The 72089-nt window shown below is 38.1% G+C and overlaps 1 protein-coding gene across 1 annotated transcript; it reads left to right on the forward strand.

Moving 5' to 3' along the window:
• The first annotated feature begins 705 nt into the window (after positions 1–705).
• On the forward strand, positions 706–30584 carry LOC149180797 (uncharacterized). Its single transcript, XM_089416299.1, has 18 exons — positions 706–1437; positions 24361–24483; positions 24602–24730; positions 24831–24893; positions 26813–26920; positions 27527–27604; positions 27696–27788; positions 28100–28186; positions 28266–28367; positions 28463–28582; positions 28690–28752; positions 28876–29006; positions 29130–29211; positions 29450–29508; positions 29659–29698; positions 29838–29932; positions 30105–30174; positions 30281–30584. The coding sequence occupies exons 1-18, from the start codon at positions 1198–1200 to the stop codon at positions 30353–30355; spliced, it is 1758 nt and encodes a 585-aa protein (XP_089272425.1). The 5' UTR covers positions 706–1197; the 3' UTR covers positions 30356–30584.
• Positions 30585–72089: the final 41505 nt, after the last annotated feature.

A 72089-nucleotide genomic window follows, 5' to 3' on the forward strand; every position in this document is an offset into this window, starting at 1 on the left:
GCCTTATCTAAAAGCGGCCTTCATGAAGTCGAAGGTTTAATCACAGTGGAAAAATTCTAGGACAACCAGCTTCAGTGGAGAAGGTGTTTTCCAGTTCCTCCCAACCATCAACTTTTGCCTCTCTAAATCGCTTAATCCTTTAATTAAATGCACAGATCTTAGTGACCTTGCCTTTGTCTTTCTTTCTGTCAAACAATTTTTGTTTCATCGCGACTGCGTACAATAGCATAAGATTTTTGTCTTCGACATTTATATATTTAAAGTTTGTAGCTTCGACATTTTTATATTTAAAGTTTGTATCAAATCCTCCTCTGCGTGATGGATCAATAGATTTTTAATTACAAATACATTTTTTGTTTTACCTAAACAAAATATCAATTTATGCTCTCATTATCTATAATTTTTCTTGCTAAAAATGTAAGAAATGATCCCTATACTTTTACTTTTTTCTTTAATAGAAAAAACAATCTCCTCTTTTCCTTAAAAATAGAAAAATAAAAGACAATGATAGATACAACTTCAACCAATAACCTTGCAAACACATTGAAAAATAAAATTATTAATTCATAAAAAGTGAAGATCAAAATTTTTTGATCGACATAATTATATGAATTTTAAAAAACTTTAAATGCCACAGATTTTGGAAATATTGCATCCTCAATATTAGATATTAAATACGAAGCTCCGTTACAAATATCTTCCACATCCATGAATAGGAAGAAGGTCTATACGAAGAAAACGCTCACGCATGTGAATGGTTAGCGATCCATGTCAGTGGGCCGACAATTTCAAGATGATATCCTAAATGGAAAATGAAGAATGCAAAGCTTAAGCTAAATGGGGGTGTGGTTAGATCAAGCCTGCCGTTGTATAAATGATGAGATGGACGGGTACAAGCTCATTCTTTAAACGAACAATCCATTTGCTGCTCTGACAGGTTCCCATTTTATACACACAATCCCATCATTCACTGGGAAAAAACGTTTTTCTGCTTCAATTATCTCTGGAGGTCTGCGGCCAAGAGTTTTTGGATTTTGCAGAAAAGATTGTTTTGAATGGATAATTGGAACATTATTTGTTGTTTTTAGGGTTTGGACGGTTTTGTTGGCTAGGTCAGAATAGGGTTGGCGCGCCCTTGTGTGCAGGGTCATACATATAATTTATCCTCTTTTTTTGTGTCTCACGAGGGTAAACAAAATGGCTGATGCTCTGGCCAATGGAACTGCCGAGGGGGATGGATCTTTGAACGGCCCTCATCATGGCATTTCAAATGGCGCGATCGAGGTGAGCCACGGTTCTGAAAATGGATCTGCGAGTAGTAGGAAGGCCAAAGAGATTGAAAGGCGCCGAAGAAGACGTAAGCAGAAAAAGAAAAACAAGGCCGCTAATGACATCCAATCTGAGAAAGACAGTGAGGATGAAGAGCAAAATGAGAAGGTATCCTAATGTCGTTTAAGCTTTTTTCTTTATGGATTTTTGATAGATAGGTTTGGAGGTCTTTCTTTTCTGGTTTAGATTAAGTTCCAGAAGTCCAATTGTAATTTTTTTTGCATGTTCAAATTAAAGTTTTGTTGATTCTCTATTGCTTATGATAGGTTTCTTTTCTAATCCATAAGCTAGCCTCAAACAATTACTGTTTGAATCGCAGAATATGAAATACATATATTTTCTTTTGAGCTTTCTGTATCGTGGTTACTATATCAATATTGTTGAAGGAATTCATTATTGAAATGGTGTAGTCATTTTATTTTATTTTGGTCACTAAACTCACCCTTTAATTTTGCTACCATTCTATTCCAGAGCTTTACCTTCTTTTTGCCACTATGTCTATCTAATTATGACTTATCTCACCACAAATATACACGATTATTCAACTTCATCAATGCAAGTCAAAACCGCAGGGATTCCTAGTTTACTCAAACTCAAAAAAATTCTCCATTTCTCCATCAATTAATTCTTCAGGATTTAAACTGATATGGTAGACAACGGTTTTTAGTTCATGCTCATCTCCCTAACCTTTTATGGATCTAATCATTCTTTCAATTGCAACTTCCTCCGAAGGTTCTTCTTTCCCAATCACTTCCTCTCCTTCAATCATCAATCTTATCATTCATTACCAGGGCGATTCATTTTCATCTCGGTAAGGTCTTCAATATTATCTGCCATGGTTTGCTCAGTCTTCTATAACCCCTTTGAGAGGACTTCCTCTCCCTTCTCTCTGCCATTATGAAACTACAAATCCACTTCACTTCTGAAATGCTTCCACATAATCCTCACACTCCTCTTCTTCTGTTGGCAATTTTACCCTGCATTTCACTGCCCCTCATTGGAACTGTCTTCTCTGATAGTGATCTTCAACATCCTTGACACCATGTTTCTGATACCACTTAATACAGGCATAATACTTGCAAATCAGAAATAACACAACATAAGCCACAATATTCACAACAACAGATGCAAACAATAATAGTTCAATTGCAATTTAATATTTTTTTTTTTCCATATTCAAATCTGTGTCACGCGGGTCGGGTTCTAATTCAAGTTCAACAACAATAAAAGTTGATTCGAATTCGAATTTTCTAATATTATATTTGTATAATATTATATAACTGTTAGTATTATTTATTAATGTTTAACTATTTTTTATTAAAATTACAATGGATGGTTTTATTATTAACTTAAAATGGTGGTATTTTGTTGCACAAACACATCTAGGGTTTCATTCAACTACCATTAAAACAAGCTCAAGAGTCATATATACTAGACGAGTCATGATGATAACATTTGACAATGACTTGGAGGTTTTTGTTCTATCGCGTTTCCTTCGACCACCATTAAAACAAACCCGGAGTCATATATGCTAGATGAGTCACGATGGTAATATTTGACAATGAATTGGAGGTTTTTGTTTGTTTATGTTTCATTCAACCGCGATTAAAAAATCCATGGCCATATACTCCAAATTGGTTATTGAAGGGCACATTAGTTGGTTGGAGATCTAAGGGCAAATTTTATTGCTTTTCATTTCATGCTATGTAAAATATCTTATAAACTATTTATTACAAGACAAAAAATGAACGAGGTTGAATTGAAAACTTGATTCAAAATTGAACCTTAGTTGAACCTAAGCCTAATTTAATCTTTGTTTTGAGGTTTTCCAAACTTCGAACCTCAAGATTAAAGTTCACCGAACCTTGGGACGTTGATTCAAATTAAGGTTTTCATCGACGCTTCAATTTTTTTTTTTGGAAACTAGAGTTTTTACTCCTTAGAATCGATAATCATCTCTCTTTAGAAAACAAATGGGCATCTTTAGGGTTGCTTGCTACTCCGACATTGATTGTAGCCTTTTTCATGCATTGTTTTTTGAGGGTACATTGGGACTTAATTCAATGTTTTGTGAGAATAGAAATTCAATATTTATTACAAAAAAGGAGTGTTGAAATTTGGTATCATCGAGAAGTACTTTTACATGTCCTTGGTGCTAGGTATGTGAGAGAAAAACATTCATAGAAGTGATTGTATGAGTGTATGACCTAAGTGATGGGGCTTTCTACCTATAGACCTCTTGTAGCTCTTAGAGACAACCCCTAGGTTGAGGAGAGGTCAGTGCCTAGGACATCTTAGTCTCTCTTGAAGATAACTCATTGCTGCTCAAGAGATAAATGAAAAATGATTTTAAATCTAGTTCAATTACCTTTCACAGAGGTAGATTCAAACATACACATAAACAATATAGATCATCCCAAGAATAAATGTCCAAGTCTGGTGGCCTACACACAGTAAATGTAGCTCAATTTGTCGTTGTAGTAAAGATGGGAAGGAGGAAAGTAAGGAATGAATTCTGCACAGAGGACTGTACAGACCCAAATCCTAAACAGTGAATCCCAGTAGAACCATGAAAGAATAAGGAAATGAAGTGTAGAAATTGTGGAGTGCATTTTAAGGTTTCCAACTCAATATTTCATAGGTACTTTCTACTACAGTATAACATAGTAAATCTGCAATCTCATAGGTATTATATGCTTGGAATCACCAGATATTCTTCATTAATCTTCAAAAATGGAGTCCATATCATAGGCTCAAATTGTTGAAATTTGTATAACAATTACCACCTCAGGAACAAGCAATTGAACTAGAACTTGGAACCTCTCTCTTTGCAAACGTAACTCAGAATCTCTGAAAAGATAGAATTCGTATCCCTGAGAACAAAATTTCGAAAACTTTCTAATGAGTTTCCTCTTCCCTTTATAGGGAGAGAGAGCTCGAACAATAATTACACAATACCCCCAAATGCCCCAGTTGTCTGAACTACTAGTTGTTTAAGTGTGCGAATGTCCAAACTGTCCTAACAATTGCATAACAAATTTGATTCTTTTCTTGAAATTGGAAAATTAACAAAACATGAAAAACGTGAGGTGTCCTGAGCGACATAGCAAAATATCTCCAATGCCAATTTCTCTGTTTACCTTTGATCAAGCTATGCCTCTGCCACGGTATTCCTCCATGGCTACCGGTCAATTCGTTTGTCGCTTTCTCCCTTTAATAGCATGAAACTTTCCCTTTTTGGAGCTAGACATGGTCGAGTACAATGGCATTAGAGGTGCTCTGTAGCTTAGCTGCTGACCCATCCACCCATTTATTACTTATGTGGTACACTATCGGGGCCCAATACATCTTGTAATATAGCATAGTGCAACCTTGGAGCCACGACTCATCGTAATTTTCTTTAAAATGACATTACAAAAATCTTAAGTTTCGATGCCTTTAGCCCTTCTGTGCTTTTAGCTCCCTACTGTGCATATACCATAGAACCATCATGTTAAATTTAGTTGTGTTCTATGCTTAGAGCAATTTACTTCAATGTTTCATATTAGCCTAATGTCAATATTCAGATTAGCAATCACATCAGCATGATAGTAAAGTGCAGATAGAACATAAACATAAATAGTAGAAGACAAGCCAAGACAAGAGGACACAAGATGTGGCACTAGCCAGGGACAAACCCCAATATGGGGAAACCCTTGATCAATTCTTCTTATATTCTTCAATAGTTCAGTAGAGAGAGAGATAGTACAAATATACAAAACTGAGATTTTATGACAACAGTAGTAAGTACATCATTATGACAGTCTTCAATCATTAAGAGTGTTGAAGCATATGCTGATCCAACATTCCTCCAATTGCTAGCTGCTCCAACAATTCTGGTTAGGGCACACTATGAAGCCCTAAACTCCTTTGACTGTGATGAATGGATGATCTAATAAGGGCACTTGAAGTTGTCCTAAACTTCCTTCATAATCTTCAAACAATCCTAAGAGAGCAGCCCCAAAGCAACCCTTGCTATGGTGCTATGGCTTGTGGCCTAGCATATAGCAACACTAAAGTAAATGTCCTCAAAATAGTTACATAAACATCAACAACACATCAGTATACATTAGCACCCATTTTGCATATGAAACTAGCCCTATGTAGTTCTGATCTAAGTTTGAGGACAAACTTCTTCAACACACAACCTCACCTTATGACTGTAACTTCCAGCCTTGTTAACAACCCTTTAATTCAAGCCTTAAGGTTGGCTTATCTTCCATGCTGTCACCTACAACACATAAAGATTTCCACGCTGTCCATCTAGCCTTCTTCACACTGTCAACAGGCTTCAATTAGCTGCGTTGGGGTCTCTCCTTGGTTGTGAATTAGATGATTCCCTTGATTGCGTATAGGCCTTTCTTAACCATAGATAGGGCCTCCTTTAGACAACATGTTAAGGGCTTGTTTATACTGTGTATTGGTGCTTCCCTTCACAGCTAATAAGTCTCCTTTTAGCTGCAACCAGACCTCCTCACAAGATTGCGGCTAGGCTTCCTCTAGACAGCGTATAGGAGCCTCCTTCAACTGTGGATTTTAGGGTTGCATCTAGACAGTGTATAGGAGCCTCCTTCAATTGTGGATATAGGGTTGCATTAGACCTTCTTTTACTGTGGAATAAGGCATGTAGTTAGGGCACTAGGGCACCTTTAAGACTGCTGCTATACCTTCTTTGTGATTATGGCTAGGGCATGACTAGATTTCCTTCAACTGTGGCTAAGTGTCTCTCCTTCAACTACGTCTAGGGCACCTTGTCTTGCTGTGTCTAGAACCCTTCCTTCACTGCGTCTTAGGGCTTCTCCCTCTTGACCTCTCTAGCCACTAAACCCAAATGAATGGAGAGAGATCATAAGAGAAGTGTGTGTATCAAATGACTTGAGACCTCTTCTATTTATAATGTAACGTTGAGGATAAGTTGGGGTAATTTGCTTGTTGGCCGACCTTGACAAATTGTCAATAATATGAATAAATTCATATATCCATAAATACATGTCGGAATTGGATGATCTTTAGAGCAATCATACACCTCTCGAAGAGAGGACTCCAAAAAAAATATCTGCTGCCATAAATAAGGTGACCCACATGGAGTTTGGCCCTAGTTGCCAATTTTAACACTCCCTCTCAACTAGGGAGAACTCCATCTGCTAATCCATCTGCCAGTCTGTACTATCTCTGCTATCAATGCAGTGCCCTGCACTATCTCTGCTATCAATGCAGTGCCCTGCACTGCTCTCCTCTGCTGAACTATGAAGAAGAAGAAGTGATCGAGAATGTATAATACCATTCTCTATTGACTCGATGTCAGTCCCAAATAGAGAGTGTCTCATACCACTCTTACTGATCCGAAATCAGTTCCAAATAAAGAGAGTGTCTCATACCACTCTTACTGATCCGAAATCAGTTCCAGATAAAGAGTGTCTCATACCACTTTTATTGACCCAAGGTCAGTTCCAATTGATCCCAGATCAATATCATCCTAGCATAGGGAGTATGGTAGTACACGATGCATCCATTGGTAGTACTATGGTCCCTATCCTCATTTCCCTACTCATTGACCAGATGAGAGGTACTTCCCATGAGCCCCAAATTGCATGGGTAGGATGTCTCAGCATGAGAAGGATGAACCACTCATCTTGCCTACATGTCGCCATGGGGTATCCCAGGGGAAGGTTGAACCACTCACCCTGTACACAACAATTCACTAGGGGAAGGTTGGACCACTCACCTTATGATTGTGTCACAGCAGGAGAAGGATGAACCACTCATCCTGCCTACAGGGCATACCACTAGGGAAAGGCTGAAATACTCACCCTATGGTTTCTCATCGCTCCAAGAAGTACCCCAAGCCCCCGAGAGCTCTTAGAGCTCAAAGTCCATCTCATACAGGACCCGTAGGAGAGGGTCTCTCCACGACTCCTAGTCGTTTTCAGAAAGTCAAGAATTTGACCTTTCCTAGGGGCTCATTAGAATATCGGCGACCTGCACATCAATCCTAATGTGATGGAGCCTTATTGCTCCTCGTTGTACCATATCTCAGATAAAGTGGTCCCTAATGTCTATGTGTTGTGAGTGATCATGAAATATGGGATTCTTTGACAATCGAATCCCACTCTAGTTGTCACAGAGGATCATGGTGGTATCTAGCACATGTCCAAACAACTCATTGAAGAGTTTCTCCAACCAGACAAGTTCACAAGAGGCCATACTCGCAGCTATGTATCCGGCCTCAGCGATGCTCAAAGCAACTGACTTCTGCTTCCTGCTCATCTAGGATATCGAAGCAAAATCCAAAGAGAAGCTGCACCCAGAAGTGCTCTTGCGATCCACCGTACTGCCTGCCCAAACAACATCAGAGTAACAATGCAGCCTCACATTTTCGGTAGTGTATCTTAGTCCACGAGTGATTGTGCCCTGAAGATATCTTAGAAGATTCTTGGCACCAATCCAATGTGAGTGATGAGGCTCAACATGTTAACTGCAAAACATATATCCGGACATGAGTTCACCAAGAACATCAATGCTATTATGAGTTGATGAAACTTAGAGGCATTTCCCAATTCATGTTCGGCAACACTACCGCATAACTTCTTAAAGTTAAGCTCCATCGGGGTAGTCACAAGCTTGCAGTCAACCATTTCAAATTTGGAATCCAACTCCCTCTTACGTTTGTAAATGAGAGGGTCTGCACCTGTTAGAAAGAGGTCATCCATATAAAGCACCAGTGTGAGAGGTCTATCATCCACAGCCTTAAGGCAAAGGTTTGGATCAGCTTCACTCCTAGTGAATCTCAACCATCAGATAGCTGTCAATCCTCTTCGCACCAAGCCCGGGGTGCTTGCTTGCCATAGAGAGCTTTCTTCAACCTGCAAATATGAGATTCCTGATCATGAACCTCAAACCCTTTGGGTTGTTCCATATCTGAGGTCTCGCTATTACTTGTAAGATTTCCCTCTGTACATCCCGAACATATACCTTCATGCTCTTCTTTGAACTCGGGCATCCCTGTCACCATCTGTCTCACATTGGGTAGGGCCTTACAATGAAGATGGGCAGACCTCTGGTGCCATAGTTCAGATTGAAGAGATGTGTCACACGACATGGTCCCTAATGGACTTCCAACAACTTGATACAAAGTGCCAACCCTGAACCCAAGAGTAAAAGCATCTATAAAATTCCTTTACCAAACACGTACCTTTCCATCGATGAATGCCACCTTGTAACCTTTGTCTTCCATTGCTGAAATGGACACCAGGTTCTTCTTGAGATCAGGTACATATAGAACTTCGTGTAAATGAATCGAGTTATCCTGATCCAATTGAAGAGTAACATTCCCTACACCCTTTACGGGATAGGTGGCATCGTCTCCAAGAATAATATTCAAGTTTGTTTCCTCCTTTATCAGATTAGAGAGAGCCTCCTTGAATTCGATGAAGTGCGTTGAAGCACCACTATAAATAAGCCAATTTCCCAAAGTGTCTGGAGGATAGGTACTGGAGAGGGCCGATATAAGATAATACTCCTTTTGCTTATTGTTAACAACATTTGATTCTTCATACCTGGAGTTACTTGCTTTCTTGAAGGGTTGACCATTTCCTTGATGACCTGCATTCCTTTTTCCTTTGCCATTGTACTTGTCATTCCTTCGATCATTGTTGTTGAAGTTGCCCCTGGAATGATTGTGATCATCATCATGTGATGTGTCCCTTCTTTTGGACACTCCCTTGCATAGTGGCCAAACTTATTGCAAGCAAAACATCTGCCTTTCCTTCCATCCTTAGACCTCGGGCTTTCCATTGAAGTGACCTTCAGACGCTGCATTATTTCTCCTTTTGGCATGAGTGGAGAAAGCAATAGGGTTGCCTCTATTAGAAGGTATTTCTTGCTCCACCATTCTTGTTTCTTACCGAATGCATCTTGACATCAGTTCTTCAAATCCTAGAATTCGATCATTATTGAGAATAGTGGTTCTAAATATATACCACTCGGGTGGAAGTCCTCCAAGGGTAATGATAGTAAGTTCCCTGTCAGATATGATTTCTCTAATCGATAGAAGATCATTCTTGATCTCAATGATTCTTAAGTAGGATTGAATATCCTCATCTTTGCCCTTCGTAATATCCTTCAACTTATTTTTGAGAAACAAAATTTGATTTGCATCACTAACCTTTGAACATGCTGACCAACTTGTCATAGATTTCCTTGGAGGTGTTTAGATCGGATATGTAGGCCACCAGACGCTTGTCAATGGAATCTCTGATAATCTTCTTCGCTTTGACTTCACCCTTGGTGTACTTGTTCTTTGTAGCAGCCGGTGCATTTGATGGAGGCTCAGGGATTTTACCCTTCACATAATCCAACACTTCATGAAGCTTGTCTTCAGTCGGGAAGTGGGATGAGGAACCCATTGAGCCTTTTGTCCTTTTCAACTGTCTTTGGTGATTGCTCTTTCACTCTTGCTTGGGCTTTGTCTTCACCTCAGCTCTGATACCATGTTAAATTTAGGTATGTTCTATGCTTAGAGCAATTTACTTCAATTTTTCATATTAGCCCAATGTCAATATTCATATTAGCAACCACATCAGCATGATAGTAAAGTGCAGATAGAGCATAAACATAAACAATAGAAGACAAGCCAAGACAAGGACACAAGATGTGGCACCAGCCAGGGACAAACACCAATACAGGGAAACCCTTGATCAATTATACTTATATTCTTCAATAGTTCAGCAGAGAGGGATAGTACAAATATACAAAACTAAGATTTTATGACAACAGTAGTAAGTACATCATTATGACAGTCTTCAATCATTAAGAGTGCTGAAGCATATCCTGATGCAACATTCCTCCAATTGCTAGCTGCTCCAACAATTATGGTTAGGGCGCACTATGTAGCCCTAAACTCCTTTGACTGTGATGAATTGATGATCTGATAAGGGCACCTGAAGTTGTCCTAAACTTCCTTCATAATCTTCAAACAGTCCTAAGAGAGCAGCCCCCAAAATAACCCTTGCTATGGTGCTATGGCCTGTGGCCTAGCACATACCAACACTGAAGTAAATGTCCTCAAAACAATTACATAAACATCAACAACGCATCAGTATACATTAGCACCCAATCTGCAGATGAAACCAACCCTACGTAGTTCTGATCTAAGTCTGAGGACAAACTTCTTCAACACACAGCCTCACCTTATGACTGTAACTTCCAGCCTTGCTAACAACCCTTTAATTCAAGCCTTAATGCTGGCTTATTTTCCACGCTGTCCATCTATTCTTCTTCACGCTGTCAACAAGCTTCAATTAGCTGTGTTAGGGTCTCTCCTTGGCTGCGAATTAGATGATTCCCTTGACTGCGTATCATGCCTTTCTTAATTGTAGATAGGGCCTCCTTTAGACATCAGGTTAAGGGCTTCTTTATACTGCGTATTGGTGCTTCACTTGATAGTTAATAGGTCTCCTTTTAGCTTGCGGCTAGACCTCCTCACAAGACTGTTGCTAGGGCTTCATGACTGCGGCTAGGCTTCCTTTAGACAACGTATAAGAGCCTCCTTCAACTGTGGATATAGGGCTACATCTAGACAACGTATAGGAGCCTCCTTCAACTGCGGATATAGGGCTGCATTAGACCTTCTTTTGCTGCGGAATAAGGCCTGCAGTTAGGGCACTAGGGCACCTTCAAGATTGCGGCTATACCTTCTTTGCGACTGCAGCTAGGGCATGGCTAGATTTCCTTCAACTGCGGCTAGGTGTCTCTCCCTTCAACTGCGTCTAGGGCACCTTGTCTTGCTGCGTCTAGAACCCTTCCTTCACGGCGTCTTAGGGCTTCTCCCTATTGACCTCTCTAGCTACTAAACCCAAACGAGTGGAGAGAGATCATAAGAGAAGTGTGTGTATCAAATGACTTGAGACCTCCTCTATTTATAATGCAACGTTGAGGATAAGTTGGGGTAATTTGCTTGCTGGCCGACCTTGACAAATTGTCAATAATATGAATAAATTCCTATGAAACCGGATTCGTCCCCCAGGCCCTACATGTCCCAAATTTGGCGAATCAAACACGATTAGGGCGGATTCGTGTCTGAAAATCGGGACACATCGTGTTCGATTGGGACACTTCGAATCCGGAACGTGTCCTGATCAAGACACTTTGAATTTGGAACGTGTCCCGATTAGGACACTTCGAATCCGAAAATAAAGAACCCACACGACATTATAAAGGTGTATTTCCCCATTCTTTTTGCACATTCACTTGTTTAGTTTGTTGTGAGTTTGCTATGAGCGTTTGGGAGCAAGGAGCAACGAGTGTGCGAGCATTTTCAAGGAGATTCAAGCAACAAGTAAGTGCTAGAAGCTGTCAGATTTGATGATGGTGATGCTATAGAGGGGTCATCCTCCACACCAGTAGATGCAAAGATGACTTTGGATACAAAGGAGGAGGATACAATAGAGGAGAGCAATGGTGACCATGATGATGAGGACAATGATGCTGATTTTGATGATGACTATGAGGATTGATGACTCATGACTCATGAGCTACGTATTGCCTTGAGGCTTGTATACTTTTAGACTTGTAGTTGTAGTTGTTTTGTATTTGCTATTTCTATTTGCCATTGACATTGCACTACCTATGTAAACAGTAACACATTTTGATTTTGATGACTTAATTAGAAAACTTTAATATCTTTATCTTTTACTATCTTGTCTTTCTCCTATTGGATAATTGATGAATTGAATATGTATTATAAATTTATAATTTATCATTTATGTCACAATTGTATTTGTAATTTTGTATGCATAATGTTACTTTGTAAAACTTACATCTAGATGAAAATCTATGTTTGAATCAATGAATTTGTATCATGAATGAGAATTTGTGTAAGAAATATCTAATTTTATATTATATATATATAAATATAACGTATCTGAATGTGTCCTGTTCCGGGGGGTCAATGTGTTCGTATTTGACACTCGAATCCCCATATCCATCGAATCCCAAATCCTCGTGTCAGGTGACTTAGATAAATTCAATTATTCAAATCTCGATGAATACATGTCGGAATCGGATGATCTTTAGATCAATCCTACACCTCTCGAAGAGAGGAATCCAAGAAAAATATCAACTGCCATAAATAAGGTAACCCACATGGAGTTTGGCCCTAGTTGCCAATTTTAACACACCGCTTGTGACCATCAGTATAGCATTTGGGGGGTTGCAATATCAGAGCCTTCGTCCATCATAACTCCATTTGAAATAAATGTTATGAAATCATATCATTCCAATGCTCTTGGCCCCTTTTCTATTAGCCTTCTTATCACAACTCTGACATAGAACCGAGCACCATGACTATCAGCTTGGTGCTTGGGTGCTAAGGCCTTCGAGCTCTTGTCGGGGTCCTATTTCCCTCTGTAATTGCTCTTCCAACCCTGGTTCTTTTAAGTCTCCCACAACCATGAGCCATCAACGCACCAGAGCTCCTTTCCTCAAAAGTTCTTCAAAATCAATTTACAACGGAGTTATGATCCTTCGCCTCCGATGTACTTCCGTATCACTTAGATGCTAGATCTTCTCTCCTCTCCTGGTTCTTTGTATTTCTCACGACCATGTGCTAGTCCTCATCGGAACCCCTCTCATCGAAACTTTTCGAAAAACTTTTATAAAGGAGTTCCGATATTTCCAACCTCCGATATGCTGACCTTTGAGGTGACATCATGATGATGTCATCATTGCGACATGGCGTCGCCTTAGTGGTGACACGTGTCACACGGATTTGCCCCACTAGGCAACCTAAAAACGCTGAAACTAATTGCCACGTGTCTTGGTACAACCACTTCACGCTGACTTCATCTGCCATGTCGGCTTCTCGGGACCAATCACCATTTGCCATGTGTCTTCTTGGAGGAGAGAGAAAAGGGCCCCTCGGTCCTTTGGTTTTCTGTGGTTTCCTTTGTATTTTCCCTTCTCTGCAACTTTAGCGCTTTCAAAGGAATTGCATTTGTTAAGGAGTTACGAAACTTCGATGTTCCAATATCGCTTTGTTCCGAGCTTCATCCTTCCGATATCAAGGACTGATATGAGCATGCTTTGAGGTTCGAGCTCCCGACATTCGCCTGCTTTGATATTTCTCTTCTGATATTGGGTCCTGATAATCGGATCCCAAATTTTGGTTCTCCATTTTGAAATGACAAACTTCTGGGCTTGCAGCCTTAATGCCCTGTATTTAACTTTGTCAAAATTCAATGGGCATTTCAGAAAAAGTAAATAATGAACTAGATACTTATACCATTGTGATATAAGGTACTTCATTTGGATTTTCTGTATTGAGGTCCCAATACTGTTTTGTTCCTCTGATCTTACACCTTTTCCTTCCTTGTCTTTTAGCAAATTTATACCCAGGGCTTGGCAGTGAGCCTCAGAGAATATTTTAATCAATCCCTGCCCCTTGATCAACTTATTGGGTTTGATGTCCATGTCGTATTCTTGAATTTTGGCAATCCACTTGCCTCTCTTACCTTCACTATCGCCTTGCACGAGAATGTCTTTCGCCAAATTCAGACATATGCTATTTATATTGGACTACAGGACATAAATGCGGAAGGCCTTTAGGGCTTTAACCAAGGCATAAACTTGTTTCTCTATGACATTATGCTTCTAACTTTGCATCTTGCAACACCTCGCAAAAAACTGTGATCGACTGTCCCTGTCCTTCATTATTTTTCTGCAAGAGAACAACTGCCACCGTATTAGGAGAGGCACAAGAGAAAATGAGGAATGGCCTCTGATAGTTTGGGCTAGCTAAGACTGGGGCTTCTGCAAAAGCCTTTTTAATTTTGGAGAATGATTCTGTGGCTTCTATAGTCCACTTTACTTCCTTGTCTTTTTTCAACATCTCTGTGATCTCTTTCGCAATTTCAACATAATTTGGTATAAACCTTCTTAAAAAGTTGATTATGCCCAAGAAAACCCGTATTTCTTTCCTATTCCTTGGTAATGGAATATTGTTAATAGCTTCTACCCTCTTGGGATCAATATTTACACATTCCTTTGCTACAATGTGGCCCAATAGCTTCCCTTCACTTAAAGCAAACTGAGATTTCCTTCAAATGTGAGCTGCAAATGCTTGAGGTGCTCTTCATCTGACTCAGAGAAAACAATTATGTCATCCAGATAGATTACTACGAATTTATCCCGCTCTCCAACAAATGCTATATCCATCACTCTCTAGAAAGTAGCTCCAACATTTATGAGGCCGAAAGGCATTCTGACATACATAAACGTTCCCCATGGTGTAGTAAAAGTTGTTTTCTTCTGATCCTCAAGGTGTACAACAACTTGGTTGTATCTAGAGAAACCATCCATCATGGACATCCGGGCAGACCCTACCATTTTTTGCAAAATATAATCCATTTTAGGCAGAGGATAGTTATCTTTCAGTGAGGCCTTATTCAAATTTATGAAATCTATGCACAACCTTATTTCTCCATTCTTCTTCCTAACAGGAACCAAATTTGCTACCCAATCGGAGTACCTCAAAGGCACAATTATCTTAGCCTGTAATAGTTTCTTCACCTCCTTTTCAATTGATGGGAGCAATAGAGGATTAATTTGCTTGAGATTCTGCTTATATGGCTTCACCCATGTTTTTAAATGAATTTTATGCTGTATGTCGCCATGATCAAAAGTCTTCAAATCATCATATGACCTGGCAAACACATCCATGTACTCCTTGAAAAGGTCAAGATATCTTGGTTTGTATTCCCTTGGAACTCCTTTAGCTAACTTGATGATTCTTGGATCTTCTTCGATGCCAATATTATAGTCCTCCACCTCTTCCTCAAGCTCTTGCTTAGTTGGCTTAGTAGCCACATCATTTGAGTTAAAAAGCCTTTCCAGTGGAACCAATCCTCTAGGGATGATATTCCCCTTTCGCTGCAATAACTTGTGACCAACAATGGTTCCTCCCAACCGACCTGTTGTTCACATGTCATCTCCTCGTCCTCCTGATCAATTACCGAGTACGAGAATTCTCCAACGACCTCCATGAAGTGCTTGATCTGTTCTTCATCTTCAAATACCTGCCAGTACTTCACGTTGTCTGGTATCGATGACCTTTACCTGATCTCGACCTCATATCTGAGCAAGGGATTTTTGGGAGGCTTAAAATTACTAGCAGCGTAGCCAAGGAGTCCGCCATCCTATTATGTTCCTTGGGAAGAAACTGAATATTGAAAGCGAAGAAAATGTTTTCGATCAATTCCCATACTTCGTTCCCGTAAGCCTTCAATTTTTGATTCTTGGTTTGACACTGATTTTTTATTTGTTTCACCACAAGTTCTTAATCCCCGAACACATTCAAGCACCCGATGTTAAGGTTTTAGTAGCTTGCAACCCTAATAGCAAAGCTTCATATTTGGTAACATTGTTTGTGGCCTCAAACTCTAACTTGAACGAGAGAGGGATCAAGCTACTTTCTGGAGACACACCAATAACACACATACCCCATTTCCTTCTCTAAAATAAGCACCATCGAAATATAATTTCCATACCTTGTCATGCTCTAATGATTGTTTACTCAGCTGAGCTGTACATTCCACCTGGGTGTCTCCCATGATTTGATCATCTTCTTCTAACAATAGACAAGAAAAATCCTTCTCCTTACCATACACAGGAGCATTGTTTGAACAATCTGCCCTTGTAATTGTCTTCACGAATCTAGATTCCCTGTATAGTCGATGCTCTTCTCCACCAAACACAAGAATGGTAGCATAGGTTAAATCCAATTTAATGGAACCCCCAAGTTTCATTCCCCATGACCTAGACAAAAGCATACCAAATCTTGCAGGGATATCTGCCACTACAATATCCATTACCACACTTTTTGTTGGGATTTGAGCCAAATTGACCACCAGATCCTTGATCATACCCAAGCACTTTACTCTTTTGGAATCAAAGGAGTATAGGTCTTTGTATGGTTTCGTTATCTGCAGTCCCAATTGTTCCATCACAGATAATGGCATTAAGTTGTGAGATGCTCTTGAGTCAAGCATACAATTATGTAGTAGCAGGTCATGAATTACCAAGGTGACATAGAATGGAGGAGTGGAAGGGTCTTGCTCCTCCACATGGGGTCCAAACACAACCATATGCCTCTCTTCTTGAAGGTTAAGGCTATCTTGCAGGGGGGTAGTGGTGGGTGAACTCATAAACTGAGACACTTGAGCTTTATATTGGGGTTGTTTCAATAATTCAGTCAAAGGGACAACTATCTTGACTTTCTCTAACTCTTTTTGGAGACTAAAGGCAGAGGGATTCTTATCAATTTTAGCAGACTCAATAGGTGCTTTATCCTCATTACAGATTGGCTTCATCAGTGGGGGCAATTGCTCTGTTTTGGAGGCTCCAAACTCATTTGGAAAGGGATGGGAAGATTCTTTCTCGGTGGGTGGGACAAGGTTGAGTGATTTCTTCCCTTTATCTGTTGGCTTAGGGGAACTTGGATGAAGAGTTTCTTTATTTTGATCTTGCCCCTTTGACCTTTTCCTAGATGACCCGATATCACATTTCTTGTGCAATTGGGCTTGCATGAAATCAACAAACTGTTTACAATAACTGTCTATCTCATCATCATCTAGTGGGGCCTCCAAATCATCCCCTTCTCCTTCATGGGCTTCTATTTCATTTTCTCCCTCCGAGAGAGAAGAGAACTGATTTTCTTTAACTTTTATGGTTTCTTTAATATTCTCTTTAGGATTTCCGATATTTCCAACCTTCGATATGCTGACCTTTGAGGTGACATCATGGTGATGTCATCATTGCGACATGGTGTGTCTGGAGTGTTGACATGGTGTCTCCAGAGTGTTGACACGTGTCACATGGATTTGCCTCACTAGGCAACATAAAAATGCTAAAACTAATTGCCACGTGTCTTGGTACGACCGCTTCACGTTGACTTCATCTGCCATGTCGGCTTCTCGGGGCCAATCACCTTTTGCCATATGTCTTGTTGGAGGAGAGAGAAAAGGGCCCCTCAGTCCTTTGGTGTTCTGTGGTTTCCTTTGTATTTTCACTTCTTCGCAACTTCATCGCTTTCAAAGGAATTGCTTTTGTTAAGGAGTTGCGAAACTCCAATGTTCCGATTTCGCTTTGTTCCGAGGTTCATCCTTCCAATATTAGGTGTCGATATGAGCCTGCTCCGAGGTTCGACCTCTCAACATTTGCCTGCTCCGATATTTCTCTTCCGATACTGGGTCCCGATAATCGACTCTCGAATTTTAGCTCTCCCTTTTGATATCGACCTCTGAATTTCTGCTCTCCTTTGGATTTCGTACTTCGACTCTTCCTTTTTGGCCTTCCAAGACTGCACCCATCCTTTTCTGTAGCAGGGATGAAAATAGGACCGTTTGACATAATCTCAAAAGGGTATGACAGGTGACAACAAGACCCATGGTTTTGTACACTTTAAGGAAAAGTATAAAATATAAGTCAATAGAGAGGTTTGAGATTAATCATGGAGAGGAGAATAATGGATGTTTCTTCTTGATTGGGGTTTTGATTTGTTGAGGAAAATGCAGACCTCCAAAGGAGCAATAGGGTAGTTTTGAAGGATGTGAGTAAATTGGTTCATGGGGCAAATATGTCAGGACAAATCTTGAAGGAGTCTGTTAGGCTGTTCTAAAGGCAAGGAAGGAAAGGTTGCGAGAAGGAAAGGAGCGACTGAGGGCATTAAATATAGTGCATGCTATAGGAAGAGCTAGATGTGTGGGAATCTACTATCCAATGGCTGATGGACAAGTCATTGAAGGTAAAGGAATCTAGCCACTAGTTTTAGGGACAATTTGATAATCAAGGAAAGAAGTTGGAATTGTGCCCTAAGGAGGGACAATTGACTGATAAGGCAACTATGTAGGGGTCGAGCCCTAGAATTGAGGGCATGGCGTGTCATTTTGGTAGTTGGCAGGAGGATGGTAGCTTAAAGGAAGCAATTTGCAGGTAAACAATAAGGGTCGAGGTATGGTTAGAGCTTGTGCCATCATCCACAGGCAAGGAAAAGGAGAGTTGGACCATCAAACCTTGTGGAATGTCCAAACATGTGGTTGGTAACAGGTTGTAGCAAGGAGTAGTAGGATGAGGCATGTGCAAGGGTAGAGAAGGCTTGTTTTGGTCCAGCAACAGTAGAAGGAAGTAGGCTGGGGCTGTGAAAGGTGTACATGACTTGACTGAGGGAAGATGTTTGTGGGCTATGAGTTGTTAAGGGTTACAACTGCCAACAGGAAGGTAATAAATGCAGACCGAGGGGCCTGTGTGAGGGTCGTGGGCTACAAGAGGTAGTCACAACAAGACAAACTTGTAAAGAGGAAGATTGCAGGTGGACCGAGTGTTTAAGGAGGGATGGGAAGCCCTAAGGTGCTACAACAAGGTGGTTGTGTGGACTATCCATTAAAGGAGAAGTTGGATTGAGTGATTTTGGGCAGTGAAGGCTTGAAGGATTTAGCCTTAGTCTAGGGATTTTGGACAAGGTTTTGTCTCTTGTATTGGGCTTTTTCCGGGATTTGTAAAATACCACTTTCCCTGCTAAGTTAGGATTCTTATTGGAGAAAATATAAGAAATTGTTTTTTGCAATTAAAATTGTGTTCTGTGTATGATCTAATTGTTGGTGTGTTTTCTGTTGTGCAACTTGTTTTTAAAGTTAGGAGTTTTAGTGTGTTTATGTTTTCAGTTGTGTAACTATCAAAATATAGAGCAGACTTGGGGTGTGGATTACTAATATTGTATCAGAGCATTTTGAAGAGCAGTTGGGTTAGATTTGTGCAAAGGTGGCAGCTCTAAGGGGGAGCTGAGTTTTGCTATTGAAGGATTGACAACCGGTCTCTTGGATTTCTGGGTAAGAATTCAACAGTCAAGATGGTTTCTAGCTTGAGGATTGAAGACTGGCTTGATGGGATATCCAACTACAGTTTGTGGAAGGAAATAATCAAGCTAGTGCTATTGGTGAATGATCTATGGGAGTATGTTGACAACAAGATCCCTATGCCAACCAATGAGGTAAAGGGGTTTGAAGTTGTATTTTGAGATGAAAAGGTAATTCTCAGACCCAGTGGATCTAATTCAAACCTAGGGGTTGTTCTTGGAGTTAGAGTGGTTTTTATAGGCTAAAGGGCAAGCCTATTGACCAAGGAAAGAAGAGGGTTCCAGAGACTTAGAGGGAGTTAGGTTTTAGATGGAGTTTGTAGATTCAAAGCGAGAGTCGACAACCCTTGAAGAACGTGCCTTCAAGTTCAAGAGGAAGAGAGGAGTCTTCCAAAACTTCTAAGAAGGTTTCAATTGTTACAATAGGTTTTGCTTAGTGATGGAAGAAGAAACTTATGATGCGTGTTGGAGAGTAGCTTTGGAAGAGGATTGTGTTCCAGTGTGGGAAACAGAGACTTCCAGGGAATGGAAGTACCTCCCTCGCTAAGAGGGAGTGTTGAAATTTCGTAGCATCGGAAGGTACTCTCATGTGCCCTTGGTGCTGGGTATGTGAGAGGAAAACACTCATAGAAGTGATTGTATGAGTGTATGAGCTATGTGATGGGGCTTTGTACCTATAGAACCATGGTATTTTAATGACCCATTGTATGGACCCATGGTATTGCACACTTCAAGGAAATGTATAAATTAAAAGCCAATGGAGAGGCTTGAGATCAATCATGGAGAGCAGAATAATGGATGTTTCTTCTTGATTGGGGAGGCCTGAAAAGGGGCAGCAAGGTACAACAAGGTACTCTTGAAGGATGTGAGTAAATTGGTTCACGTGGAAAATCTGTTAGGACAAATCTTGAAGGAGGCTGTTAGGCTATTCTAAAGGCAAGGAAGGAAAGACCACAAGGAGGAAAGGAGCAACTGAGGGCATTAAAGGCAGTTCTGACCCTAGGAAGGGTCAGACCTGTGTGAATCTACCATCCAAAGGCTAAAGGACAAGCCATTGAAGGTAGAGGAAGCTCGCTGCTTGTTTGAGGGAAAAAACCATAGTCAAGGGAAGAAGGAACTGCGCCCTAAGGAGGGTGGGTTGGCTGATAAGGCGATTGTGTAGGGCCCAGGCCCTAGAAATATGGTAGACTGTGTCATTTTGGTAGCTGGTAAAAGGTAGGGGCTGAAGTCTAGTTAGGGTCCGTGCCATCATTCGTAGGCAAGGAAACGGGGTTGGACCCTGTGGAAGGTCCAAACTTGTGGCTGGGAACAAGCTGCAGCAAGGAGCAGGAGGCTGAGGCCTGTGCAATGGAAAGGAAGGCTTGTTTTGTTAAGCCACCGTAGAAGGAAGCAGGTTGGGGCTGTGAAAGGTCTACATGACTTGGTTGAGGGAAGATATTTATGGGCTATGGGTTGTTAAGGGTTACGCCCACAAAGAAGGTAATAAGTGTAGATAAAGGGGCCTGTGTGAGGGTTGTCACAACAAGACAAACCTGTAAAGAGGGAAGATTGCAGGTGGATTGAGTGTTTAAGGAAAGGGTTGGGAAGCCCTAATGTGCTATAACAAGGTGGTTGTGTGGACAGTCCTTTAAAGGAGAAGCTGGACTGAGTGATTTTGGCCAATGAGGTCTTGAAGGTTTTAGCCTTAAGTTGCATCAAAATGGATACAAATATGGGGTTTGAAACAGATACACCTATATATATATATATATATATATATATATATATATATATGACAAAATAAAAATTTCATATTACCATTCATCTCTTAGAATCTAGATTCTATTTTAAAAAATTCATAATCATCATCATGAATTCAACATAAACAAATCATCATCATCAATTTCGCATAAATATTGTCATCATCATCATTGATTATTATAACAATCAACATATCATCAAGTTTCTGTGTCAAGGGTTGGGAAGCCCTAATGTGCTATAGCAAGGTGGTTGTGTGGACAGTCCTTTAAAGGAGAAGCTGGACTGAGTGATTTTGGCCAATGAGGTCTTGAAGGTTTTAGCCTTAAGTTGCATCAAAATGGATACAAATATGGGGTTTGAAACAGATACACCTATATATATATATATATATATATATATATATATATATATATATATGACAAAATAAAAATTTCATATTACCATTCATCTCTTAGAATCTAGATTCTATTTTAAAAAATTCATAATCATCATCATGAATTCAACATAAACAAATCATCATCATCAATTTCGCATAAATGTTGTCATCATCATCAATGATTATTATAACAATCAACATATCATCAAGTTTCTGTTTCAAATTTCAATCAACATCATCACCAAATTTAATTATGTGCACTACATAGTACGAATTACAAAGTGAACTATGAGTGACAGTCTACTATCATATGACATATTATGACATTCAATGTTCATTGTTGAAAAGTTAAAACATCATCATAAATTACATTTACATATCATCAAATATGTCTTCATCCATGTAATTAAGATCCACATCAACATTTGAATCCTCTCCAGGAGTGGGAGCATTGCTGCCGTGTCCACCTGAAGATGCAATTATTGGTGCCTCCTCATCAACATATGAGACATGACATTTAATATCATATCCAAGTTAGACAACTTTGGTTCCACATCCCATAGTTTGGTGGGCTCAAATTTGTATTCATAACTCTTGTGTGACAGAAGGCGAAGGTTCGAATGAACATACAATTTGTTTTGCTTCAATGAATAGATGAAGCCATTTGTACTGCAGTTCCTCCTTGCTAAAGAAAAACTAGCAACCTATGACAATATCTCGATGTCCAATTTTTGGATATGTGGAAGTTCACCACTATAGTAGTTCTACCAATTAATTGGATTTGGTATGGTCTTGTCCCACATAGAATCAATATTTGTACCCAAATCCTTCGATCCTACTAAATGAACAAACTTTGAATGAATATGAATCCCAATATCAGGATCTACAAATAACTTTCTAAAAGCTTTCTTATATCTTTGTGAGACTTCTGGGTCTTTGTTTGGTGCGGTTCTTTATGGATTACTTAGTAACTTTGCAGAATAATATTTTGGATTCACTGCATAGGCCAAAAGGTCCAATGAGGTGGTCATCTTGTTCCACCTTTTGGTCAATATATCTTTTACTTCTTTGTAAACGTCTTCACCTGGGTCCTTTTCCTTGGCATTTATAACCACCCATATATTCTCTATCATGGTGTTAATGCCCTCATACACCTCTCCCAAATTAGGCATATCTGTGTCAAACATGTATCAAATCTACAATTGGCTTAGGAAATGCCAAGAGGTACTCCACCCTATCCCACCATTCATCATCAACAACCAACCTTTACACTGCTTGTGCTCTTTTTGTTTGGGATCGACTCCATTGATTCCAAAGAGAACTGCATACCATTGATTGTAATGTTTCTTTCACCTGCATAAGCCTTGTTAAAACTATGATGTGAGAAGCAAAACAAATCTCGACAACCTGCAAGTGCCAATGTTTCAATAAATTAAAAATCATAATTGATTGAATATCTATTATGATTCACAAATCATGACTTATTTGAGAATCCAATTTACATATTTCAATTTAGAGTCATAGAAATTAGAATTCATGAAATAAACTTAAAAGTTTAGGTAACTTAAGGAGCTCCAACTTTGCGAATTCCTTGTAGATGCCTTGGGGCATGTGGTGGCTTGGGACTCTGTCTTTTTCCCACGCAAAAACAGTCAAAACACACTATTTGTTACTGGTTTTTGCACTTTATGCTTGGATATGTTTCCGAAATCTGGATACGCATCACGATTTTTGTGATATGTATCCAGATTTCTGTAAACGTATCCAAAATGATTAAAACATGGCTTGAAACGTTTCCAAACTGAGATTTTCCGTTTCCAAAAAAAAGTCAAACGCCCAGGAAACATATCTTTGACGTTTCAATGCCGAATCGTATAAGTATCCATTTCCGAAACACTGAACGGCGTTTGTAGGGGTTGGGATGGATGTTGCCAGCATCCTAGATTTAGCCTTGGCCCAGGGTTTTTGGACAATGTTTCTTCTCTTGTATTGGGATTTTTCAGGGAGTTGTAAAGGGCCACTTTTCTTTGTATGGGAGCCTTAGGATTCTTATTGAAGGAAAAATAAGAAATTGATTTTTGCAATTAAAATTGCTTGTTCTGTGTATGATCTAATTGCTGGTCTATTTTTTGCTGTGCAAGTTATTAAAGTTAGGCATTTCAGTGTGTTTATGCTTTCAGTTGTGTGTAACTATCAAAATATAGACCAGACCTGGGTTGTGGATTTCTAACAAGTAATTTATAAATTAAGATTTTCATTGACACCATCCAAATGTTTTGTTGGAAACTAATGTTCTTCCTGCATGGAATTGATAATTATTTCCTTTAGAAAGAAATGTGCATCCCTAGGGTTTCCTCCTACTCATGCAAGGATTGCAGCTTTTTATTTTATTTTCTTCTGTGTCTTTATCTGAACAGTTATTTTGAGAGTAGATTAGGGGTTATTTAGTGTTCCATGGGAAATTTACAATTCATTACTTGAAACTCACGAGAAAGGAGGTGTTAAAAATTACTTATTTGTTTTTCTAGGAGAATAGAAATCAGGGAATGTGGAAAGTAGGAAATCACAATTCTAGGCTGCTTAGACCATGGACCCATAGATTTTACCTTCTTTTCTTGAATGTCCTTCCAAGCCTTTTGATTCTTGAATAAATTGTGCTGATGATAGCTGCATTATGGAGAGGGACGGATTCTTTGTTTCTGTATATTCATCCAAACTGGTTTTTCTTTCCAATCTATTGCTAACTTGTACCTTATTTATCTTTTTTTGTAAAATGATGTATTTGTTTCTCTAAATTTTATAAGTTTTCAAGATACCTTACATATTGCACCAATCAGTTCCATGATACATTATGTTCTATATGTATTGATAAGGTTAAATTTGAACATGATCCCTGTCTCTAAAGAGTTATTGTTACATTTGATTATTACATTTGTAGTGCTTTGACCTTGTTGCATTGTGTACCTGTTAGCCGCCAGAGCAAGTCGAGATCGAATATGTAATAGAAAAGGCAAACCTGGAAGATGATATGCTTGAGAACTTCAGAAGTGTGTTTGAAAAATTTACATTTGGAGATGCAATACCATCTGGAAAGGTGTGTCTTATGTAGTTTATTTGTTTGTGACATTTTCCAAGGTCTTATCTTCCCTTTTTTTAGTTTGAAAATAAGAGCTGGAGGAACAATATTGATATTGTAAATTGTTCCTTCTCAGGATGATGAAGAAAAGAAGGATGCAACTTTGAGTTTGGCAGCAAAGAAAAAGGCAGACTCTGATTCAGATGAGGAGGATGAACAAGAGCAGCAGAATAAAGAAAAGGGGATTTCAAATAAAAAGAAGAAGGTGCCATATTGTTTATTTCTCATTCACTACCCTGGTAATGTTTGCTGTTTCAATTTCATGGTTCTTAAGGGTGCTGATTTCTGTGTTCTTTGAGCTGCAGCTTCAACGAAGAATGAAGATTGCGGAACTTAAGCAGCTTTGTTCCAGGCCAGATGTTGTCGAGGTATGCTGGAACCGTTTTCTCAGCTCACTTGGATGCTTAACATTGCATATGCAATTTTATATAGGTTTCATTTTTTTCCATGAATTTCTTTTGTTATTTCTAGACATCTTTGCTTCAAAGTTTATCTATAGTTTTTCCTGACTGTGATTGCTGCCATTTGTGTCTTTATCTACATCTTTAGCTTCTTTTCAAGTGTTTTCTATGATAGGCTTGACAAAGATGTTTTAATGCCATGTTTAAATAGTTGCCAGTTGGTGACATTTTGATACTGCCCTCTGGGAACAAATAAATTGAATATAAATGCATACTATAATGGCATGCTAATATGCTAGTTGAATTTTGATACCATTCACTAAAAATCAAATTTCTGTCTTTTTTTTCATGAAAAAAATATTTATATCTAATATTTCAAAGATGGAATCAAAATATACATTGTCTAGCATTTTCGGCCCCAAAAAAATATACTTGCGAGTTTGAGCCTATCCTAGGCTTACTTACCAGTCATGACAGCCTCCCAAGGCCTTTTTAAGCTATCCTGTTAATGTTCTTAACATTAACTCTTCCACTTTGTTTATTCCTGCATCCTTCCTCATAATCATTTTAGCCCGATCTTCTTGATCGAGATACACATTTGCTTTCTTCTCTTCTGCAAGAGCTTATTTCCCTTGCCCTTTTCTGAGTCACTTGGATCTTGAGACTCCTCACCTTCCTTTATGTTGAACCAGGTCCGGGCCACTGCCATGAGCCACATGGAGTCTAAGGATAGTGTTGAAAGCCATAGGATCCAGAAGCTAAAAGCATTGTCTGAAACAAAAATGACCTCATGACTCTTGTTTGCCATCTTGTCTAACCTCCCAACTTAACTCCTTTGATTACTTCCTTGTCCTAACTTGGAAACTTGAATGAGCTTTTACATTTTTGTCAGACTTGTCCTATGTCAGTTGTTCTTTCAAATCCATATGGTTCACCCTCTTTTGGCCTCCTAGTTCTAGGACCTTGGGTTCTCAGAGTTTGGACACCCGTGCATTCTGCAAGATTTCCAACAACTCTTCCTTTGGCTTGAATATAGAATGAGGACTTGGGATCTCATCCTTCCCAGCTTGAATATAAAATGAAGACTTGGGATCTCATCCTTCCCAAAGTTTGCTTCATCTAAACCTAGAACCATTGCCTAGGTAGAAATGAACAGAAAAGATGCCCTAGAATTCAGATCTACTATTCTCCCCTCAGGTGCAGATATTCCCAAGAACTCCTCATTAAAGATAGTCTAGTTAGGTTCTCAAAAATCGAATTTCCATTATAAAAGGATTTATGAATAATGTATTGTCTGTTTTGATGTCTGAAAAAAAGGTATAGGTATTTTAAATCTTGATGTATGTTTTAAGACCATGCTAATAAACCGGCTTTTTCATCTTCTCATTTATCTTGAATTTTTGTTTTGTGATTTTTTTTAAAATATAAGAGATGCTTCACACAAGATAAATTGGGCAAGTGATGCTTTATAGAAGTTAAATTGGATGATTCTCAATGTTCTGATTTTATGCTTAGCTCTTAATGACTTTAGTTATGACAAGCTTTGCATACTGATTTCTATAACAAAGGGTCATTGATGCCCCATTTTGTGGAGGGACTTTTCTACATTTTTAACTTTGTATGTCTTTTACCAGAAGGTGCTTTTATTTGTTGCTAATGTCAGTGATCTTTCCTTTCAAATACATTTTTGGTTGTCTGAAGACTGAAGGACTAGTTATATAAACACACTCCCAAATCATATGCATGCATTCCTGCTCAATGTTGATTTTTGGTTTCATGGTTATCCTCCATTGTTGCTTTTGTTTCAATGTTGATTTCTTTGTTCCTTACTTGGTTTATTTTTGTGCACATGTAAAAATATTATTAACTCTTTCTTAAACAAGCAGGTGTGGGATGCAACGGGGGCGGATCCAAAGTTGCTTGTGTTTTTAAAATCTTATCGCAACACTGTTCCTGTTCCTCGACATTGGTGTCAAAAACGAAAATTCTTGCAGGTTTGTGCCTCTACCAAACTTGGAGATATGGCATGCATGACTGAGTGTTGCATGATGAAGAGGGCAAATAGAAGGGTGAGAAAAATGTAAGGCGCATTAGGTGTCACCCCTCTTATTTGTATACATGGTTCTTGCAGGGGGCGGTTCATCCACAATTGTAACGATGAAGGAGTGCTGGTATGTAGGTGGATACAGCATGTTACAACTAGATTGAGTGGGCATTAGTAGAACTGTTGTTATGTATTTCTCTGGATGCTAGATGTTCCAATTGGATCAATCATCATACATGTTTTAGTTTGAGATGATATGCACTTTAGAACAGTAGCTAGTTTGATGTGAATTATTGAATGTATATTTAGGATAAATTCCATCATTTTCTGTCATATCTTAAATCGTTTGCAATGCTTAATACTCTGACTGAAGCTATTGCTTTTGACAATGCAGAGCTTATCGGCTGTTTCAACCCCTTCAATTCTAATCTAGTTTGTTGTTTGGCCAGTTTAAGAAGCTAGGAAATTATTGTAATGGCATCCGTTTTGGTAAGAAACAGGACTGAATATTGTAGTGGTGATCGGGGATCCCTGAATCTTTTATTGACTCATGCAGGGGAAACGTGGAATTGAGAAACAGCTTTTCCAGCTTCCAGATTTCATTGCTGCAACTGGTATTGAAAAGATAAGACAGGTAAGATGATGCTTCTGGTGTATGAGTATACTTTAATCTTTTTTAATTTGCTATTTGCCTAGTCTTACGTTTTTCTTGAGTTAAATTTCAGGCCTACATTGAAAAGGAGGATAGTAAGAAGTTGAAGCAGAAGCAGAGAGAACGGATGCAACCAAAGATGGGAAAAATGGACATTGATTATCAGGTTGGTAGGCCTTTTGCATGAGTTTTGGAAATATACTTCTTGGATTAATTAGGAAGATGTCTAAAAATGGAGTGCAATTTCTTTGTTAGGAATATTATCCTTTTTGATATAGCCATCATTTATGCTTTGTGAGTCTGTTGTTTATTGTTGGAGAAACATTTTGACAGAGGAATCATATATTTTGCTATTTAATTTACATCTGCCTATCATATGACACATAATATTACTATGTTTCTTCTAATATGTTTTTAGCTGGATGTATGTTTCATACACTGCTGTTTATTTATTATTGTCCTGATTTTCATTTATAGGTTCTGCATGATGCATTCTTTAAGTACCAAACAAAGCCTAAGCTGACAAATCATGGTGATCTTTATCACGAAGGCAAAGAGTTTGAGGTAGTATCTGAACTTCTTCATCTGGTAGATGAATGTCACTTTATTGCTGTTGTGTCACTAATATGAGTTAATTCAACAGGTGAAGCTGCGGGAGATGAAGCCTGGGATTTTATCACAGGAATTGAAAGAGGCTCTTGGTATGCCTGAAGGTGCACCACCTCCCTGGCTCATTAATATGCAGGTTTGTATAAGCGATCTTTTATGTTTCACATGACATTTAACTGGATGTTTTTGTTTTCTAGGCATGATGACAAATCTTTATTTTACACTGTACAGAGATATGGACCTCCACCCTCTTATCCACAGCTGAAGATAGCTGGGTTGAATGCTCCAATTCCACCTGGGGCTAGTTTTGGTTATCAGCCTGGAGGATGGGGAAAACCCCCTGTGGATGAAGTAAGTTATTTTATGTGTTGCATGGGTGTCATGACAGTGATATCTTTATATGAACATGCACTGACAGTGTCTCATGTTTGTATTTACATCTATTGATTATGTTGCAGTATGGTCGCCCTCTTTATGGAGATGTTTTTGGTGTACATCAAGCAGAGCCTATTACTTATGAGGTACATCCAATGTTTTATTTAACATAATATATGTACTCTATTGTCGCATAATTTTCAATGGCAATGTTTATATGGCTTACGACAGTTTTCCAGAAAGGGCTAACCACTTTCTTCATGTTTTAGGAGGAACCTGTTGACAGGAGCAAACATTGGGGGGACCTTGAGGAAGAAGAGGAAGAGGAAGAGGAGGAGGAAGAGGAAATGGATGAAGAGGAGCTTGAGGATGGCATTGAGTCAGTTGACAGCCTTTCCAGGTTGGACACATACATTTGTTTTCTTTCTCAGCTAAATGAGTTAGTCAATAATCTAGTTTAGTCATCGTGTAATAAGGATGCTTATATCACTTGTTGAGTAAGTGGACATGTATTTTTGTGCAGTACTCCCACTGGGGTTGAAACACCTGATGTCATTGACCTTCGGAAACAACAGCGGAAGGAACCTGAGAAACCTCTGTATCAAGTGAGTAAAGGGCGTCTATATTCATCCAGATTTTTTTCATTGCATTTGTTAAGATCAGCTTCTTATATTTTAACTATTCTGTGTTTCATCAATTCAATCAGTTATAAATTGGCTAGATTTATATGTTGGTAATTCATGTTTGAACAACTTTAATAGGGCTATATTTCTTTGCCTTTCAAGCTTCTTTTTTCAATTTGGATAGATTTATGTATGATACCTTTAACTCTCTCCTTTTCAGGTTCTTGAAGAAAAGGAAGAGCGTATTGCACCAGGAACTCTGCTTGGAACTACTCATACGTATGGACTAATCAACCATATTAAAATTTGCTGCTGAATTTTTGGTTTCAAACTGAATTTTCGTGAACTTTGATGTTTGAGCTGTCTTATTCTGGGTAAGATTTTACCTCATCGTGTCAATAAACTCACCTATCTTTCTCATGGAAACAGATATGTGCTTGGTGCAACAGATAAAACAGGAGCTAAACGGGTATATATCTTCTTTTATTTTTTCCTTTATAAATTGTATTGGGAATCTATACCTCTTTGTTTATTTCTAAGGTGCGAGTCAGCTTTAAATAATAAATATTTATTCCCAAATGCTTATATATTCTGATGCTGTTTTGCAGGTTGATCTTCTTCGTGGTCAGAAATCTGACAAAGTTGACATCACACTTCGACCAGAAGAACTGGAAGCCCTTGATGATGTTACTCTAGCTGCTAAGTAAGATTTCTGGCGTGAATATTGAATTATTTATACCTGAATACATTGGTTGTCCGTTGTTGTTTATTCTATTATTTTAATTTGTGAAGAATTGGTTTTGTAGTAGTTCGTTTGGCATGTTTGGTTCCTTTTACTCAATTGCTCAAAAGTCTAATTTATTTGAAATTGATAGGTACGAGGAAGCCAGAGAGGAAGAGAAAGTGCGAAATCAACGAGAGGACTTCAGTGACATGGTGGCAGAGGTTCATATCTCTCTCTTCCTCTTTTTATTATTAGGGAACCATGATTTAATCAAAACTCCTTGGAAGCATCAATTTACTTTTGGCCCGGTGAAATTTGATTTTGCAGGCTGAAAAGAAGAGAAAACGGAAGATGCAAGAAAAGGAGGGGAAGTCCAAGAAACAGAAGGATTTCAAGTTTTAAGAAATGTCAGGGTTCTTTACTTGTCATTGGCGGGAGCTAGATTTTTGACCCTATGCTTCATCCAGAATAACCCATTGTCAATTTTATGGATGGTGGTTCTCTTGTACAAGCTTCGATGATGAGCTGAAATTGTCAGTCTTTCACTGAAGATGTGTATATGACTAAGTTACTATCAATGCTTTGTGGTTCTTATGCAGTGTTCTATATTAAGTTTGTTTGCTTCCTTGTATGATTCTTGTTCTGCTTCTGTTTGGGCTGCATTAGTTCCCATTATGCATTAGATCAATCATCAGAGTCCATGCTTGTTTGTTTATATGAATTTAATATATTGAATGTTTGTTTATGTTGTGGTGCCTTAGTTTAGAGTCTACTCCTAAATGGTTGCTAGTTTTTGGGTGAAAAGTCTGGTTTTAAGTTTTTGTACTTGATTCTGTGAAACGGGACACATTCAAATGGCATCCAGAGATGGGTAGTTTCCAAAAAAAAAAAACCCAAAAAACAGACTCAAAAGTGGGTAATCTAGCTGTGAAAGTGTCGAAATAGGGCTGTTTTTGCTGGCGTGTTGACCATGGTTGACTTGAACCAAACCTGCTCCAGAAAAAATCAGCCATTGTTTGAAGTCTCACTTTGTTGTGCATTTTAGCATTCGGTCTCTTGACTAGGTATCAGTTTTCCATCCCAATTGGTATCCAGAGAAAAATCTGAAACTGTGCTGTGCGTTCTAGCATTTGGTGTCCCGAGAGGGGCCTTTGGAACCCCTCTAACTGCATTTAGCAAGTGGTGTCTTCATTGGTTGCCCTTGAAACACCTCTAGATCGGAAACCATAAAGCATTGTTTGGAGGTTCTTTATTTCACATTTTAGCATTTTAGCGTACCTTCAAAACCCCTCTAGCTGCATTTTGTGTTTGGGAACTTCACTGTGTGCCTTTGAAACCCCCCTAGATCCATACCATAAAACGTTGTTTGAAGTTTCATAGTTACACAATTTAGAAATTAGTATGTTGCATCTTGACATTCATTGTATAAAGCACCGTGTTACTGGGAAGCTGGATGAAGAGAACACGACCATTTTTTTGTTTAATATAATTTCTACATTTATGAATTTAAAGAATGCAGGCATAAACTGCCAATATAAGCTTTGTTAAGTTTGTTACTTGTATATGGAATTGGGTTGTTCCCCATCTTCAACATGGTAGGGGTCTTTCAAGTTTGGCTATGTTGTTCATCGAGTCTTGTGAGCATGTAATTTGTCAAGTTCATATTTTATTTTTATCCAATAAAAGAAATAGTTGGCTCTATTTTATAATTTATTTTATCAACCTTTATTGTTTGGCTTTATCTATCATTTTTTAGTGGATTAGTTTTTGAACGATACTTCTCCACTGCAATACAATGGCAAGTGTAAGATGTGGTAAAAAAATCAAAGTGGAATCACAATTTTATTGTTTAGGGGGTGGGGTGTTGGTGTGATGATTGATTTATTATTGGTATAAATCAAGTCTCTAATGGATGACTCACCACATCCTGTGAACATCAGTGATATCATTTTCTGGATACTACACTCAAATGCCCATTGTATTGAGTAGAAAGGATAAAAAAGTGGGATTCACCTTTGGGTTTTATACTTGGAAAAGAAGGCTTCTGGAGGATGCCACCTATTCCAAAATCACGAAGTTTTCCTTCAGTTGAGCCCACTTGTTATACTTCATTTTAAGATATAAAACCTTAGCAATCATAGCAGAAAAATTGGATGCTCTGGTAAAAAAGGCTGTCTTGAATATGTGACCAAGTTTGTAAATACGTAGTGATTGCATAGAATACTGCACAATTGTACCAAATTGACTTCACCCTCTAAGTCAAGGACCTCCCTTTAATGACATGATATTAGTCATCCACTAACATTTGAGTTTGGTTATATCTTGAAAGACCTCCCTTTAATGACATGATATTAGTCATCCACTAACATTTGAATTTGGTTATATCTTGAAAGTAAGTTTGTAAATATGTAGTAACTGCATAGAGTACTGCATAATTGTACCAAATGACATCACCCTGTAAGCCAATGACCTCCCTATAATGACATACATGGTGCTCTATTAGTCGTCCACTAAAACTTGAATTTGGTTATATCTTGAGAGTCCACAAGGTGACATGCAGCTCTATTCACTCTTACTAAATTCTTATCTTAAGATTCAGAAGGAAAATAAACAGTAATGAGACAATAATGAATTTCTTAATGAGATTTTGACACCTTAAAAGTCCACAAGGGGATATACAATGTGGTCAACTATTTCTACTTTCTCACTCGGTATGTAGACAATAATGGAAATGTTATTGACATAGTGATTATATCTTGAATTAGACAATAATGGAAATGTTAATGATATTACGATTATATTTTGAATAACCTTAAATATGATAGTGTTACACTAGTTATTTAGACAATAATGGAAATGTTATTGACATAGTGATTATATCTTGAATTAGGCAATAATGGAAATGTTAATGATGTTAAGATTATATTTTGAATAACCATTCATATGACCGTGTTTCCTTGTAGATTGAATAGTTAATAGTGTTTCCTTGTAGATTGAATAGTTAATGATGTTTAGATTATATTTTGAATAACCATTAAGGTGATAGTTTTGTATATTTAAATATGTATTTTTAACGTGGGTATTAGGATTAATAATAAGTTTTTTCTTAAATTAATTAATTTTAACTTCTATTCTATAGTTTTAATGTGTATAATTTAACTTCTATTCTATGGTTTTAATATTCTTGATTCTGGATGGCTTAATGTAACTTATGTTAAAGATATCATACACATGGAGTTTTTCTATTTGGGAAGATAGTTGTTCAATTTTATTGAATGTATTGAAATTAATTATGAGCATAGATTCTCTCAACTATGGATCTATCAAGGGTCGAGAGGGATCAAATCTCTCAAGGTGTAAACCTCTTTTTTGAGTGTACAACTTGAAGAAAGGTTTGTACCTTGACAGACTTGTTCCCTCTTGGCACTTATACATCCAGAGTTAAGATGGATCTAGGCTGATTTAGTTATTAATAATTAATAACTATGTAATTTGATTGAGTCAAAATGTTTTAATTAATAATTATAATCATCAGTTTTATTATTATTTATTAAATTTATTTATTTATTTATTTTTTATGTAATTTGACCGAGTCAAAATGCTTACATAGCATAACCTAAAAACATCGCCTTTCATATTGGGCTCGAGAGCGCCTCTCGACACAATAAAGTTATGCTATGGGAACTTGTTGAGTTGGTAAAGTGGGATGCTATTATTTTGTGAGGGTTATAAGTTTCCCTAAAATAACATTTTTCTTTCTTGTATGTCAATATGTCTCTACAAAGATACCATTGGATCTTAGAAACCTGCATTGATAATAAGTTGGGCCAAAAGGTTACATGCAAAAAGCGTGACACAAGATACCACTTGATAGGTAGTGGACACTTGACAAATAAAGTTTCCTTTTAACTAATTTTCTTGTTATTATACATTTGAGTGTTATAGGGTGCCCTTTGGCTAAGCAACCACAAGTGTAAGATATCTATTCTTTTAGAGGCACTTAACACTAGCACTTGGGCCTAACATTTTTGCATGCATTGGTTTGTGCATCCACAAGCATGTCACTATAGCGCTTGAACCACGTTGGATGTTGTATTAATTACCCACTTCCATCAAATGAGAGAAACAACTCGTACATGCATTAAGATTTTTGATAAAGAACTTGCATGAAATTTTAAATACATGGATAAACAAGCTTTGATTAAGGGAACAATATGACCATAAGTTAATAATGTTCTCTACAATAGGAGCACGTCACAATACATCTTGTAAAACATTTTCATGTTTCACTACAAACATTTGTATGATAATAATATTATTAATAAGTTTACATTATTTGTGAGATGTTTAGTTTTATGAAATTCTTTTGTGTTTTATCGTCTTTAAAGGATTGTTGACGAAGAGGGAATTGGAGCATGACATCCTACTACTTCACTTCACAAAATATAGGACTATACATATGGCTTATTAGGGTTAGATATAGCAAAGTAGCAGGGTTTGTTGGAGATACAAATCATATATACACATTTTGGTACCAAAGGATGAAACTTAAAGAAATGTGCATTGGCTATAGAGCTCTCAACAATGGCACTCTCAAGTTTTTTTACCCTTTACCTAGATAAAGGATTTATTAGATTAGTCTCAACATGATAGGTAATTCTCCAAGTTGGATTTGAAGTTTGGTTACAATGAAGTCCCTATCAAGGAAAAAGAGATTTGGATGGCTGCATTCAAGATGAAACAAGGTATATACAATTGGCTAGTAATACCTTTTGGTTTGAGTAATGTATTCGTTGCTTTTATGTATTCAAAGAATGATGTGTTCCATCCATTTCAAAGTTTACTAGTCATAATTTACTTGGGGAATATATTAATCTTTAGTTCTAGTTGGGAGAACAATTTTGAACATCTGATGCAGGTATTGGAGCCCAAGGAAACATTTTTTGCTAACAAACATAAAGCACCGTGAGTTTGCTAAGCAATACTTGTACTTGAGATGTGCGATTGGAGGTGAGTTAAAGATTGATTATGCAAATATAGAGGCCATCCATAGGTGTCCTATTCCTTACAATGTAAGAGAAGTTAAAGGATTTTATTGGAGCAACTGAACATAAAAGAAATACCATAGCATCATTTTTAGCTATCACATCACCCTTTCATGCTATAGCGACAAGTGGTAAGAGTTTTAAGTGGTTAAGACTCAATGTAAATCCTTTGAAGAATTGATGTATAATATTAATTGTCTCGATCCTAGAGTAAGTGGAAGCATTCAAGGACCTCTCCAAGTCCTAGTTTTACCCTATTGGGTATGAAGAGGACTAGAGGATCCAACGTCACTACTATTTTAAAGGCAAGGATACAATGTGTAGAAGTACATTAAAAAGCTCTAAATGTAATTTAGTCGGGTTCAAGGACACCAACATGGTTATAAAGTATCTGGATGGCCTTTATAGTAACATAAACAAACAATTTATGCTATTCAAGTCCAAGGTCATTAATGAACATTTTGTCCCAGTCAAGTGCATTGAATCTAAAAATAAATTGGGATCACAAATTGTATCAAAGTAGTGAAACCAATATGTGTTATATCCCCTAACTTAGTCTTACTTGTGAATATTGTATGTGTTAAAGTGTGTTGATATTGTGACTCTTCAAACTTATATTAACTGGTTTATCAATATTTTGTTATTAGAAAAAGGTTTGCAACTCACTCAAAATATTTAACAAGGAAAAGTATATGAGAAACTAAGATTTTATAACCTTCTTTTCTAATTGTTGCTTGAAATGCATGGTTTATTGGCCTCTATCTTTGTCTAACTAGTCTCATATATTCTTTAATAGGAAACACTTGCTGAATTACACGGATCAAAACTATGCATATCTTCATAAGACCATGCAAAGGCATTATGAAATTCATGGAACAAGTCAATAAATTTCTACTTTTCTTTTTTTGAAAATAAGTCTTTGGTTCCTCATGAATCCCAATGTTCATAAGGATGATTTTGCAAATTTCCCTTTTTAACTGTCTTAAAAGTTTTCTTATGACTACTTACATCTCTTAAAGAAAACGAGATTTCCAAAAGAGTTAATCCTTTGTTTATTTGTTGTCTTCTAAAGAAATGATTTATTTCTTGTTAAGAAGCTCATTTTGCAAAAGACACATATGCTTTCATCATTAAAAAAGCTTGCCAAGCTTTTATGTTTTCTGGAAAACAAGGACGATATAGAGACTTGAAATTTACAAGTTGGTCTTCTAGGGAGTAACTTTCTTGTAAGATTAGATGCAAAATTAGCTGATCTATCAACCATGGAATTCAATTCCCTACAAACATACGTAATATTGAAATATAATAGATTCAAGATTAATTTCCAACCCACTTGTGTATACTTTTCTAAGAGCTTATTTAATCGAGTGTAAATTTTCTTAACCAAATTAATGATAAGCTTTGGATCTCTTGAAATAATAAGATTATGACACATTAAATTAAATGAATTCTCAATTCCAATTATTAGGGCTTCAAACTGTATTACACTATTTATACATGAAAACTCAAACCTATAGGAGAAATTCTAAAGTTTCCCTAGAGGAGAGTAAGGTACAACATCAATTCCATTTCCTTCACTTGAACATGCACCATCAAAGTGCATATGACAAATGCTATCATCATAGTTTATGGATGTTGCAAAAATATTATCTTCTAAGAATATATAATATATTCTTATATCTATTCAACAAAATTTACATGTAGTTGTAGTTGTGCGACATTTTCAATATATGGTGAAATACGTCCTTCATTAAGAAAATTGATATTCTTTTCTAGTTTTTGGAAGTAACATGTGGGTTCCATAAATTGATATATACCCACCATTTAAAGCCTACAAATATTTCCAAGGATAATTGAATAATTGCTTACTAGCATATCTATAAATTGTATGTTATGAGTGGTCCTTATTTCAAGATGTGTGCATAATACAAAGTTACATCTTTAATCTAACCAATGGTAGATTCTAAAAATATGCTTTTAGGAATTTCATTGGTTCATGAAAGACCTAATTATTCCCTTAGAATCCTTGACATCACATTGGGACTAAATCCACCATCTAGCATACAATAATGGGAAATTTTAGTGATAATATTTATTCCAACATAAAAAGAAGGATTCTTTACTAGATTCTTGGGATTATATACAACTAATTTATTTATAGATAACTCTTCTTCATCTTCTTCTTCAATCAAATTGGAAATAGTAGGAGTCTTACCTTACAACTTTTAAGATGCTTTTGTTGTTCAAAAACAATTGGCATATCCAATAATGAAACATTTTCCTTAATGTTAGTCATTTGTCTTAAAATATTTTACTTTGGTAAAGATGGAGAAGATGGAGTAGGGTTTAACTAAGGTTGTGAAGTATATTTAACTATTTGAATAATTGGATTAGAAGCATTTTGAAAAATTTGTTTGTCTAGAAGATAAACTTGGAGCAAAAGTGGTCTTTTGAGAGCTAGAATTATTCTTATTTTGATAAGACTTATTTCTTGTTTCAACCAACATTATGTCATTTTAGGAGCCCAATACAGAGTGTCAATTATAAAATCATAATTTCTTCCAAAAATCCTTTCTCAATCATGATTTCTCCCTTCACAAGTACTTTGATCATGATTTTCTTCACAAAATTACACCATGGTCACGAAAGTATTGTTCTAGGCTGCAAATTTTGAGATTGATTTCTCAAAGGAACTTGTATACAAGTATCTATAGTTGATGGAACAATAGTGTTTCTCTCCAAAGAAGTCACTATGTTGCTCATATCCTATACAATTTTCAAAACTATTGACATATCAGTGATGATTATTTATTTATTTGAAATGAAGACATGCTCTCCTAAGTTGTTATTCATATGCCAAACATGTTTTCAAAGCTGATGCAAAACTATTAGCATGATTTTCTTCTAATATGTGCTGATAAGAAGAAGGTGATGCATTATAATAATGCATTAAAGCAGTATGATTCCAAGGTCTCATAACCTTAGGGATTTAATTATATGATTTGGTGAAATGTGAATTAAAAGGCTTATTGTTTCTCTTTTGTTTTTATTTTTATTTATTTTTAACAAAAATGAGTAAATATTGTGTCAAATTTGTGCTTGATTGTAGCAAATACATGGTAAATTCATTACAATACAATTTTTTCTTCGGGATCTTCCACTAAGGAACAGACTAAAATCACGGGAGACAAATCCTAGTAATTTCCAAAGGTACTACAACTGAGTCCTTCTACATGTTTACAAGAGTAAATTCTTACATATTGCGAGCATAAGCGTATGCAAAAAAATAAATTGGGCTAGTTGGGAGGCTTTTGGAACAAAGGGTACATGTGGAGTTGCGATCCCAATGCCAAATTAGCATATGTTTCACATTCTTGATTTTTTTGATTAGATTTCCTGCCTCTTATGAGATGTGATTCCACTGTATTCGAGGAGAGGGATTTTTCAACATTACCTCCCATGCATGAATTTGCATGAGCTTTTCTATTTGCCATATCTTTCTAGTAAATCTTTGGGGTAGAACTCTTCATTTCCAAAAGTTTGGAGGATGCCAATGCCAATGCTCTTTCCTTAAAAATGAGTCTGAATTTGGAGAGGTGACATGCGAAGGAGCTTGCATTGCATTCTCTAGTGACACTTACGCATTTCCATTATCTTTATTTGGACCTTGAAGAGCCTCAACAAATTTTTTGTTGAAGGATGGTTCTGGAACTAGATCCACTTCAATATTTTTATTTGGGGTTATCACCTTGTTTAGTTAATTCCTTATTCAATTTTGCACTAGTTGGAAACTGGCCTATTTATAAATAAGGACTTGGGCCTACACATCTTTTTTTCATTGGGGGAAGTTTTTGGTGAAGTGCCCATGAGAGTGACAATCATTGCACTTTAAAGAAATCTTCTCATAGTCCAATTACTGGATATGGCTCCATTCTCTTATATTTATCTTTAGGGCTTCCAGTAAACCTTCATTGAGGTTTACCTCAACACATATGCGAGCATAAGAAATTTGACCTCCTTTCGATTTTGCTTTATCCAGATAGCAACCAAGATTGTTTCCTATGTATTTTAATGCATCAAGGCCCCAAAGAAAAGATGAAGAGGGAGGTGTGGCAACCCGACCCACACTGACATGAAAATAATCTCAGAATATGGATTGAAATCTAGGGTTCATAGAGTGATAAAGAGGACTCTAGACACCATGAAATACAATCTAGATATGAAAATTAAATCTCTTTCCATTTTGCTAAGAAACAAAAAAACATAGAATCCCCTACCAAATGTAAACAAAGTTACCCGATCTTGAAGCTTGGGGGCCCATAGTTCAATGATTCAGGTTTCAACTAATTTTGTATTTGGCTAAAATCCCATAAAATTGCCAAGCAATTTTTTTTTTGAGAGAGCCAAGGCTCTCTTGCATGTATTTGAAGGTGAGAGATCCACTGCAGGGATCTCAACTAATTTCTTCATAAACTTTTGGGGGGCATAAGAAGACCTCCACAGTTTCTGAGCTTGCAACAGGGCTCTAAATGCAACCATGTCCTCCATGACACTTGAATAGAGGCAGATCAGCCAACAAAGGGATCCTTTCTCTAAATCTATAACGCCTCTTGCAAAATGAGCTAGAGTCAAATGCCCCGGGTCTACAATTGTTGAAAAACGTAACTAGGTTTGGTCTTCATTTAATATAATTAAGTCATCTTGTAATGTACTTGTCAAAATAATAAAGAAAATAATTTATTATTATTTTATTATGACTTATTAAAACATGGGTTTCGTGCTTGGGTCATAAATTTTTAGGTCATGTTCCCCATTGAGGACTTCTAGGATCTATTATGAGTCAATAACGTCATTGTACTTCTAAAGAGACCCTTCTTGGGCTTTTGAATCATGTAAAAAGGTTTAGTATTGAGTTAAATGTACTTTATGTATCCTCCACACCAAGTTGGCCTAGAAGGGATCAAGTCAGCCTAAGGACACCTAGAGACTTCATTACACTCTATATCTAAGGACACAAAACCTCATTAGCGTTGGCATTGATTCTATAAGGATATCTTCCCATTGTAGTAAAACTCTCTCTATTAGTAAATTCATCCTCATGTACTTGTGTCTATCAAAAAACCAAATTGTATTTGTATCATATGATATGCTATCCTTATTGCCTAACTTGCAGGGAGGATAATAATCTTGCTAGAGATATTTCTAAGAGATTATCTCCCATGAGAAAGAATGATTTTCCATGTACCAAATCAAGATAATATTTTAAACTCTCCCATTTCCATTCCTCTCTTTCCTCTAGGCTCTGGATCTCAATACCAAATACATGACAAATCCTTTCGATCTAAGCACACATTTTGTCTAGATCAATAGGAAAAGGAGCTATGATTATTTCACATTTTTTTAGTCTTATCAAAGTTGTTGCTGTATGACTAAGAAATGGGTTAACCCCCAAAACATAAACATGGGGAAACCAACCTATAACGCTGATGAATTGGTGTATTAATTTTGTATCAGGTTGAGAAACCAAATTTGAGGGTAAAGACCCAAAAATAACTAAGGGAGGATGATTTTCACATGTATCATTATCATTTTCCCCTATATTTTGACATGCATTTGAAAAAGAAATTAAATGTTCATTACAAAAATAGTTCCATTGCCAGAGAATTTGGGTAAATGACCTTTAAATTTTGGAAGAGTTTTAGTTGTTGGATTTAAATTCAAAATAGAAGGCACATTCCACTTGGCACAAAGTAGCATTAACATCAAGTTCCTCAAATTAGAATAAACTATATTGTTTAATTACCTTTGTAGGATTTGTCATGGGATAAACATGCTTGAAATGATTGTACATGCTTTCAATTAATGATGAAGTAAAACCCTGATATGTGGAGGCTACACTTGAACAATAGAAGAGTTCATTATGTTCTTCTTAAGAGAGTGTCTTAAACAAACTTTTAACCTTAATTTTAGAATCTAAGTGAGATTTCTAAAGTCTTCATAAAATTTCTACGATTTTCTTCCTTCTCTCAATTTTAATCAATGGATTGAATTCAGTTGACTTACCTCTCATTTTTCATGAGATATGTTGTAACTTATTTTTACCCTATTAATATTTCAGTTTTTCTTTTATGTTCAAAAATAAAAAAAAATAAAACAGAGAAAAAGAAAAAATAGAAAAAGAAAAACTGAAATAGAAAAAGAAATAGAAAAAGAAAAAGAAATAAAAGGTTGAAAAGAAAAGAAAAGAGAATAAATAGAAAAGAAAAAATAAATAAAAGGGATAGGAAAATAATTAAAAAAAATCCCAATAGAGGCGCACACGTTTAAATGCCGCCCATCATATTTATTGTATCTTATAATTAATAAAATAATTTGATTTGACTGCCACCCGTCAATAATTAACGAAGGCACATCAAAGAATGGTGGATATTGAGCTCCCCGAGGTAAACGAATCACGCCTAATAGCGGGACCCCCCGCATCCTTGAACGTTAATGAAGGGGGGCGGAGGTGTCCGCAAAGCAAATTTCTTAAATCCCACTTTTTCTACGTGGAAGCTCCACAACAGTTGCGACCCCCCTTCGCCAAATACCATTTACCATGGAACCCCCTGCAAACCACTCTTCCACCATCCGACATCTTGCTATTTTCACCATCTGCCAATCTTCTGTTGTATTTTATTACTGCTAATCCTCCACTAAACTAGAACATAACCGTTATTCATTTATATCTCCCGCAAATGTTCATTTGCATTAATTTCCCACTCCAATAACGGTTAAACTAACAAAGAAATCATCATTCACTCCTAATAAAATCTATTATCATTTTCAAATTTCCAGTTCTTCCAATTCTTCCTGTCATTGCAATTCCCAGAACGACACTACAAGCAGAATCTTGCCAGACAACAAACTCCAACTATCACATTTCCGATAACTCTCTTTCTAGATTTTCTTAGTAATTTTGTTTTCCTAATGGATTCCCAAAAGGAAAATAGAAACTCTCTGTAGATAATCCTTTGCTTCCCCCTGTCATTAATCTAGATGAACTCCCACTAGTTGACACTCAGTTGAAGATTGTAGAGACCAATTGTGAGTTTGATTTGTACAAACTTCACAATTGGTCATTTCAAAAGTATGAAGATTCTAGTGATGAATTCTATTTTTGGGAATCCCTTCTACCCAAGTTTTTCTTCCCTCAAACCCATCATTTCTAGAATTCAGCATGGTGTGGAGCCCAATACCTTCCTAGCCAAAGAGTTGTAATTGCTCAGAACAATGAAACTCTTTTCCATATAGCATCTGAGTCAATTTTCCAATCCCTTTAGCTAAATCCACAGGACTCTTTACACCCTTTTTCTTTTGATGCTCTAAATATCAGAAACTTACTTTCCCACATAGAGCTCACATATTTGAGTCATTTTTACCAGAAAAATTTGAATTACCCAAAATTAACCCACCTTATCCCTCTGCAATGTTTCCTAAGATGTCTAGGTAGGTAATTTCCGTAGTGTCTTGTCTGTTAAGATATCCTAGTGATTAGTGGGTTGAAGTCAATTTGGGCTTTCTATCAGTTTTTTCTTACGGTAAAAAGCCTTCAATTATTTTCAACTACAATCAATTTCTTTCCGTTATTATTCATGACCAATTCTTAAATTTCAGCGCAGAAGGATCTTTTAAACATCAATAAATCTTAATTTAATTGTTCTTATATCATCAATATGAAAGATTCAACTTTCCTTTACAAAAGTTGTATGCTGAAGGTAAACCTTTGTCAGTGATCCATTGGACATCTTTGGTGGGAAAACACCTAATGAGTTTTCATCCATTGATTTTGTTAATCAATTCTTGTATATAGCTACTTGTTTGTTAAATAATGATGCAATCCTGTTATAAAATATTTTTTCATGCCTCCTGTTCACTTCCTTTTCCATATCCCGAAGTGCCAAAACATTGACAACTGTGCATCATATCCATCATGATATACAGATCAAAACCACCCTGAAGAATCAAAGAAAAATTGCACTGAGTCAATTTTGAATATGGTCAACTAAAAACCTAATTTTTAGGGCCAACACATTTTGCTACACTGCCTGCCCGTGTTGATGGTAGATTGCATTGTTCTACCCTAGCGCTGCCAGCACGGGTTTTGATATGAAAACCTGCGTTGAACCTCTTCTGGCAGGTTTTCCCAAACTAGAGGAGAAGCTTCGTGCACTAGAACCTTCGAGAACAACGAGCTGGATATTGGTTGTTGTTGATATGGTCGAGCTCTCCCATTTGGACCTCTTGATATTATCATCATGGGATTTCCCCTTGGGATGTGGAACTTTCTCCCTCTTTTGTGGATCCCTAACTCACTCTCCCTTCCTATAAATCAACTCCCTTCCATCCCCAAATGGTTGATCATTGATTGATGCATTCCTATACTGAGATTATGCTTACATGCTGCCCATTCTAACTTGGAGAAGGAGTGCTTGAAGAGTCTTTGCTTGGACTTGGACATCCACCAAAAGGAGGTCTCCAACATCAAGGTATAGGTTGTATGCTTCCCTTTTTAGCTCATTACTATATACATCTGATATTCACTTTCCATAATTTTGTAAATGTTTATGTTATTAGCTTAATAGTCATTGATCTATTAAGTAGTGTATGTTTGATGTATGCCATATATGCTCTTGTATCTTTCATAGCTTTTTGATCTTTCTTGTAGGTACTCAGACGTGAAGAACAAGTAAGAAGCGAGCCTAGAAGCAAAGGATTCAAAGTCATCTCTAAAGGATTGACCGATTAGCATTAGAGCGAGGTAGGCTACTCTCTCTATACATTTGTCAAACATAATATAGGAAAGTGTATGTCAATTTGTTTAGTTTGTTGCTAGGCCCACTCATTTGGCTAGAGGGATCGCCTCTTTCTGTAGAGGGGATTTACCTTCACAACAAAATGGCGACTCCACCGGGGATCGAACCCATAATCTCTGGTTGTCATTGTGGCTGAAACACCAGGTTCACCTTACATATCCCCTTCATCATGTGACACTAAAGGGTCATCAAAAGGAGTCCATCCAAAGATTTCACAGTCACTTGAATCCGAAGGTATTCAAATTGGAATTATCCCAAGTATTCAACCCCTTGCTTCTCGTCCTCCACCCCGAGACTGATCATCTCAAGAATCTGACCCAGAAACTCCTGAGAATCTACAAAGGTATTTATTATTTCCTCAGAATCCGCTTTTTGATCCATTGGTCATATCTCATCAACAATCGTATAGTCCGTACAATAATCCCAGTGCAACTTTGGAGCTTTCTACACAATTGTTGCTGATTCCTCCTTGCTAATTGTTTCCACCCATAAAATTAGAAGGTGAGTTTCAAACCTCTCCTCGAGTTCCTCCTCCCGAAGTCTCAGCCACTCACACTTTTGGTGTTGGCGATGATTCTGAATATAACTTTCCACCTGAAGGCTTTCCATATGTGGGAAGTGTGCCACCTCCACCACCGCCTGAAAAAAGTGAACCTTTGTTTCCACTTGGTTACACCTCTTTGGCTTAATTGGCTTCAGGTACTCCAAGCATGTCTTCACTTTATCACAATCCTATTTGGTTGTTGGGTGCCATGCCTACTTCTGGTCTATTTGTTTCAAGCACGACCTCTCAAATTCCTGTACAAACTATAGTTTCATCAGTTCCTATACAACCAACAGTTACGGTTGGGACAATAAATGTCCCTATAGGTTCCTCAGGTCCTCCATTAATTGTACAATATGTGCCACCACCTATCCCATCACATGGGGGGAAACAACCACGTCCTCCATATGTACCTCTTGTTTTAGGTTTAACTTATGTGAGTGGATCTCAAACTCATGCGACCGAAGTTAATCAAAATGTTGGTAGTGTACCTTATCCTAGTGGATCATCCATTCCATCTAGATTAGGTCAAATCCTGTATCAACAACCTCTTTTGTCCCATATACCTTACCAACAACCGTACCCTCTTTATGGCTCACAACAGCCTCAAAATACACCTTTTACTCAACAGACAGAAACCCAAATGTAGCCTGGTTAAAATCCCTCATTTGGGACATCTGGTCAAGTTCAAACTAGAAATTAAACCTAGAACTCAACAAATTCCACAAGGAACTTTCCAACAATAACAACCTTATGTACAACAAGGACCTTATGTGAAACAAGGGCTTTATCAACAACCATTGCAACAACAAGGTCAACCCTTGCAGCAGCAAAACCAACCCTTGTACCAACAAGGCCAACCCTTACAACAACAAGGTCAACCCTACAACAACAGGGTCAACAATTTTACGACCAGGGTCAACAGTTGCAACAACAACCTTATACTCCATACTCTTTGCAAGTTTTTTATTCACCTTATGGTTCACAACGGCCTATGACGGGTGAGTATCACCCTTACCTTGGTGAAAACCCACATTTGTGGGGGAAAAATCCACCTTTGTATGGTTAGAATACCTCTTAGTGGGGGAAATATCAAGCTCCTTATGGTAAAAATACGCCACTTTGGGGGGAAAAACCCATTCCAACAAGGTTGGAATCCACAAGCTGGGCCTTATCAAAGCCCCGCTGTTTCCGGGAAAACTAGTGTCCATTAGAGCTGCTAGTCCCACGAAGACTGGTAGCTTTCTTAGAAACAAACAATTCAAAGTAACTTGTGTTTTCCTTTATGAGAGATAGATGAGAGAGAAGCAGAGAGTACCAACCTCAGTCTTTCGCTTGGCTCCTTGCTTGTTTCCTCTCTCCTTTGATAGAGCTTCGCCACTTCTTTCTCACTTGTCCCGCTTCAAAGAACACCTGTAGAGTCAAAGCAGCAAAATACTATCAAAGCATAGAGATCTATAACCATAAACAATGTAGAATCAGATGTACATTAACCATACAAATGCATACACAAATACAAGATTCATAAATATACAAGTATATGGAGGAAAACTCAAATAGCTTTATTGATAGAAGTAGTAGAAGAGAGGATTACAACCCAACTATCTGATCTAGCATCATCCTCCCAACATGAAAGCCCTCTTCACCTCATGAAAATCTAGATCACCCAACAATACAATGTCTCAAAGAGAAACCAACAACACTTACAAATTACAAAATTCTAGCCTCTGGATCTTTAGGATGAGGGATCCATATATAGATATTTGCAGGGGGGTGAGTCAGCTTCTGGGATTTTTATTAGTGTCATTTCACTGATAGTTCTTGGTTCTACTTGGAGATTTCATGATCTCTTACTCATCCCTGGGTGAATTCAGAGAGGCAAGTGTCACATGAGCAGTTTCTAGAAGATTCTCTAGGTTTCCACCTAGAAAAATGTCTCTGCCATTTGTCTGCTCTCGCTCATCGCACCCTACAGAAGGGATTTTCAATATGCATCACACCCTTTGTGTGTAGCAGGTGAGATGCATCACACCCTCAGCATGGAGTAGTCTGTATGGTCCAGTTTTGACCAGTTCTGAGCAGTTTTTCAGGGAGAACTTCTGGGAAATGATGTAATCAGTTGACCTTGATCCTTTAGGGTATGAAACAACACTTTTAGGGGTTTAGAAGCCCTTGGTTTATGGACATATGTGATTGGGGTTACAGTGCCCAAATATGTCTATAATAATTGCGCCATAAAGCATGAGGTCGTAAATCTTTTGATGTCGGGTGAAATGCTTTATCATGAGGATCCGAGGTTTTTCGAACTGGAAGGTGACCTATAATAAGATACAATACAATACAATATCTTCAATATATTTTCATGATCTAGTTGAGGCGGGCATTCCCATGTTCAACTTTATAAATTCATTTTTATGTACATAGGACAGACAATTTTCTGTGTGGTAGACTGATGATTCTAGTAGAGCCATCATCCTTTAGCTTGGATGATTATTTGTGCAGCTATGGTGTACATTTGATGTCTTTATTTTCTTGAATATATCGCAGCCCGGATGGATGAATATAGATCTGGGGTCTTCAAACTCGTTCAATCTTCGCCCGAAGTACAAGTCGATCCATGTGAAAATATATTCTGATGTCGAACATGGAAAGACATCACCTGATTACCAGCCAATGATGTAAGCTGTTAACAGGCGCGAGAGGAATCACCGATAATGATAATGACCCTCAAGGTACTGCAGTACAATTCATGTGGTGTGAATACATGAGTTGATGTCGAACACCACACAAAATCTTTCGGTCGAAGGCCATTGATGTAAACCTATCGCCGGAAGTGAGAAACTTGCCATTGAGGCATGCAAGCTTCAAAGTACTGAAAGGGTTGTTCCTAAGTCAACTTCTTGGATAATGAGCTGATGTCGACAAGAAGTGACCCATTATAGGAGGGCCTTAATGAATCCCACATCTACAACACGGAACGGAGCAAATGATTTTGTGGAGGTGAAAACGATATGATGATACAAGGTTCAGGGTGGCGGTCATGAAAAAAATGGAGCGTGAAGTTATTGCAACGGATGAGGAGTTCGTTGGGTTGGTGAATTCTCTGAGTGACTTCTCTTGAACATATCAGTGACACTGGTATGGATTGGTAGCGTTAACCCAAAAATGGATGGTACAGAGGACCAATGGTGATATGACCGGTGAACGGAATAACCCAACTCGACTCAATCATGGTGATGGAGTGAAAGTGTCATGTTCAAGAGCGACCTGCTACCAATGAAGTTCTTCAAGTTTTCTTCCCTTTCCCCCAGTCATTGCTGACCGGTACCTCTTTATTTTTGTCAAGCTTGAGGAGGATAACATATGCTTGTTCTATAATCTGCCCTTTGGGCAAACTTGTCGCTATGTTTTAGCGAGCCTAGCGACAGTGAAACTCGCTCTTGTCCGTATGGACAAGTTTGCCGCTATTGTTTTAATGAGTTTAGTGACAAAGATAACTCGGTCCTTTTCAGTTTTAGAGAGTATGAAAAGAGACAGAAAGGAAACTCCAGTAGTCCTTTTTTGTAGTATAATCCCTTAAGTCCGAAAAAGTATAAAATTATACGAAAGGGATGACTTTTCTGATCACTTTAGCGAGCCAAAAAAGACAAGTGCTCGATATTTTTGTGTAATGATCCCTTAGGTCCAAAAAGATTAAAATATAGAGGAGGGATGGAACATCCCATCACTTTTACGAGCTGGAGAGGCCAATTGCTCGGCAATCTTTTCATATTTTACGAGTCTAAAAAGATCTTAAAGGAGACTCGTTTTCGAGTAGTGAGTGATGTTTTTCGGATAGCAACTGGTTCCATGTAAGGTTTGGAACTTTTCAATCACGACAGTGTAAAGAAGGTGGCTAATAGAATCACTCATCGCAACTGTTCCTCAAAAAGGGTAAACAATCAAGTGGAGGCGTATGATCGGCTAAAAAGGTGGAGGTGATGGTAAGAACCCGACCAAGGCTCAAAATTTGATAGCAATGCGATCACAAAGGTTATTTACCGAAGGTGGGTTCATTTTTTAATGAGCTTGAACTCTGGGGGAACATATGCTCATTGCTGGGTTTATTTTTTAACGAGCTTGAACTTTGCGGAAACATTGCTCGTTGTCCTTTTTATGTAAGCTAGGAACGACCAAACTATAAAGCTGAAAAGCTAAAAATGCTAAAAAGCTAAAAAATGAGATTGGTCATTTTTGCTTGTATAAAAGGGTTTGCATGCCCCTAGCATAAACACGTCTTCAGTAACCATATGGAAACTTACTGTGGTTAAGCAGGATGATTTTCTGTCAATACTTAGACAAAACACTTCCTGCACTTTGTCTGCCAAATAGAAAAAGGTGAAAGGTCACTCGGACCGATCACATAACTTACAGGGAAACTTATCTCTACAGCTGGGTTTGTCTGCAAAATAGACAAGGGTGCATGCCCCCTAAGCTTCGTTACATTCACCAGACTACTCGTGGTAATTAGGTGGATGGAATGAAGGTTCCTTTACGAGATCAAGTGAAAGACTCGACTTGGAACTTTGCTTAGCCTTGTTTCATTTTTTAACGAGCTTGACACAAGACAAGGAATTCTGCTCAGATCCTTGGTTTCATTTTTTAACGAGGTTGACACCAGTCAACGAAATATCCTCTAGCAACCTTTGATCACAACTCATAAGGGGTCATGAAGGAAAGATCTGGTTCCAATGCCCCCAGTACATAATCTACAACATCACTGAATTGATCATCAAATGATGTAGGTATTGTAAGGCTTGGAGGCAATACCTCGCGATGATCCACACTATCAAAATGTTCAGAGTTCTTCTTCATCTTTGTTGATGTAGAAGATATCATCTGACAGGTTTCCACCGTGGCCACTTCTTCCAGATTACTCGGAGGCGGGAGGGCAAAAGTACCCATTAAGGAAGGGTCTTTCAGGAGACCTACTAGAAGCGATTGAGAGCTTCCATGGATCAATGGAATGCTTCCGGTAACTTGAGAACTGTTGGGGAGGAAGGTTAGTTGGTCAATGATTATAATTCTGCCTTGAAAGGGGAATGCAATCTTTCTAAAATATGTTGACACAACAGTAGCCATAGCATAAATCCAGGGCCTACCCAGTAGGATGTTGTAGTCAAGGTTTCCATCAATGACCTCGACTTCAATTTCTACTATCTTGCCCCCCAGTTCAACTTGCACGTTACTTAATATCCCATATGGCGTGTATGTTTTTCCATCGAATGCTTTTAATGTCGTTGATGATCGTGACAAGGGTGGAGAGCCTAATGTTTTCCAGCAACTCATTGACATAATATAGGTAGATGCCCCCTCATCAATGATTGTTTGATGAACAGTTTTGTTGAGGGTTTTTACCTGTATAAGGAAAGCGAGTTGGGCCGGTAACTGAGGTTCGTATCCTTTATGATTTAAGGCCACTAGATTGGAATCCATTGGATCAATCCCACCTATCGCTGATAACAAAGCCTGCTTTTGGGAGGTGCAATTCTGCAATACTTCAAGTGTCAACATAACGGATGGCGATTGGGCCAGATCCTCCACTATATTATAATTCTCTCTGCTCGAGCACGAGGATTAAATGTCAATTTATGTACTACTCCCTTAGGCGGTTTTATTGTTAATTCAGGAATGATTGGTGGAACAACTTCTGGCAAAGTTGTTGTCGAACTACTGGGTTGATCTGTAGCCTTGCTATTCGACGAATGTGGATTCCCATAATCTTTTTTCCTTGTTGATATCAAAGCATCATTTTGATGTTTTGAGATGGATAACATAAGCACTTGGGATGGGGAAGCATGATCGATAGCAACCAGGTTTGTTTCTGGGCTTAGAAATGGATTAGTTGACACCGCTGGGGTATTTGAAGTTTTTAAAAATTTCATAACCTTAGCTTTATGTGGAAAATCTTTCATGAAATGCTTATCGTCGCATATGTAACATGGATAACGAGGTTTGTTTTGCCCAGTAGGGTTTTCAAAAGAATTTTAAGGAGGTGAATTTTCTTGTTTCTTCTTATTATTTTTCACTTTCTTCTTACCCCCTGGTTACTTTGGATTTTTTCCCTTGTCAGATGACATGGCATTAATCTCCAAGGCAAGAGGTTCTTCATCTGCTTTTTGACTAGAAACTCCACGGGATTTTTTTAGATGTAGCCTTTGCGGTTTTTGTGCTTGTGGTACCGATCATGCCATTACTGGCATGACAGTCTTTATTTGATTTAGGATGATGAGGAACAAAAGATTCTGGTCTAGGAGCATCAGGAATTTTGTCGTAGAGCATGCCAGACTGAGTATAGATCAAGTCTAAATATTGCGCACGAGCAATGACTTGCTCTTCAGTGACAACTCCTCCCTTAGCCACATCCTCTGTAATAGAGGGTAACAATGAATTTATAAACCATTCAGCTAAAAGCTGATTAGGAACATACATCTTCACCATTCTTCGACGACGCCGCCACTCATGAATATGATCAGATATATGAGTGGCTGTCGTCTGTTTAAAGTTGGTAAGGAGTTCTGTCCCTGTTTCGTACCTTATGGGTAACTGAAAATGGGTTAAAAAGGTAGTGGCAAGGGTACTGAAGTTGTCAAACGAAGCTCTAGGCAATTCTATATACCATTTAGCTGTTGGACCTGTTAACGTTCGCTGGAAAAGGCGAAGCCTAATCGAATCATCATTCAGGGTGTTGGATGAACACCACAAATGGAAAGTCATCACATGATTCGACGGATCTTCACCCGGATTTCCATTGAATTTAGGAATATCAGAGGGAAGTTTATGAGGAATCACAGGCCACCAAGAGGCATAAGAAATTGGATCATTCGTCAAATGGTTTAGATCTGGTAATTTTAGAGTTGCTATAAAGGGAAACTGTTGATTCAAGTTAGGCGAAGCATACCCAGGATAAGATGGAATCACCTGAGCAGTAGGTCTTTGCATACTAGCATAATGTATTTGATGCTGGTAACTTTGATAAGGTTGATGGGCATAACCATTATAGTATGGTTGTTGATAACTGCTTTGGAAATGTGATTTCCCATTACTTACAAAGACTTGTTGCTTAGGTCCTTGGTATGATTGTTGGAATTGCGGTTGTTGGTATTGAACCAACCATGGTTGTTGGACCATTTGCTGTTGCCCATTACTGGATGATTGACCAAGATGAGGATTCATAGTACCTGTTTGAGCCTGAGTAGCTCTAGATAAGGAGGCACTAACTTGAGGTTGTGATTGGATCGTTGAGACGAGAGGTTGTTGTATTGCAACCTGAGAAACTTGAGGTTGACATACAACAGGTAGTGCTTGTACTTGCGATATAGTCACAATAGCAGGTGTACTGGGAATATTTGACACAGGATGGACTGGTTTCATTGAATATACAACCCCTGGTTGTTGAGGCAGTATTGGTACCCAACCGCTGGATGTAATTCCAGTTTGACTTGAACTTTGTTGTAAACTCTCATATGGTTGTTCTCTAGGAGGGAACAATGAAAAGGCATACTACCCCCCATATGGTTGTAATCCGGTACTTAAAGGGTAGATTGGCCTTTGAAGACACATCAGATCGACTTGTTTAGTTTCAACATAAGAAATAACAGATGAGAATTCAGATGAAGAAATAGGCACTGACCATGTCATCGAAACAGTCCCTGATTGGACTTCGGTTTGTTGTTGATAACTTGCCGAGACAGATGGTATACCAAAAACCATTGTAGGAATGAAAACAGGAAGCTCCACTGTAGCTGTGTCGGTTGAAACAGTCCTAGATGTTGATGGTTGTTCAGACATGTTTAGTCTATCCAAAATATTTCCTAGCGATTCGACAGGAACTTGCGATGAAAAAGAACTGACTTCTGTAGTAGAAGGATGTAAGTGGATCCCAACTCCAAAATGAACTGGAGTACTGGGTGGAAGATCCTCTACTATCTCTTCTATAGTAATCAATCCAGGTGGAAGAGGTAGACCGTCAGGTCCATAAAATATTTTTGGAGCCGAAGAAAGTGTAGCTTCTGCAGTAACAAATACTGGAGGGGTGACACCTTCTGAATTCTGGGATTCAACTTCCAGATGTTCAGGTAAGTGAAATTTAGTTTCTTGATCAGTCCTAGTTGGAGTTGCTTCAGGAATAGAGGTGTCTACCGTTACACTAGGATCAGTTCTAATGTCCTCTTGTAACTGCGGAACTTCTTCTGTAAAGGCATATGTACCAGAGATAATTGGAGTAACTATAGTCTCTGACGATGTTGAAATGCAAGTTTCAAATAAATAATGTAAATTGGACTTAGTTAAACGAGAACGCTTTTCTCGAGATGGTTTCGTTTCCGGGGTCAAAGACGGTTGACTCGCTAGTCTCTGCGAACGACAGGGTTTTGATTGACTTTCCTCCATGATTGCGGATTTCTTGATCAACTAAAAAATTAAGGGGAAAAATGTTATTCCAATTTAAATGAATTTTAAGACACTTTGACGTAACTTTCTTTTTCAATTTTCAAGAGTCGAGAAAAAGCTAAAGGTGACTCTAGTCGCCTTCGATTTTTAATGAGCCTGAAGTGACAAGTGGTCAGATGGACCTTTTCTTTTAAGGAGTCGAAAAGGAACGAAAGTGACTACTCTGGAAATCTAGACAGAGGGATTACTAACCAATCACAAAACTACAATATACACCTCGGTGGTAAATTATAGAGAAATTACCGAGGACTTTATGTACGACAGTCAATCTTCCTGAATGCTGTGTTCAGTGCATTGCGATCGATAAGCCGGCAGACACAGCTTCCTAAGGATAAATGATACCAGCCTATTGTGGTCTCCCTATATATACTTGACGGTACGTGGGAGCACAAGTCCGTACTGGCACTTGTCGTATCAAAGAGGATGAATCACCCAACCTACGATGAAAAGGATAGTTACCAGGCTTTACGACGTCGGAATACGTCTCTAGCCTAGACTTCTAGATGTTGTGCGTTAGGTTCCAAAGCGTTTTTATGTTCATTGAGGTTTATTTTATAGTTGATATTTCTTAAGAAGTTTGCCTTTCAAGGTTCATCGCGTGATGTAGATGTACGACTCCTAAATATGCAATCTAAAATGATAAACAGTCATTTATTTTCTTTTAGCAATGAAAATCCTAGCTACTAAGGAAAGGAAAATATGATTCTTTCAACATAGAGTAGAGAGCACACACTAAATGCACTTTTCCTAAACCAATTTTCGCATGTAGTCTAAATTCAGATGCACATGCATGTATTTGTTTTTCAGTTCCCTTAATGTGAGAATAACAAAAATAAAACTAAGTACAAATCTGAACTACTTTTCTTCAAAGCGACACTTTAACAATTTCTTTTCAAAAGAAAAAAGGAAGACTAAGACGACACTTTCTCTTTTGAATGGAAAACTGTGTTCGACACTTTGAAGAATTGATAATTCAAATCAAATACAATGGCAAAAGTGTAATCAACTATCTAAAAGAGGAAGACTTTACGACACTCTTTTTCTTGACTGAAAACAACAATTGCGACACTTTCCAATCAAAAGACGATAGTTTGATTAAGCTACTGTTTGCAAAGGAGGACTGTAAATGATGAAAAATACATTAAAAAAATTCACAATTACTTATCAATGGAGGCTGAATAATGTGAAGGAAGAAGGTTTCAACAATGATATACTGATCATAGACAGCAAAACTACTGAATAGAGCTGAAAACAATGAAGAAAAAACCAAAATCTAGATGCAGAAACAATCTCATTCAATCATCGGACCTGTCTTTGAGGAAAACAGGGATGCATCTCACCTGCAGCACATGGGAGGTGCGATGCATCCAGACTGCCAATGAGAGACAGTGCAATGGTCTAGGGACGAGACTGAGTTTGGTTTTCACCCACTGTTTGCAGCTAAGTCCAGGGATTTAGATTGAGCTTATGATAGACAGTAAACACAAAGTATAGTAGCTGATCTAATGAGGTTATTGAGCTACCACCAGGGCACTTAGGATGTTTGCAAGTCAGATGTTCAGTTCATAAACCAACTTGGAGATTGACTAAAGCAACGTTGATCTACTTTGTAGTTGCATAGCAAAAGCAGTTCGAAGGCTAGCTGGCTTAGCTTCAGGCTCCGTCTATAGTTTATAAAGCAAACAAAAATAACAAAGAAACAAACTATTCGTTCCCCAGTGGGGTCGCCATTTTGTTTCCAGGAAAACTAGTGTCCATTCAGAGCTGCTAGTCCCACTAAGACTGGTAGCTATCTTAGAAACAAACAATTCAAAGTAACTTGTGTTTTCCTTTATGAGAGATAAATGTGAGAGAAGTAGAGAGTACCAACCTTAGTCTTTCGCTTAGCTCCTTGCTTGTTTCCTCTCTCCTTTGATAGAGCTTCGCCACTCCTTTCTCACTTGTCCCACTTCAAAGAACACCTATAGAGTCAAAGCAGCAAAACACCATCAAAGCATAGAGATATATAACCATATACAATGTAGAAATAGATGCACGTTAACCATACAAATGCATACACAAATACAAGATTTAGAAATATACAAGTATATGGAGAAAAACTCAAATAGCTTTATTGATAGAAGTAGTAGAAGAGAGGATTACAACCCAGCTGTCTGATCCAACATCATCCCCCCAGCATGAAAGCCCTCTTCACCTCATGAAAAGCTAGATCACCCAACAATACAATGTCTCAAAGAGAAACCAACAACACTTCCTTACAAATTACAAAATTCCAGCCTCTGGATCTCTAGGATGAGGGATCCATATATAGATATTTGCAGGGGGGTGAGTCAGCTTTTGGGATTTTGATTAGTGTCATTTCACTAATAGTTCTTGGTTCCACTTGGAGATTTCATGATCTCTTACACATCCCTGGGCGAATTCAAAGAGGCAAGTGTCATATGAGTAGTTTCTAGAAGATTCTCTGGGTTTCCACCTAGAAAACTGCCTCTGCCATTTGTCTACTCTCGCTCATCGCACCCTACAGAAGGGCTTTTCAGTATGCATCACACCCTTTCTGTGTAGCAGGTGAGATGCATTGCACACTCAGCATGGAGCAGTCTGTATGGTCTAGTTTTGACCAGTTTTGAGTAGTTTTTCAGGGAGAACTTCTGGGAAATGATTTAATCAGTTGACCTTGATCCTTTAGGGTATGAAACAACACTTTTAGGGGTTTAGAAGCCCTTGGTTTATGGACATATGTGATTGGGGTTGCAGTGCCCAAATATGTCTATAACACCTGCCATACCATTCAATCCACAATTTCCATTTTTAGCAACATTGGAACTATCAGATGTGTGAAGGCTCACAAATGACCCAATACTCCATTCGCTGTATTGGCCTCTGGTAACTACTAAGATTCCTGGTGATTATCTGAAATTTGAAGGAAAGTCTGGAGAAGATCCCCAGGCCCATGTTATGACTTACCATTTATGGTGTTCATCTAATTCTTGGGTGGATTATTCCATTCGTCTACGTCTTTTCCAATGAACTTTGATGGGTGCTTCTGCGAAATGGTACATCAATTTACCTTGAGGTGCCTACCAGGACTTCAACTCTTTAGCAATGGCCTTCCTTACTCACTTCTAGTTACTAGTTCGATATGAAACTGGTACCCATTTAATTACATCCTTGAAATAGAATACTGCAACCTACATCTCCGATCATTTCATGAATGGAGATGTCAACATCACCTTATCAAGTTCGATATACCTGATTACATTTTAACTAAATGGTTCACCAAATAATTCGTTAATAAAATTTCCAAGGACATAATTATGGGTGGTTGTGTGACCAAAGTCCAAGCCATTTCCCATGCCCAATATTTAGATTTGGTATATTCCCAATCTGGCACATTATATAATCTCTTGCTTGATGCTTTGAGACCATCTGCAGATCTTGCATCTTCCAAACCTCCAGAGGTACCACCCGTTGACGATATTATTGGGTCAATCACTCAGACTTCGAGTAAATCTTCTTCTGCATCCTCAAAGCATAGATCCGTTTCAACTACTACATCCAATTCTCCTTCTAATTCCTCCCAAAATATTAGTAAAACCTCCGAGTTTAATTCCATTCAGTCTACCGCGGCAGATAAAACCTCCAAAGGTAAAATGAAGGGTAAAGGAAAATCCAAATCTGGTACCGTGAAACAGGATCCTCCGAAATCATCTGCTGATGATGCATCTAATTGTAAGCCCAAATATCCTTGCCTCATTTGTGAGGAAGATCACTATACCAAGGATTTTACCCGTCACGCTAAAGTCAGTCGTTTGTTAAAATGCACCCAAGGACACTGGCTGTATTAAAAGAACCTTTTTCTTCACAATAATCCTAATTTGTATAACAACCAAAATATTCTACATCTTCAGGTTCTCAGGTTTATATGAGTGGAATGACACCTATTTCTATTTCCACTCAGTCAAAAGACTATCCGACTCCTCCCAAACAAGTTGTGGATAAAGAAGTTACTGATACTCCTTCCACTTCTACTCCATCTAGTTCCGGTCCTCTTCATATTGAGAGACCTAGTAGTGACTCCATTATACGACCACCTCCTAAAGGTGTCCTTCGAAAATCATCATACAATCCGAATGTGTGAGCTCCCTAATGAGTTTCCGTCTAGTGATTTTGTTAATCAATTCTTGTATATAGCTACTTGTTTGTTAAAATATGATGCAGTCCTATTACACAATATTTTGTCACACCTCCTATTCACTTCTTGTTCCATATCATGAAGTGCCAAAACATTGACAACTGTGCATCATATCCATCATGATATACAGATCAAAACCACCTTGAAGAATCAGAGGAAAACTACCCTGAGTCAATTTTGAAGAAGATCAACTAAAAACCTAATTTTTAGGGCCAACACGTTTTGCTACACTGCCTGCCCGTGTTGATGGAAGGTTGCACTGTTCTACCCTAGCGCTTCCAGTGCGGGTTTTGATATGAAAACCTGCGTTGAACCTCTTCCGGCAAGTTTTCCCAAACTATAGGAGAAGGTTCGTGCACTAGAACCTTTGAGAACAACGATTTGGATATTGGTTTTTGTTGATATGGTTGCACTCACCCATTTGGACCTCTTGATATTATCATCATGGGATTTCCCATTGAGATGTGGAACTTCCTCCCTCTTTTGTGGATCCATAACTACTCTCCCTTCCTATAATTCAACTCCCTTCCATCCCCAAATGGTTGGTCATTGATTGCTACATTCCTATACTGAGATTATGCTTACATGCTGCCCACTCTAAATTGGAGAATGAGTGCTTGAAGAGTATTTGCTTGGACTTGGACATCCACCAAAGTGAGGTATCCAACATCAAGTTATAGGTTGTATGCTTCCCTTTTTAGCTCACTACTATATACATCTGATGTTCACTTTCCATAATTGTGTAAATGTTTATGCTATTAGCTTAATACTCATTGATCTATTAAGTAGTGTATGTTTGATGTATGCAATATACTCTCTTGTATCTTTCATAGCTCTTTGATCTTTCTTGCAGCTACTCGGGCATGAATAACAAGTAAGAAGCAAGCCTAGAAGCAAAGGATTCAAAGTCATATCTAAAGGATTGAGAAATTAGCATCAAAGCGAGGTAGGCTACTCTCTCTATACATTTGTCAAACATAAGATAGGAAAGTGTATGTCAGTTTGTTTATTTTGTTGCTAGGCCCACTCATTGGGATAGAGGGATCGACTCTGTCTGTAGAGGGGATTTACCTTCACAACAAAATAGCGACTCCACCGGGGATCAAACCCATAATCTTTGGTTGTCATTGTGGTTGAACCACCAGGTTCGCCTTACATATCCCCTTCATCATGTGACACTAAAGGGTCATCACAAGGATTCCATCCAAATATTTCACAGTCACTTGAATCCAAAGGTATTCAAATTGGAATTATCTCGAGTATTCAACCCCTTGCTTCGCGTCCTCCACCTCGAGACTGATCATCTCAAGAACCTAACCCAGAAACTCCTAAGAATCTGTAGAGGTATTTATTATTTCCTCAAAATCTTCTTTTTGATCCATTGGTCATATCTCCTTAATGACCATATAGTCCGTACAATAATCCCAATGTACCTTTGGATCTTTCTACATGATCGTCACAGATTCCCCCTCGCCAACTATTTCCACCCATAGAATCAGAAGGTGAGTTTCAAACCTCTCCTCAAGGTCCTCCTCTTGAAGTCTCAGCCACTCACACTTCTGGTGTTGGTGATGATTTTGAATATAAATTTGCACCTAAAGGCTTTCCGTATGTGGGAAGTGTGCCACCTCCACCACTGCCTGAAAGTAATGAACCTTTGTTTCCACCTGGTTACACCTCTTTGGCTTAATTGGTTAAAGGTACTCCAAGCACGTCTTCACTTTAACATAGTCCTATTTGGTTGTTGGGTGCCATGCCTACTTCTGGTCTGTTTGTTTCAAGCACGACCTCTCAAATTCTTGTACAAACTATAGTTTCATCAGTTCCTGTACAACCGATAGTTACGGTTGGGACAATAAATGTCCCTATAGGTTCCTCAGGTCCTCCATTTATTGGACAACATGTGCCACCACCTATCCCATCGCATGGGGGAAAACAAATACCTCCTCCATATGTACCTCCTGTTTTGGGTGTAACTTATGTGAGTGGATCTCAAATTCATGCGGCCGAAGTTAATCAAAATGTTGGTAGTGTATCTTATCCTAGTGGATCATCCATTCCGTCTGGATTAGGTCAAATCCCATATTAACAACCTTTTTTGTCCCATATACCTTACCAACAACCGTACCCAATTTATGGCTCACAATAGCCTCAAAATACACATTTTACTCAACAGGTAGAAACCCAAATGTAGTCTGGTTAAAATCCCTCATTTGGTACATCTGTTCAAATTCAAACTAGAACCTATTAGTACCGACCTGGAACTCAACAAATTCCACAAGGAACTTTCCAACAATAACAACCTTATGTACAACAAGGACCTTACGTGCAACAAGGGTTTTATCAACAACCATTGCAGCAGCAAGGTTAGCCCTTGTAGCAGCAAAACCAACCCTTGTACCAACAAGGCCAACCCTTACAACAATAAGGTCAACCCCTGCAACAATAGGGTCAACAATTTTACCACCAAGTTCAACAGTTGCAACAACAACCTTATACTCCATACTCTTTGCAAGTTTTTTATCCACCTTATGGTTCACAATGGCCTATGACGAGTGAGTATCACCATTACCTTGGTGAAAACCCACCTTTGTGGGGGAAAAATCCACCTTTGTATGGTTAGAATACCTCTCAGTGGGGGAAATTTCAAGCTCCTTATGGTAAAAATCTGCCACTTTGGGGGAAAAACCCATGCCAACAAGGTTGGAATCCACAAGCTGGGCCTTATCAAAGGCCCCCCATGCCAACAAGGTTGGAATCCACAAGCTGGGCCTTATCAAAGGCCCCCCATGCCAACAAGGTTGGAATCCACAAGCTGGGCCTTATCAAAGGCCCCCCATGCCATTCAATCCACAATTTCCATTTTTAGCAACGTTGGAACTACCGAATGTGTCAAGGCTCACAAATGACCCAATACTCCATTAGCCGTATTGGCCTCTAGTCCCTACTAATATTCTTGGCGATTGTCTAAAATTCGAAGGAAATTCTAGAGAAGATCCCTAGGCCCATGTTATGACTTAGCATTTATGGTGTTCAACTAATTCTTGGGTGGATGATTCCATTCGTCTACGTCTTTTCCAACGAACTTTGACAGGTGCTTCTGTGAAATGGTACATCGATTTACCTCGATGTGCCTACAAAGACTTCAACTCTTTAGCAATGGCCTTCCTTACTCTCTTCCAGTTACTAGTTTGATATGAAGATGGTACCCATTTAATTACATCCTTGAAACAAAATACTGCAACCTACATCTCCGATCATATTCATGAATGGAGATGTCAACGTCACCTTATCAATTTCAATATACTTGATTAGATTTTAACTAAATGGTTCACCAAATAATTCATTAATAAAATTGCCAAGGACATAATTATGGGTGGTTGTGTGACCGAAGATAAAGCCATTTCCCATGCCCAATATTTAGATTTGGTATATTCCCAATCTGGCACGTTTTATGATCTCTTGCTTGATGCTTTGACACCATATGCGGATCTTGCATCTTCCAAACCTGCAGAGGTACCGCCCGTCGATGATATTATTGGGTCAGTCACTCAGACTTAGAGTAAAGCTTCTTCTTCTTCCTCAAAGAAGAAATTCGTATCAACTACTGCATCCAATTCTCCTTCTAAGTCCTCCCAAAATCTTAGTAAAACCTCTGAGGTTAATTACATTCAGTCTACTGCGACAGATAAAACCTCCAAAGGTAAAATGAAGGGTAAAGGAAAACCCAAATTTGATACCCTGAAATAGGATGCTACGAAATCATCTACTGATGATGCATCTAAATGTAAGCCCAAATATCCTTGCTTCATTTGTGAGGAAGATCACTATACCAAGGATTTCCCCCATCACGCTAAAGTCATTCATTTGTTAAAATGCACCCAAGGGACACTGGTTGTATTAAAAGAACCTTTTTCATCACAACAAATCCAATTGGTATAACAACCAAAATCTTCTACATCTTCAGGTTCTCAGGTTTATATGAGTGGAACGATACCTATTTCTGTTTCCACTCGGTCAAAATACTATCCGACTCCTCCCAAACAAGTTGTGGATAAAGAAGTTACTGATACTCCTTCCACTTCTACTCCACCCAGTTCTGGTCCTCTTCATATTGAGAGACCTTAGAGTAGTGACTTTGTTATCTGACCACCTCCTAAAGGCATCCTTCTAAAATCATCTTACAATATGAATGTGCGAGCTACCCAACATTACAATATTGTCAAAGATTTAGCTCAAGCAACTTCGACGATGTCTGCCTTGGAATTTCTCAAGAGTTTTCCATCACAACGGAAAGCATTACTATCCACTATAGGATGAATTGATCCTACTGATTCGAGTCTAATTACCTTTGACTTAGAGAATCATGTTCCACGTCTTCCGCATCAACTTGCCATTTTAATCCATTGAGTCATTATCAATGGGAAGACGATTCATCAAACCATGTTTGATGAGGGTGCTTCAACCTAGATCATGTCTGTCTCATGCTGGAAATCTATTGGCTCTCCCCATCTCAACTAGTCTCCTAACACCTTAGAAGCCTTTGATGGTAGAGGATCTCGTCCATACGGTATTTTCACAAACGTGTCCATAATGTTGGAAGAGAAAATTGTTAACTTAGAAGTAGAAGTCGTTGATGAAAATTTGAAGTATAACCTTCTACTTGGTCGAAGTTGGACCCATGCTATGTTTTGCATCATTTCTACATTGTTCTGTGTGCTTTGTTTTCCTCATGAGGGGAAAATAGTCACCATTGATCAGTTAGACCTTTTCTCTTCTAGCTGTTCGAATGGAAATGTGCCATATGTGGGAAATACTAACATCCATTATGAGAGTGTTGGGGTGGGTCTTTTTAAATACTCTGCTCTTATGGGAACTTTTTCCCTCCCACCTCCAAACATTTCTTCCGTCAACATGATCTCCACTTCGCACGATCCTTGGATCTTTCCTCATCCTGATCAAGTTGATTCTTTTAGTGATGTGATGTCACTTAGCCCAGCAGAACAAGCCTATCAAGCTATTGTTTTGGCTTCATTTGTCACTTATAAAAGTCATGCTAATCTTAGTATGCATCTAAACGCGTACTCACAATCCCCTTGGCTTAGTTCTTGGGATTTTCCTGATCCCTTGAACGAGACATTTCCCACTAACAAGAGTATCACCGAGGTTTAAATGTATCTTGAAGAAACTCCCTGGATTGATTCCCATCATCGTTCCTCGTTTCTCCCAAGTCTTTGATAGATTTCATAGTGTTTAGATACCTTAGTTCCCCATGCACTGACTCATCCACTTCAAATGCCTATTTTGGTGCATGAAGTTTTGTCTGAGGAAAACATGGGGAATATTACTGCTATGATGCCTATCGACATTTTTGTTAAACCAGGAACTGTTGAAAACATCCATGTTGGGGTTTCTTATTCTCTAGACGAGATCAAGATTTACACTGCCCTCTTTAATGAATTCTGCGATGTCTTTATCTGGTCATATGAAGAAATGCTTGGCATAGATTTGAGTATAGTTGTGCATGAAATACCTACTTATCCAAATGCAAAGCCTATTCGTCAGCGCTTTTTCTCAGTGCACCCTAGAAAGGCAGCCACTATAAAGGGAGAAGTTGAAAAAATTCTTAAGGATGGTTTCATTTAACCCATTTCGTTGAGAGATTGGGTTTCAAATATTGTCCCTATAACTAAAAAACAATGGACTATTCGCATTTGTATTGATTATCATGATATCAATTGGGCGTGTCCAAAGATAATTATCCAACTCCTTTTGTAGACCAGATTATTGATGAATGTGCCGGGAGTGATATTTTTTCTTTTATGGACAATTTTTCTGGCTACAACTAGATTAACATTCTTCCCATTAATCATCATAAAACTACTTTTATCTGTCCATGGGGAACCTTTACCTACAAAAAACTCCCTTTTGGTATAAAAAATGCTGGCGCTACCTTCCAACGAGCGATGTCTTATGCTTTTCATGACATTAAACACATCATTCAACCGTATCTTCACAACTTACCGACCCATTATGCTAAGCGTCATGATCATCCTGACCACCTTTGAGCGATTTTTCTTCGTTATAGACACTAATATTCGTTTAAATTCGCATAAATGTGTATTTTGCGTCAAATATGGTTCGTCTCCTAGGGTTTGTAGTATCTAAAGAAGGCATCCAGATTGACCCCCTCAAAGTTGAGGCCATTGTGAATTTACCCCCTCCATCATATTTACACCAGTTGCAGAGCTTGCAAGGGAAAGCTAATTTTCTTCATCGTTTTGTGCTCGATTATGCTAAACTTTCCAAGGGATTTACTTGTTTGATGAAAAAGGGGATCACATTTATTTGGGATGAAATCTCTCAAAGATCTTTTGATGCTTTAAAGAACACCCTCATTAGTGCTCCTTTACTGCATCCCCCCAATTATCACCGCGATTACTTCTTGTACTTGACCGCAACCGACAATACTATTGCCATGGTATTGGTGAAAGACGATGATGATGGAAATAAACACGTGATCTACTGCTTAATCCAAAATCTTATTGACATTGAGACTTAATATTCACATGTCGAGAAACTAGCTTTAGCAGTTGTTCACGCTATTCAATGATTTTGACACTATATTCTCTTGCGGAAAACCACTGTGATTTCTGACTGCAACCCCATGACCTACATTCTAACTCGTCAGTTGCTGGGGGTGCAAGTATTCTAAGTGGATTTTTATCCTTCAAGTGTTTGATTTGGAATTTTCTACAACCAAATTAAAGAAATCATTGGTTTTCGCCAAGTTAATTTGTGACCACCTCTCCGCAACCACATCTACAACTTTTGATGAGCTTATTCCTGACAAAACTCTCTTTATCATTAGCACTCTTGACCCATGGTATAGGGATATTATTTTTTATCTCCAAACCTAAAATTTTTGACCATAGTCGTCCAATTCTGAACATCGTCGCATTCGACATTAGTCCCAACCCTATCGAATTATTTGCGATACTTTGTACTGTGTTGGTGTCGATTCTATCCTTCCTAGACGTTTGATACTTGAAGAAGCTGAGAGAGTCCTAAATGACTGTCACTTAGGGGCTTGTGGTGGTCATATATCAGGATATGCTACTGCTCAGACTGTCACTTAGGGGCTTGTGGTGGTCATATGTCAGGATATGCTACTGCTCAGAAAATCCTTCACGACGGTTATTTCTGGCATTTGATCTTTAAAGATTACCTTTTAGTAGTCCAAAAATGTCATGCCTGCTAGATTTACAACTGTAAACATCGCACCCCCCCACCCTTACACCCAGTTGTTACCGTCAATCCCTTTGTTAAATGGGGTATTGATTTCATGACATGTAACCCTCGCTCGGAAGGGGGGGGCATGGTTATATCATCGTCATCGTTGATTATTTCACTAAATGGGCCTAGGCGATGCCCAAATGTGCTGCTGGTGATAAAATTGCCACCCAATTTCTTTTCAACCATGTCATAACTCGATTTTGTGTCCCTCAAGCCATCGTTACTGATCATGGATCTCATTTCTGACATTACATGATGGCAGATCTCACCGCTCGGTTGGGTTTGCGTCATGACAACTCAACTTCTTATTATCCACAGGGAAATGGCCAAGTTGAGGCAGTCAACAAAGTGTTGGTTAGCATGCTTCAATGCACCATTGGGATGCATAAATAAAATTGGCATCTCATGCTATTTTCATCTCTTTGGGCTTACTGAACTGCAGCTAAGACTGCCACTAGATTCACACCCTTTCAGCTGGTGTATGGTCTAGAGGCAACTCTTTCGATCGAGTGTGAAATGCCTTCACTGAAACTAGTTGTCGAATTACTCCCTGATACCTCACCTGAGGAGGAACATTTACTTTACCTCGAAAGGCTCGATGAAACTCACTATATTGCAGCATTAGTAATTGAAGCCCAGAAGAAACGAGTTAAGGCTCAGTACAATATAACTATTTCTCCTTGCATTTTTGCTGAGGGTGATTTGGTCTTGCTATATGATCAAGCCAATGACAAATTGGGAGCTGAGAAATTCAAACCAATGTGGCATGGGTCTTACATTGTTAAACTATTTTTACAAAAATGTGCCTATGAGTTAGTATGATTATGAAGGAAATTCTTTGGCTGAGCCCCGAAACGAGCTTTACCTAAAGAAGTAATATGAGCGATTTTTCGTGTAAATACTTTTGTACATTAGTGTGTTTTCATTAGTATGCAATGGTTTTGGTGTGTTAGTTGGCTTTTGCAAACTTTTTCCTCTGCTTACCTAGTGATCTACTTGGTTTGTAGATGCAATCGTTACATCAATTTTGTTGATGGTGCTTGTTGGAGCACACAAAATCTATCTTCCGTTGCATGGGAAATCTATGACCCTAATGGTGAGTTAGTAAATTTTCAAGGCATATGTTTAGGTCGTACGACTAATAACATTGCCAAATATAGTGCATTCATCGAGCTTTTGTTAGAAGCTATCACTCTTAACATTAGAGAGTTAATTGTGAAACTTGATTCACAACTCATTATACTACAACTTAATGGACAATATTCAGTTAGAAACCCTCAAAATTTGAGAATGTATTTATGAGTTTGTCTCTTGGAATGAGACTTTAATTTTGTTACTTATCATCACATTCCAAGATGCATGAATACATTAACAGACGCATTGGATAACTATTTGTTAGATAGACATTTGAAAAACATGTAAATGATAAAGCATCACATAATATACATGGTAAACAACACACACACACACACACACACACACACACACACACACACATATATATGGTATTTTCAAAACAATTTTCTACATCAAAATGACAAAATATGTGTTCTGAGACACATGGCTTCATAAGCCTACATCAGTGCAGAAAGTAAACTAGAGTTGGCTATTTTCCCACATGGTGCTCATGATAGCACAAAATAGCCCTAATGACTCGGCCCAACAACTGACACAATGTGGCAAAAACCTCTACAATGTGTCTCTGGTATCGCAATGGCACCTCATCTATCGAGGCGTACTATGGAATTTCCTTGGTTAAAGCTTCCAGGTTATGCTCTACCTTAACAATAGAATCTGCGCGCTCAGAAGGATCCTCCTCAATCTGGCATTCCACTCGTCTAGCTATTGGAGAAACCCTTGGAGGTCTCTCTGGTCCCACATTTGCAAATCAGCATAAGTCAAATCTCAGTACACATACAAAAAAAATAATAATTAAAAATTCAAAAAACTTAAGAAATTGTTTTTACCTTCATCGATCCATAGTGCACCTAGTGGAGGTGGAAGATCTAGATCTCCTCAGAAATCCATGCCCGCATACGCCCAATCATCGACCATGATTAACTACTGATGTAGCCATCCAAAAAATGTTGGAGGGAATGACATTTGCTGACCGCATCGATGTCGAGGCATCAACTCACCCCATATGAGTAATCATGGATATTTGAGCGCTGGTGCATCCACTTCTATCCATTGATAATGAAACAATGACACACATTTCAGGAAGAACGTCACCAAAATGGATTCGAAACCAAATTGATTCAGACTCCCTGACTTACACTTGGTAAGTTGGTGCTTCATGCAAACCAACAAACCCTCACTCCAATTGAAGGCCGTGGGATTTAGACACTCAATTGTGTACTGGAAATGAGACTTGGTTACCTCATGCAACAATTGAGCCCTAACTATTTGAGCCATAGTGTGAAATATTGTCCATAGTGGGAGATTTGTGATGGTCTTTATGTTGATTTTCCCACTTTGGGTCTTTTTAGTCCTTGGACAATGCCTTGCAATCAGCATGTCCGTGCTCTCTCCTCCAGTGCATGAACCAGACAACTAAATCCATTGTCTCTTTCTAGATAAGCCAGTAATGAAATAAATGTCTACGACACTTATTTCAAGTTCTTGATCCCCAATCGTGAACAATTGGTGATTCATATCCCACCAACTAATCAAATGTTGTAATAACTCGGGCTAGGATCTAATCCCACGAATCTTGAAGAACTTAAGCAACCTGCATGCTCGTAGGGAATAAATACAATCTTGATCCTGAGCTTCTTGATGATATTTCGCTTCATGTCCCCTTTCTTTCCATTAAACCACCATTTTGGACTGATTATCCTGTGGAAAATAAATTAAACAACATTTCACGAGCTTCCATGGAGAAAAAAATGAAGAAAAACCATTCAACATGGAGGATTTCACAATTTTTTTTTTTTTTTTTACCTCGGTGCTAGTGCAAGGGTCTAATTGACCACAGGGTGAGCAATGCGGTTCCAATGGGTAAAACCCATGCTGGTCACCCTCAAAATAATTTTTTTGCAAGTCCTCCTTGAAACCTGATCTATGGATGAAAATCCATGAAATGAGTACCAAAATGAAGGGAAAGGACAAATATATTACTTGCAACAAATGACTCGACGGATGATATCTAGGATTGGTCATACTCCTTGCTTTAAAATAGAAGTAAAATGAGTTAAAATGATCCCAAATTTTCAAATTGGTGAAATAGTAAAAATGATTTACTTTTCAAGTTTTTTTATAAGTTTTAAATAATATTTTTTTACCAAATTAGGGCATATTTCACTCATTTTTTAATATTTTTCCTCGAAATCGGTAATGTGCATTTCCTTGTGCAGCGACAGGTCATGCATAATTGGTGATGGTGATTTATTTTGACTGATTCAATGAGTTTTATTCTATCACTTTTTCGAACTCGTAAAAAATAAATGAAAAAACAATCCCTTGGAGTCATCTTTAAACTCTTTTATGACTCTTGGAAAATGAAAAAATTGCAGAGTACTTGTCGTTTCGAACTCGTTAAAGTAAATGAAATGACGTCTACTCAGTATAAGTTTAAACCTTTTCCGAATATTAAAGTAAATGAAATGACGTCTACTCAGTATAAGTTTAAACCTTTTTCGAATTGAGATATAATATTGTATGAAAAAGGAATATCTTAGTCAAAAATGGCTAAGAGATTCTCTCGGATATTGTTTTCTACCTTTTCAGGTTCAAGAGGTGATATACGAAAAGGGACTTTTGGATTTTTCTTTTTCGCTTCTTTATCGAACTCTCTAAACATGAAAAAGATGTCGAGTTTCCCCTTCGTCGGACTCGTAAAACATAAATGACACAAGACTTGTCACCATGATGAGAGAAAGTTTCTGCTTCCTAGGGCTCATAAAACTTACTAGGATGGATTCATATGAAGGATGAACTTATATGGCAAGCATTTTCTATGCCCTTTAAGCTTGTGATACAAAATAATGGGGTACTCACTAGAAATGGTCGGGGAAAAAGTGAAAGTGATCATCTCTTGTATTCTGTAAAGATAGCATGTCGCTCTAGAACATGACATTCATCTGTTGCTCGTGTCAGGTTTGGGACATCCAAACTTAGTCAATTGCCTTCTTGGGTTTGTGAAATCCATTTTTCCTCTCATCCGATTATGCCACTTCATCATCATGACCTCTGATCCTATGTTGAGTTAAATGTTTCCAAACTCCGGAGTCGTGTCACCGATGTGTTCAAGAGAAGTCCTATATGAAGTTATTTACCACTTATACACTATCTGAATTTCTAGCGGAGTCTTGGATCACACTTATCTACTCTTCTATATCCTTTGTTTTGTGACAATGATGTGGGATTGATTATGGCTCTCCTTCGATGGATCACTTCTTGTCGACTTCAACTCATTATCCGAGAAGATGATCTAGAAACTCCCTTCCGGTACCTTAGAGCTTGCATGCCTCAATTGCAAGTTCTTCGCATTCGATGACATGTTTACACCATTGAACTTTGATCGTATGATTCCTCGGGTGTTCGACTTTAGCTTCATTATTCACATTCATGGATTGCGTTGATTGTACCTTGAGAGCCATTGCCATTATTGTGGTTTCTCTTGTGCTTGTTAATGGTTTACATCATTGACCGGTAATCAGGTGGTTTTCTATCATGTTTGACTTCGACACATATATTCACATGTTAGAATTCATACATTGATCGGGTCGAGATGGAGCTCAAGACCCTGGATTATGTCTAATAAAATTCAGGTTGCATGGAGTTATGAGTCATTCATGATTGTACACATGTTTCCTCTGAATGGGTGGCTGTGACCATACCATGGGTCCATATTCATGATCCTTTTTATTTGGATGGATGCAACCATACCTTGGATCCATACACATGATCCCTTCTGTTAGTGTCAGTCTTGTTTTCCTGTCACCGGTGATCAAATGTGCTTTTACTAAGCTTGTCAAGAGTCTCAAAGTCAAATTTTACCATGTCACTAGGTTTATAGAGTAAAATTTGGTTACTGGTTAGTTGGTCTAGGGATGACTTCTATCTTTTGGAAAAGTCATTTATGCTGGTCACCTATCTCATTCACATGAAGCTATCATAATAAAAGCAAGTTATCCTCATATCAATCATCACCATCATTCCATTCAATTTAGGTTTTTCATTAGGTCAGTAGGGTTTCCAAGGTCCATCATTACCATGTGTAAATGCAACAATGAATAAAGCATGACAAGCAACTCTTTGACATTAACTTGTTGAGTTTTCACAAGTTCTTCATGATTTCAGTTTGAAAGACTCCAGAAGAAGAAGTTCCGGTGTTCAAAAAGTGAAAATATAGCCCAGGTTTCAGCCTTCTAAGATGAATCTATTTTAAAAAGTGAAAAATCAATTTTTAAAAGGTTTGTGGGTCCCATTTCTTTTCAAAAAGGAAATTAATTTGCCTATATAAACCAAAAAGCCCCAAACTCATCTTATTTTCCTCTCATTCCTCATTGTGCATCGAGCTCTCCCTTCCATTGGTGAGAAAAAATCAATTTCCTAGGCAAAATTAGCAAAAAATCTTCGGCGCTGCGCTTCGAGACACCACAATACTCTTGGGAGGCCAGCGCTGCGCTCATAGACACTGCACTGCGCTCCTAGAGACTGCACCGCGCTTGGGCCAAAGCAGCTAAAAATCACCCGAAACTCACCCAAATCAGATTTTCAAGCTTGCAAATAATTTTTCTTGCAATCCTAGACTCATTTACAAGTAAGTATACCATCTTACTATACTTTTTAGTTTGCAATATGAATTCAAAGCTAAGATTTCTTCATTAGGGTTTCTAGTGAGTTTTCCATGAAATGATGTTAGTGTTGATGATGGTCATTTATTTTTCATGATTTTAAACATGTAAAACCTCATCCTACACCTCTACACATGTTTAATATGCTACATGAACCACTGAACCAACTTCAAAACATTAAATTACTTCACTAAAAATGAAACCCTAGCTCATTCCTATGGGATTTGGACAGTTTTCCTAAAAACTCTGTTTTTCCCCTTCCACAAATACATCATTCCTTCATTTCAGTTCCTTTCATCTTCATAAGCTATTCATAGTTCATAGTCACCTCCTAAAAATTTCACTTTCCATTTTTCAACTCCACCTACCCTTCACTTCATTTTTTAGTTGTCCCTCACTGTTTTTTTTTCTCATTTTCCTGCTACTAGGGTTTCTGTCAGCATGAAAGGAGACTCTTCACCAGAGAGGAAGAAACATCACAAGGGAGGAAAAATTTTCAGATATGAACCCTCAAACTGCAATGAGATCAATTCATCACCCTTCATCAAACAATACTTTGACGATGTGAATTGCTTATATTTTTGCAAAAGGGTGTGTGCAGTGGGTTTCCATGAGTAGTTGACAGATTGGGTTGCTACTCATTTGAAAGGAGAAAGTGCCATTATTTCTGGTGTTGACTTCACATTTTTATTAGCCTCTATTTCACTTGCTACAGGGCTACCAGATCACGGTGAATATTGGTTCAAGGGGATGAACTTAGATCTTGAACATTATAGACCTTTCTTGAAACCACCATACATGGAAAAACATGCTCATATCATACCTTTCAGGTACCTGTTGGAGAAGTATTATCCCTTGATGAAAGTTGTCATGAAATTATTCACATGTGAAGGAAGATTCTCTAGACTATATGTTTATCACATTTGGCTTCTAATGCATTTTACAACTCAGAAACCACTCAATATGTGCAACTATCTGTGTAGGAGCCTTACCAACATGTTAGAGAGGATACAAATGAAGAAAAATAACACTATCCTGGTCTATTTCATCATAGTCTAATCAAGACTATAGTCCTTCATCAACTTGCAGAGAAGAATATGACATGGGAATATTTCTTAGAGATAGCGCTGGAATGACATGAATCCAATGTGGCAGCTCAACCTTCTAGTATGCCAACACAACAAATGGAAATTGGGTCTTCTATAAAATTAGTGGAAATTCCTAAAGGACCTAAACCCGAGGTGAAAAGAATGCATAAAAGAGGACATAGGCTTGTGTTTGCTTCTCATGGTGAGAAAGGGGCCAAGCCTTCTACATCATCAAAATAGGGACCATCAGTGCACGATAAGGACTTGGTTGAGCATGAGTTTGAGTTGGTTGACCTAGAGGCAGAAATGAGGTTTCAAGCATGCAACAGATGATCAAAGATGAATATTATCAGATCAAGGAACTCATAGTCAACATGGCAAGAGCAAGGTTCATCATCTCATTCCTAGAACAGGAAAATAGTCAACTGAAGGCAAAACAATTGATCATGGAGAAAGAGCAAACCAAACTATTGCAGCAAGATGACAAGGGAAAAGCAATCATGGAGACAAATGAGCTTGAAGGAACACAAGGAAAAAATAAGAGAAAGAGGCCAAGAACTAAATGGCTTAAGAAGGCATTAGAGGAAGAAGAAAAACACATCTTATTGAATGAGGAGCTAGACCTAGAGGACATAATTGATTTAGAGGTCAATCAAGACAAAGAGTACTAGTTAAACAGGGTCAATGACCATTTGGAGAAGCTTCTAGATAAAGCTAATAGAGACAATCAACTGCTAAGGCACATGGCACACCATTTCCAGGCTCAGAACATGATTTTCAATGTCAAGGTCAAGCAGCTTGAAAACAAACTCAAAGAAGTTC

This window comes from Pinus tabuliformis, chromosome 3_2 (genome assembly GCF_031772625.1).
Source record: "Pinus tabuliformis cultivar Carrire ecotype Pingquan chromosome 3_2, CPIR1, whole genome shotgun sequence".
Lineage (NCBI taxonomy): Eukaryota > Viridiplantae > Streptophyta > Pinopsida > Pinales > Pinaceae > Pinus > Pinus tabuliformis.

Coding starts and splice junctions, on each gene's coding strand:
- LOC149180797 (XM_089416299.1), top strand. CDS start 1,198: ATGGCTGATGCTCTGGCCAATGGAACTGCCGAGGGGGATGGATCTTTG. Junction 28,187..28,265: donor ACGAAGGCAAAGAGTTTGAG/GTAGTATCTGAA, acceptor TTAATTCAACAG/GTGAAGCTGCGGGAGATGAA. Junction 29,007..29,129: donor TCAGTTGACAGCCTTTCCAG/GTTGGACACATA, acceptor ATTTTTGTGCAG/TACTCCCACTGGGGTTGAAA.